The sequence below is a fragment of the Rhipicephalus microplus genome, chromosome 1 (genome assembly GCF_043290135.1).
Source record: "Rhipicephalus microplus isolate Deutch F79 chromosome 1, USDA_Rmic, whole genome shotgun sequence".
NCBI classification, from domain to species: Eukaryota; Metazoa; Arthropoda; class Arachnida; order Ixodida; family Ixodidae; genus Rhipicephalus; species Rhipicephalus microplus.
The window spans coordinates 150,882,040-150,954,128 of record NC_134700.1 but is presented as its reverse complement, the minus strand read 5'-3'; the positions used below and the strand labels follow the sequence as shown (position 1 = coordinate 150,954,128).

At 47.3% G+C, this 72,089-nt stretch overlaps 1 protein-coding gene across 1 annotated transcript; it reads right to left on the bottom strand.

Moving 5' to 3' along the window:
• Positions 1 to 15,030: 15,030 nt before the first annotated feature.
• On the bottom strand, positions 15,031 to 63,622 carry LOC142765811 (uncharacterized). Its single transcript, XM_075867551.1, has 13 exons — positions 63,487 to 63,622; positions 56,452 to 56,708; positions 52,749 to 53,091; positions 39,894 to 39,959; positions 39,490 to 39,533; positions 38,366 to 38,448; positions 28,617 to 28,775; positions 26,335 to 26,397; positions 25,322 to 25,425; positions 24,225 to 24,304; positions 21,925 to 22,159; positions 16,508 to 16,574; positions 15,031 to 15,276 (listed from the first exon to the last, which is right to left on the bottom strand). Exons 1-13 carry the CDS (start codon positions 63,620 to 63,622, stop codon positions 15,075 to 15,077), a joined length of 1,839 nt encoding a protein of 612 aa, XP_075723666.1. The 3' UTR covers positions 15,031 to 15,074.
• Between the last annotated feature and the right edge of the window lie 8,467 nt (positions 63,623 to 72,089).

Below are 72,089 nucleotides of genomic sequence, written 5' to 3'. Positions count from 1 at the left end.
AGCTGTTACAGTACTGAAGATGAGATATACTGCTCCAAAACATTGACTTGAAGCTTGTGCAAGACGAATTTAGTCGTCCAGCGCAAACCCAGTAGTACAGTCAGGAGACCATGTGGTCATCTCTATAAGATATCACTTGTCAGCGCTCCATGTCAAGAGTGCTTTCGCAAAATCGACTTATCTTGAATACAAAGGGCCACCAACCAGTTGAAAATGTGCGTGCTTCCAATATATGCGCGGAGGTGCGTTTGCAACACCTCGTGTAGATGCACAATTTTGGTAAATCTCACGCTTTAATTGGTTCGAACACTCAGGGCTACCGTGTGTGGCTGCCAGAGAATCCTCTGGGACTCACATAGCTATACAGCTCAACTTGTCGCGTGACACTCTGGGGAGGGAATGAAAAGGTTGTCTGTGTTGCGCAATATAATTCAATGCCACCGAATGTTCTGTTTTTCTCGCATCGTGCTTCAACACTGCGCGACCTTCGTTACTGTGGTCGACGTTTGATGTCGCTTGAATAAAACTCCAGTGAATCTGCTTCATCACTGACCGACCACATGACCATGCAGTATGCAGTGGGGCTGCAAGCCAACGTGGAAAGCTCACAACCAACAATGAGCCCCTCAAATCAAAAGTTTTAGCTGGAGCAGCTGCACTTCCTGAAAACACATTTCTTTTTATAACAACTAATTAGTTATTTTCATCGACAAAGCGAGGATGGCATCTTTCAGCTCAACAGTATACTAACACTAGTAATAGAACGTTGTTTATCATCATGTCAAGACCTTAACAAATTTGGCAGGCTAGTGCAATTCGCTTGATTGCTTGATTGCCTTTTTCTAAGTTATATTTCATTATCTCAGGTACTTTTTCTATGCGGCCTTAATCTCTTTCGGCCACAGTGCAACGTCGTAATGAATTGGTAAATGTGATTCAGTATATTTATGTTAAAATAGGTGTTATTTTATGACATCGTTAGGGGCAATTAGGTACTCTACTATATATATATATATATATATATATATATATATATATATATATATATATATATATATATATATATATATATATAAAGATGATTCATATGTGGGGCTTAACATCCCAAAACCGCCATATGATAATTGAAGACACTGTAGTAGAGGGCTCCAGAAACTTCGAAGATCTGGGGTTCTTTAACATGCAATCTGTGCACACGGGCCTACAGCATTTTCGCCTCCATCAAAAATGTAGCCACCACAACCGGAATCGGATCCCGCAACCTGCGGGTCAGCATCCGAGCACCTTCGCCACTAGACCACCGCGGCGGGGCTGAATTGGTCGGTAAACGCGATTCGGTATATTTAGGTTGAAATACGTCTTTTTTTTTCATGACAGAATGTTAGAGGCAGTTAGGCGCTCTGCTATATATACAATGAATACTTCGCCATATAATCATGGTATATTTATCTGTATTTTTTCTGGTGGAAATGCACCTGATACTTTGCCCCATGGATAAAAATATTGTATGGTTTGTCAGTAGCAAAAGTAGGAAAGTATGTTCACTTTTTAAGGCCTATATTTTACTCGAAGAAGCATGATGATAGTAATGATATACTTTGTCATGGTATTATGCATTGCCAGGTACACAGGTTAACCTATCTGCGAAAGTTCAAGGTACCTTGGCGTTAAGTTTTTTTGTTTTCTTTTCTCGTACTATAATGCTTGCCATATAGGACGCCAAAATACCTGCGCAAGGTCTGATAGAGAAATCGCTGCCCAATCCATATATTTACAGCAGTTTTTTCCAAAGTGTAACTGCTAATGCTCGAAAATTCCGGTTGGTGCCAGGTACAAAGTAGATGAATACAGTGACAGTGATACGAAGCGTTAATCTGTCTTCTATCGGTGGACGATGGTGTCTACATAATGTTCTCATCGCAGCAGCGCCCAGCGTCTTCAACGTGTGACTTAACGCAGCCGCAAGCACAGCCGTAATGAGCCCGTCGAGTAGATTCATGCAGACGCAGTCGAGAAACAACAGTCAAGGTCTCGGTTTTTCTTGAATTTCGAAGACACACTCGCGATAGGCTAAAAGGTCAGTTCTCTGCCATCACGCAATCCTGCTGCTTGGGGACAACGTTAAAAAGCTCACGCACCTATTTCTCGCCTGGCAACCTGCATTAAAAGACGATTGCGCTTGATCTCCACAACAGAGAGATATATGGGAAAATTTTCAACATTCATACCTAGCACGGCCCCTCCCGTGATGGCGGCATCATTGGTCAAAAGGTTGGTGGATTCCACGCCGTCTCGACTGGCGACTTCCTTCACGATCGGCGACGTCTGGCCCACGGGGTCGCAACGAGGAGCGGCCAACCCAGCGCGCTGCTGGCGGGGAGGGGAGGTTGGTGAGTACGTCCCAGGGATAGGCGACTCGGGTTTATCTGCGGAACCCTTTTCCATCGATGCTGTCGATGCGATCGCTATTCTTCTTCTGGCCGCAGCGTGCGCTCGTGCGCACGTGCTTGCTTGCTTGACCCTTGTGATATAGATCTTACCCACTTTGGGGGATCGGTCAACTAACCGGCGGTAAATTTAGGCTTGGTTGGTCGACCCTTATTAAACTCGTGCAAACCACCATGGGAAATCAACCATGAAGCGGGCGGTGCTTTGGTATATAAATTAATTTGTGTATGATCTCAAAGTGTTTAGTATAGGTTTTTTCTCAATACTTAATTAGATTTATTCACGAAAAGAAAAAAGAAAAAAATACTAATGTTGTAGAGGAATAGGATCGATTGAGATAATCTTACCATTCAATTCGGTTTGTCACGCGAAGTAAATGATGTATGACATCGCAAACTCTCCCGTGGGTAAAACCCAGTGCAGTAGCCCTAAACCAAAGAACCACCGGAAGTGGCAAATTAAATCCCATCCTTCGGGGCGGTGCGTCCAAAAGTCTTTTTATTTGCTTGTATTTAATCTCCATGCAGAAATAAATTATGTAGGCATTATGTCTCATTACAATGGAGGTATACAGGTGAATGCACCAGAACAGACCTGTGTAGGCGAAAGTTCAGGAAGGGGGGGGGGGGGGGGGGGGGACTCGGCATCGTATTTTGGTAACTGATATTTCGACCCTTCTGGAAAAGCACCATCAATTTTTTCAATAATAGCCTTGATTGATTGATTGATTGATTGATTGAGGTTTGTTTTCATGAAATAAATACACGCTGATTTCAAACACCCTATAGCATAGATGAGTAAACTCCAATTCTGACAAAGTAGACTATGTGATGTTATCTGACGTGGCAAAATTTAAAATTCTCGCCACAGATACGCAGGCAAAATAGAAGTTATAGGACCATAATGTGATTTTAGTGTGAGTGCTTCCACATATTCATTATGAGTTTAGCTTTGTGCCCTTGCACCCACTCCAAGAGAATAATACGTGTGTGTCTTGGAATAGGAGAATAAAATACTTCTAAAGACTCGAAGCAGCAAAAAAAAAACAAAAACTAATCAGTTCACTAGGAATCCCAAAAAAATTCAGATGGTTATTTTATGTACTAATATAGTAAATATGGAGCCATACAGTGGGAGATGATTTAGACTCCAACCAAAAGTTTGAAGAAACCAACGTTTCGAAACCGACTTGGTTGCGATGTGCAAAAGCCCTACAAAGAGCGACGCGCAGTCGCCGAACAGGCTGAGACGTTGGATCACCGGATAAATTTTGAAGCGACGGCCACCCTTGAAAGCGAATCGAACTGGAGGAGAAGGTTATTACTCGAGTCGTGGCACACACAGAGGACAGCCCATATCATCAACCACTCTCTCGAAACCCTTCCCCCGGTGTATACACATGGACTGCACTCCACGGCGAAACAAGAGAGAGAGAGAGGGAGGGAGGGTCATTATCCGCCCCGCGAGTGCTTTGAAGACGCCGCTGCTACGAAGCCCCGCAGTCACCCCTGAGTTCACTATATACTTAAGCGTCATCCACTGAAGTTAGCATACGTAGCACTAGCCAGTGCCACCGTCTTAGCAAGCACAAGCACTAGATATCATGTTATCATTTTTTGGAGTTGGTAATACGTATGTTGCTATTGGAGTCACTACTTAAGTGTATAAAACTGGCTATGTAAAACATATGTGATTGCTAATCAAATGCGTGTGCCAATATTTGTGAATATATGTAGTATCATTTCTTGTGAGTACATTTACTTCTATTTCCTAGCGTTTCTCTCAATTAAAAAATTACACCACAGTCACCTTTCTTCCACATGGATCGCGTAACGTGGGATTATTGTACGTGGGATCTGCCATCCTTTTTTTATTGCGATAGCAATTATAAGGACACCCTCCGCTGGTTTTCGCCAACGGCGTCACCGTCACTCACAGTATATGTGTGCGTATCTATGTGTATGAAAAAGAAAGAAAAAAATACAGAAAAAGACTCTGGCACACGGAATCAAACTTGGGACCTGTAAAGCGTGAATGCGAGGTGTTAAACCATCAGCCACATTCCTCAACGTTCAAACGGCAAGCTATTTCTCAATCAATCAATAAATCAATCAATCAATCAATCAAAGCTTTATTTCAAACAATATTTTACAATTTGTTGAAGATTCTTCAGGTAAGCTGTTGCAAACACCTTGAGAGTGCCTGAAGGCCCTTTGTCGCAGCACGCGCTATCCACAGCGTACAACAAAATAAACTGAGTAAGTGTACATGAGCTGTGATATTAACGCATAATAAGAACATATAAAAATAGGTTTGTGCACAACAGTGGCGTTTGGCACAGTTGTGCCAAACGCCACTGAACGCCAAGTGACAAGCTATTTGTCCTGACTATCTGTCATTTACCGCCGGTGACGGGCATCTCGGAGGGGGGGGGTGCTATTGTGTTTTGAGCATTACCAGCAAGATGGCACAACGAGCGAGCGTCGCCATATCCTCACGACGCGACGGCGCGCGCTCTTAACTCCCACGCGTACTTAGCCCCGCGGAGAAGGGCGCTCAGTTGCACGCCCTTATCAAGTGGTGGGGAAGATCGTACATCTTGGATGGCCTTTGGCCTTCACCGTAACGATTCTGTTGTAGTTACCGGGCGCACAAAGATCACTGCAATTGTTGCACAGTTGTCGTTAGCGAAAAGAGCGTGCTTTTCAGACACAGCGAAGTAACAACTGAGATGCTTATTCGCATTCGTCTGTACCTGTGAGTGCCTTCCGTCTGTTATTTGCGCGTGAGAAACGTGGGCCACGTTTTGATCTGCTTGCCATTCTTAGCATGACCTTCCAATTTGTTGCTATCATGGTCATTGCTTCGCCCCTGCGGCAAAGCTGCGACAGTTTAAGAGTACCAAGGCACCATGAAACACAAAAATTTTACCAACGACCACTTTTTATTGCATTGTTTATGCGAATTCTGAGGACCACAGTAATGTGTTTGTGAGTCACGCGAAAAATTTGACTGCTTGTTTCATGACAATGATGACAGATAAAACGTTAATAGCACCATGGGGCTACTACATTACTTCGACGGTCAGGATTGCTATGGCTAATACTAACTGCTTCCATTTCCTGTTTTCCTGTTGGCTACTGCCCGAAAATACTTCGCCCACGCCAAACAGCGTTTTGCAGTGTGCGCAGGGTCCATCACTTACCTCCAAAAATAACCATCGCGATGACTTAGAACGTTATGAGACGACGTGCTCGGAGCCAGAACGCTTATTGACAATAAGCCAGTGTGACCTACGCCAACCAGTGTGACCTACGCGTATTTAAGTGTCATCTAATATTCAACCCTGTTCAGTACAAAGAAGAATGTTTTGAAGAGCCGAAGTCAACTCGATCACTAATTTTTTGCTTCGATCTATTCATTCATTCATTCATCCAAACCCACGTCCGTTCGTCCAGCCATCCGTCAATTCGGTGGTCTGGTGGTCGCCTTCTGGAAGCCCAACTCCAGCAATTTTTCACGGTCACTGGATATCAATGAATTTTGTTTGGAATATGCGTTTCCACGTTTCTGTCAGTTAATTTCCTCCTCCTCGACTAGCTTCTACACTAGCCAAGGAGGGAAGATGTTAGAGGTTCGGGATGGGTCCCCTCGATCCACCGCCGAACCCCAATGCTAGCCGCTTTTTAACGCGCTTTCTCTTTTTCTTTTCTGAGAAGTTACCACCGCAAAGGCCGTCGTGCGCTAACGCTTTAGCTGGTTCCACTGACTGGCATAACTGCTACCGGTCCAACAGCGCCCTATTAGTTACCCTGACGTGCGACCCCTTTTTCACCTGACGCCGCACATCGGCAAGTGGGTCATCACGTTCCTGTTGCCCGTCGCGATAACTTTCACAAAATGGACCAACACGCCCGCTGTCCACATTACGTTCCACAGCAGAATTGCAACTTTTCAACTGCGCCTACTCTACAAGTGGAGCGGACTTAATTGTTGGCGGCTTCCTTGCTCGGCCGTCCTGTTTCTTCACTGTGCGCTGCACGGCATTAGCGCTAAGGCTAGAACCTCGACGCACATGATCTGGCTCCCTCGTCGGGGAATACTGCTCCGGTGTAATGCCCTGTCTTGAACAGCCGGTCTCTCTCTTATTACCCTCATTTATATCGTGCAGTGGCTTTTGCCGTTATGACGAAGACACTCATAATCAGTGGGACAGGGCAATACCGACACACTCGTATTCAACTGATTGGTCACTGCGCATCGCAATTTTACAGGCTAAGCAGCGCTTCCGACGAAGTTGGAAGAGCCAGAGGTACGTACTACAGACGTGCAGTAACACCATGCCCAAAAGCGTCAATTAGTTTTATTGTGCCACTGCTCTCACGCAAAATCTCAGCCTCATTCGCCCGTATCACCGTTATATCCGCACCTGAATCAACTCGCGCGAAACAGGGTTTGTCCTCCACGAAAATGTCAAGACGCGGGTCTCTCATGAGTGAGTTTTTTATGACGGCACGGTGTCGCGACGATGTAGCTCGGCTCTCAAATGATCGCTTATTCTGGGAAGCCACGCAGAAAACTTCGGCTTTATTAGTGGCAGTTTCACATGACAGCTCGCAATCTTTTAGAAAGTGGCGTCGTTTTCCGCAGCGAAAACACGCTCCTGAATCAGGGCGGAAATTAGCCCTAGCAAAGTGCTTGGCTTGCGCTCGGCAACTTTGATTCCTTGTCGCAGTACCACGGTAACTCCATTGCGCAACTTCCTGCCTGCTGCTGTCGAGGCTGTCTTCAAAATTGGCAGCTAACTCGGCAATATGCTTGGGCTTCAACCAGCCCTTTATTTCCTGCCGAATGACCAATGAGCGGACATCAGTCGGCATTAGCTGCTTCAGCCTGTCAGCTATGAGTAATTCCTGAGGACTTTCGAACGACATTACCTCTCTACTTTGAAGGTAGTACGTAAACACGGTCTCCAGGCGTGCTTTCACTTGGAGCCACGATTCACCGGCTCCTCATTTGTTTTCCAAAAACATTCGATGGTACTCGGTTGGAGTCATCCTCAGCTCCCTTAGCACCCTCGACTTTATATCTAATTACGGCATTACACCAGCATCTGCCTGATTGGCAACGAACGTACGCATCTTATCGGTTAAGAATGGCAACAGAATCGTGCCCTGAATTTCCTCAGGAATGTTCAATGCCGCAAAAAAAGCGTCCACATTCTTAAACCAAGCTGGAATCATCGGCTCATTAGTGGACATGGATGCTAGGACTGCTTTCAGCTCTTTCGCGTACCGTGCGATACTAGAATGCCGGTACCAGTTTTCCGGCTCATCTGACAAGGCAGCGATGACTTCGCTTTCTCTAGCTCAAGCTTGAGTTTTACCACTTCTATCTCGAGCTGCAACTCGCGGGTGCGATCCGATTCATTAACACTGTCACCTTCCATCACATCTTTCTCTGAATCCGCCATCTCCCAGAGTGTGCCTGAAGGCAAGTGCATTCAGTAAGAAAAAAAATTGGGGCTCCGAGAGAGCACAAAGCCGGCCTCACCTTGCAGTGATGCGTCGCCCGTTGAACTTGACAGTATATAGAACTGCGTCCGTCTCATCACCAACGCTATGTGCGACTACCACTTCCAATGCAGTGTTATGCCTGCGAGTCCACACTGAACGTCCATGCTTCTGCAAAAGGCAATCTGGGTCAAGGCCAGCACGCGAGCCCGTCTGACGCGAACAATTCAACGGCGTTATCACGCGGCGGTGCCTCTCTGTTGCGCACGCACAGTGAGCCCGTCGAAGCAATCGGCGCCTTCCTGTCTGGCGAGTCTGACGCAATGCGTGGCGACGTCACTTGTCCTGGGTGCAGCCACATGCAGCGCAGCGGCTCCGGATTCGATGAGAATGACGCGGCCCAGCGGCGACCCCATTAGACGATTCTGACCTCACGGCCAGCGGCGCTTCTGGTTGGACATTTGGTTACTCAACGAATCATCCCGGTGCATATAAAAAAAGCCCTGCGGCGCGTCGCGAGTAGGAGACCTATGTGTCAGTGGACAGAGCTTGGCTGTCCGAGTCTCTAAGCTGTCGGCCCCAGTGCAAATTTGTAACGCCTCTATGTCATTGCTGTACAAAAACCTTGTTAACTCACCGTCGTCTCGTCCGCTCGTCTATCAGCTCTTCGCAGAAGCAGTCGCGCGCTGAGAAACCTACGCTACCGGCTGGTGACCTTCCCGGCGGAGTTCGAAGCAGTGGCGCCTTCGTGATCGTGTTGGCGTCGCCGTCATTCGTAACAGTGGTTGCAGCGGTGCGATTCGTGGCGCCCTTCGTAACGTCGTCGGAGGCGCGCTTCGTAACAGCAGCAGGTCTCCGCCCGGTCACCCCTGTCGCTGACTCATCTGTCAAATCGACTGCCCCGCTGCTCTGCTCCTGAAGCAGCACCCAGCTGCGCCTCTCCGGTAAGTCCGTCGCTGAACGACGACCTTTGGCACTGCTCTCGTTCAGTGACGTGCAGTGCTCTTGCACTGCCCAACTCCACGCTCCAATGTTGACCGACAGGCTCGTACCGAATGTCAATGCTGCTTCTCGAAGCGCAACAGAAGGTCCCGAAGCGACGTGCGTCTCGTCAGCTTCCCGGACTATAGCACCTTCCTCGCTGCGGGCTCTCCACATCCTGTCGACTGCGCCAGTTAATTTCCTCCTCCTCGACTAGCATCTACACTAGCTAAGGAGCGAAGATGTTTCAGGTTTGGAATGGGTCCCCTCGATGACTCGAGTGCACAGTGGCAGCGCGAAGGATGAGCCTTAGTCAGGTGAAGGAGGAAATTAACTCTGTCATTTATGCCAGACTAGAGGCCTAAAAACACACGAATTTTCAAAATTGTATTCATCTCCTCAAGTCACCCACCAAGCTTCTCACCAATATCGGCAACATTACGTGTGCGACGCCATTTATGAGAAAGCGATGGAAGTGATGAAACCAAGTTGCCCATACGGCTTCTGCTCGTCAGATGCGATATTGTTTGTTGGACGTGTGCATTTGTTTTGCATGTGGGCCGAAATGCGGTGGATAGCAAGTTGTGTTATTACACAGTCGCCAAGCATTAGAGTAGCTAAGCGCTCACAGTCAACAATTACCCTTGGTCCCAGCTGATAAGATTGCAACTGAAAAAAGTGGATTATGGGGAAATTTCCAGAGGGGACCAGTTGACAGTGTGCTCCAACCGGCACCCGTTGACAACTGCTCTTCTCTGGGAATTTAATCATAAACAACCTGAACTGGTCCCAATTGCGATCCACTGGCAACTGTTGCTCACTGGAAATTTGACCACAAACCTCTTGAGGTAGCCCCGTTTGTTTCCAGTTGCAAGTGGACAATGGCGGTGCATACCGCTGATGAAGCTGAAGCTTGGCGTTGAAACTGAAACATTACATGCAGTATAGATTGTGCACGGGCCGCGCATCATCTTGGGTGCTTCCTTGGAAAGGGTGGCAGACGCTAGCCCATTTCATAAATCGCGTGCGTACGTTACTACCTGAAAGAAATACTTACGCTGTCAGTGAAACTGTAATGACTATTCACGCATGCAATTTCACCAAAAAATAAACTTCATCAACATGCAACTAGAATTGACTTCTTAATCAGAAAAGCGTGCAGTGTGTCCCAGACCTATGCAAAGTTGATTTTGCACGCATCAAAACACAAGTACTAGTTGCGGTTATGGATAATGCTCCTATAAGCAGAAACGGTGGTTCTTAATGCGCGTTTCTCGGTAGATCTCTCAATCGATGAATATACCATTGTGAGATAGTTTTTTGAAGCATTCATGAGTATGGTGCTGCTCATGGTGCCCTTCAACATATTCGATTGCACTTTTCTACAAATCCCTCTACCATACAGTAAACAACGTGTTTGGGGATAAATGGGCGCACCTTCAATGTTTATGTATTCATTGGCAAAAGGTGCAGGTATACTTCAGTATCATTTACAGCCTTCAACTGCAATCATTAACACAACTCGTGGCATGTACAGTTCCAAATTCTCATTCCATCGAGAATTATTATAAAACTGACTTGACATAAATTAAATAGTGTGCGTAGAGATCAAGTCTTCATCTAATTCAATTTTTAAACTGCCTAGCTTATCTCCACGCAAAACAAAAGAAAATTAGAAGCTCATAGAGACAAACAGGTTTGGGGATATTCGATTGCCAAGCAAATACTTTCTGTACTTCCCACTGGGCAACAAGTCTGCAAGAGTATACTTCGTAGACATTTAGCATGTTCTTCAAGACAAGTATTGCGCGACACTCTTTTTATGACAATCTAAAACAAATGGCCGCATAGCTGTCGCATCAACTTGTAATCAGAGTGCTGTTTCAAAAGCATTATTTACAAGGTGACTTGTAATCACCGCCATCACCGCCATGCTCGAAACCTTGTCTGATGCGCTCTATTATATCTATATTTTCTCTTACTCGAAGAAGTGAATAATTACGATCAAACGGCTGCATCGTGCACAAGGCAGGCAGCACAGCATTCGATCCGTACTCGGTGGATCCTTATATCAGTCTTCTCACAGGCACAAACTCGTCCGACAATCACCTGAAGTCATAAAGTTTTCCAAATATGAAACTGTCGAATGCTAATCAATAAGATCTGTGTGTCACACCACGACTCCACGTTCGTCATCAAGAACATCACAAATGCGCAGCGCGTATGTAGCAGGGTAGATACGCCTCGCCACATGTGCTGTACAAAACTGCTCCTCACTGTGTTCTACAATTTTCTGCCTGTGCACAATTCTGTTAACTGTTGCAGAATTCACGCTTAATAATTAGTTCAGGTCTATTTTATATCTGTGTATGATTATACTTCACTAATGTATTCATTAATTGAGCGTAAAACTGGATACGCAACTGCAGTGACGGCTGTCGGCCATGCAAGTAGAGCAGGTATAGAGGAAGCGTGGTAGAGACTGTAGTGGTGGTGTATGGTGCACGTTTGTTTTACAGCTTGGCAGCATTGTAGAATGTCAGCAGTCTCGGCCGTGGTAGCTACAAGCTTGTCACAGTGTTATTTCTATTTGTTTTTCTGAAGTAATCACCCTGCGTAGCACACAGGGCTGTCAAGCAGGCATCCTCCCTGCGAGATATCTCGGCACCCTGAAGTCAATCGGGACCACTTCACCAGCGTATTCGCTACCACGATAAACGTAAAAAAATATTCGCGACAGCAGAATACAGTTTAATTTACTTGAGCTAAAACAACCGTACGTTTGAACGCTATGGACTCGCGCACTTGTGCATCGGAATATTGCACGATAATATATTAATCGAGTCAGTGTGGTTAAAAGAACACACAGAGGATGATGATAAATGAAAAAAGATGAAACGATAATAGATTCACAAATCATGAGACACTCATTTGCTCATCGTCTTATGTCCTACGAGGCTAGCGATACAGTGGGTTCTCTATACGTCGCATACATTCGTGTTCGTATTCAAATTTTTCTTGTTTCACTTTGAATGATCGTACAACCAGATCAACATGTCGCGATTCCACTTAGAACAAAATTGGGTTCGGTTGCTTCCAATTTAACTGATTATGGTTTCCAACTGGGACCAGCTGCTTCCAGTTCAACTGGTGATAGCACCCGTTGGCGGCCAGTTGAGGTGTAACTGGGGTAAGCTACTAACTGGGACCACTTGCAACTGGGACCAACTGTTCCCCTTTTGTTCCCAGCTGAAACCACCTGGCTAGCATGCGGAATCAGTTGACCCTAGTTAATGCCAGCTGAAACCAGTTGGATTCCCAATTACACATTTTTACTTGAGGTGTAGACAATGGAGCGTTTGAGCTGGCAGTGCTGGTTTACTGCACGGAAGGTTTGGTAATATGTACCACTCCGGGTGAGCAGTAAAGATCCGCAAACTTCACAGTACTGAAACCTTTTCCGTCATGTGTACCGCGTTCACCATGACCGGATCTCTCTGTACATGGTAAGCTGCGCACCATGAGAGCGGTGGCACGTAAACGGCTAATACTAAATTTCAGCGATGTCACTCTTCATACGAAAACTTTATATTCTTCCCACAAAAAAATCAAAGCTTATTGTTTGTCCGAAACTCATCGTTAGCAATTTGCCCGAACGCGACAGCGCAAGTAGCGCATGCTTCGGTGACATGAACAGGTGGTGCCATATGGCGGCGTCATGCGCAACCAGGCAAGTGAGCTCTACTTCATTGAAGAGGAGTGACAATAATGCCGACCTGAAAAGGTCCCCGAATAGCAGCTGTCATTCTCCGACAGCAGCTTGCGCACGTGGCACGGACAGTCACAGACTAAGCACGGCTGGTGAGGCGCGCTCACCTTTGCGCTCTGCATCTGATCTTCGCAGCTTCAGAAGCTTTCATACTCCGCGTTGAAGGACCCAGAAATTGCTGCACTTTGATTTCAAGTTGGTAGAGACCGAATTTTGCATATGAGCACCGCATCCGCCGTCACCTGGTCTATTCGTAAGTGGTAAATTGTGCACGGTGAGAATGGTGGCCCGTAAACGGGTAACACTAAATTTCAGCGACCACATCTATGTCGTCACAGAACTGAGCTAGTTGGTACGTATTCCTTTTAAAAGAGACATGCCGCGCAAACACGGACGCCATAAGCGCCTATACTAAACAACTGAAGATGCGCACAACGGTACAACGAAGGCAGGAAAATTTATCTGCGTACACCCATGCAATACGCGAACCTGTCAATCTGGAACGCGTTATCTTCTACGTAGAGCTACGTAGACCACCACGTATGCCATATAGGGGTTCATATATTGCGTGGCCATGTGCAGATAAGTATATAGTATATCTCTTTCTTTCCAGTCATTGTGCGCGTCTTCACTTTTTAGTAGGCGTTTGTGGTGTTTTGATTTCCTTCTTGCGCCCGCGTTTGCATGTCCTGTCTCTTTCAGAATGAGGACATTAGTGTATGACGTACGTGACCGACAGCTCATGTCACGTAGGTCATGAAACGCTTTGGTTCCGTCACGGGCGGCGCATTCCCATTGATTTATATGTGGGATTCAACGTCCCAAAACCACCATATGATTATGAGAGACGCTGTAGTGGAGGGCTCCGGAAGTTTCGACCACCTGGGGTTCTTTAACGCGCATCCAAATCTGAGCACACGGGCCTACAACATTTCTGCCTCCATCGGAAATGCAGCCGCCGCAGCCGGGATGCGAACCCGTGACCTGCGGGTCAGCAGCCGAGTACCTTAGCCACTAGACCTCCACGGCGGGGCGGCAACGCATTCCCGATTACCGAAACACTTGGTATGCAAGTAGGCCACGATTCGTTGTCTATTTCTACTCAGGATGAGCGAAATGAACCGAGTTCACAAAGAAAGCATTCTGTGGGTAGCCATAGGTTGCTTGATGTTTTCGTATGCAAGATTGCCGGAGAGATGCACGCTTTGCGCAAGTTAAACAGTAAAAATATAGTTTTCTTGTGCTTGGAGATTTCGATGTAGTAGCAAAAGTTGACACACGTTGTGCAAGGACACTTAGCTACCAACCTCGTTTTAGCGATCGTAAATAGAAGTATTACATCAAGTATAGCTTGACAAAACGTGTGGTGCTGCTCGTCTAAAATCAACTGTAGCTGCATTGTAGCTTGCCTAAAGTCAATTGTGATTGCAGCTTTAAAGCGGCATAATAAACACACATGTGCTTCATGACTAAGTAAGCTATAGACCATTGAGTTGCTCACCACCGCTACGTTGAACACTACTCCGTTTCGATGCGGTTGCTGAAGTTGTCTAGGACCATGAACCACCATTCACGCCAATTCCCTGAATGCACTCGGCAAGATCGCAACATCCCCGAAACTACTCAACAGACACAAGGACGCTAATCAGCGTTGTAAGACTTGGCTCGAATACATCAAACGCGTCATAGGCAGCAAGCTCGCATGAGACTTATTGCCACAATAGGCCGTCATTTTCGTTTCTTAGAACGAAATCCCTGCAAGAGATATTGATCGAAAAGGGAAAAAATTAGGATGGCACAGGAGGTATTTATAATGCTTTCTTTTTTGTGTATAGATTTTTGTGCAATTCAGTGTCAATTGGCGACGTTTCTATGTTGCCAGCGAGGTTGATTTATGATGTGACGGACTTCATCCATACTAAGATATTGTTAGAACACCCAGTTCATCTTATTTTTAGTTCCACGAAGAAATATTGTGTGTTTAAGGGTGATGAAATTGGCGCCAAGAGTTTCCTGGAGTAAGTGTGAGAAGCAATTGAAACTACTCCTAAGGTGCCGTAGTTTTACCTTGAAGTTCTAGCATGTAGGTACTTCACAGAAATAACGTCACCAAAAGAGCTCGCTTACTTCATTGCCTCTTCTCGAGAAGGAGCTATACGACCGGCTTACTGCAGCCCTTACACCTGGTATTCTCGTGCGCTGTACACTTATCTCACATTCCTGTTGAGCTCAATGAAGGCAGGTGCAACACGCATGGTACACAAAACACTATAGCGTCAACAAACAATATTACGAGACGTTTAATGCGATCAATATACATGCTCAAGTGAGCGACCGAAGGTGCCTGCATGCTTCCTTCGGAGTTACGCGATCGTTGTGGCCACGAACTCGGCCGCAGAGTTGCATTGCTGTAGCCGAGGCAGCCAGGCGAGCATCTCTTCGATGATGGCGCGCTCGCTCCGCGCCCGGTGCTCGGACACCTCGGAGCGCAGTTTGTGCACCACGCTGTCCACCACCGCGCCCAGCCACATGACGTTGCCGTAGAAGCGTGGCTGTGCGCGGCCACTGCATCGGGCGTGAAATGCAACATAGGATGAAAAATAATTGGCTTGGTTGATGACCCGGGGTACGGTTGGTGAACACGGAAATACGGTCACAAAATATTACCAAAGCCTCTAAGGTGACAGTGCGAGCATTCACTTGCAGCTAGCGTTAAATGTTGGGGGTATATTTCGCGACTTCGACATTCAGACAAGCGCAGGTGCAAACCAGTGATCGTAAGCACATGTAGAGCTCAATCCGGTTCACGCCCGCTTCAAGTCTTGTCTGAGGAGACACATTCAATTGACAAAAGCTTTAACCATCTGGGGCCTGGGTCCTCATCAGCTCGCAACCAATACTGTGCAAAATGATCATAAGTATGTTTATTACTATGTACAAGGAACAAAACATTGTACGAAACAAAGTCGCGGTCATTCGGTTAACAAATATAGGAGCATTTTTGAAATAAAAAAGTATTGAAAGTAAGATGCGTATTTTATAAGCAGCGAAAAATGTATATTACGCTCATTAACAACAATGTGCCGATAATTTGTTAAGGTCCACAGCTGCCTTACTAATGTCGCTATCCTTAGAAGAATAACCAGTCATTATAATAAAGTGCTACTATGTTGCTTCTATTGCTGTAATAAAATACTATTACGTGGCTAAGAAAGTCAACTGCTGCCCTACCGCCCACATGCGCTCTTGTTTGAAAGTTGATCTATCTATCTATCTATCTATCTATCTATCTATCTATCTATCTATCTATCTATCTATCTATGCATTCATCTATATATGCATCTATTTATCCATCCATGTATCTTTTCATCTATCCATCTATCTATCTACTCAATCTATCCATCCATCTATATATCCATCTATTTATCCATTCATCTATCTTTATATCTATCTATCTAACTATCTATCCATCAATCTATCCATCTATCTATCGATCTATCTATCCAACTATCTATCCATCAATATATCCATCTATCTATTCATCTATCCATCTATCTATCTATCTATTCATCCATCTTTCCATCTATCCATCTATCTATCCATCTATCTATACATCTATCTGTCTATCTATCTATCCATCTATCTGTCTATCCGTCTATCTGTCTATCTATATCTGTCTATCTATCTATCTGTCTATCTGTCTGTCTGTCTGTCTGTCTGTCTGTCTGTCTGTCTGTCTGTCTGTCTGTCTGTCTGTCTGTCTGTCTGTCTGTCTAAGCATATATTTTGTGCTGACCTGCAATCTGAGGATGGGCTGCCGAACGAGTCTTCGCGATATTCGGAGTCCTCGTCATTCTTGTCCTCTGCGAAAGGTAGCGGCAAGACACCACGATTCATCAGTTACATACCATAGATAATCAAGGATCGACAAACTGCATGCACGAGTGCCATGTTGCGGCTGCACTTTTGCAAACATCATGATGTGAACTTGATCTCTTTACTAGGGTGTAAAGACAAGCACGGTTTGAAGGGATCCTCATGCACCTTCTAACCATAAGTGTAAAAGTCCATATGGCATTCCCCTTGAATCATTAACTTTGTCAAGTCCTCGCTGAAAATCTCCTCCCTGGCGCTTCTATTTTCTTTAAGAAACCAGCAAGAATAAATTGCGGAGAAAAATTAAGCAGACTATCAGCTTTCGTTTTTGCAGCCTATAGTTACATCAATCGATATGTGAAAGCCCTCATATAAATGGTGCTTACAGGATCACCATTTGCGTTTCAGGTTATTATCGAGGGAATGAAAATGATCTGTTGGAACCTATACGCAAAGAAGCTCCTTCGCATCACCATCCTTTGACCCGACACAGATGTGCCATAGACCAGGTTGCGGAGTTCAGCAAACTGACGTGCCACCGCGGGCAGCTGACAGAAAACGCAGGTCATCGCCACGACCATAGGACTATTGGTGGTGACTACGCGAGCTCCCTCGGCAAGAATATGTGCCCTTAAGAAATGCTGAAGGGTTCTATGGCAGTAGTATCACGTGAAAAATGCAAGCGGCACAATTAGACACACTGCTCGCTATATTATAGGGAGGGGGTACCAAAAAGGTAACCACCCCTCCCCTAAAGAAATTCTGGCTACGTGCCTGGCCTCAGCGCCTTCATCGCGTGCCCTTTCCGTGTAAACCCGCCGTCTTCACTTGACTCAGTCCCGCCAATGCTACTCTTGGTGCGAAGAACCTCAAGCGCTCGGACGGTCGGCTTCCGATGTCGTCCCGATGTCCGATGTCGCCATGGTGTGCCATGTAGTCAATGCTCATCATCTATGGGGTATGTGCCACAAAAATGGGGCACATACCCATTTGGCAGTTGTTTGGCAGAGCCACAAAAATGGGGTATCTCCCACTACTCGCCACCGGTCAACTAAAACTGAAATGGCAGCAGTTAGCCCAACAAATAGCCGACGACGTTAGTGGAGCTGAAACACCGTTCCTTGCATACCGTAGAAAACTGAACCGGACTTATACAGAAGAAAAAGAGGATAAAGTAGAACAGTAGGAAAATAAAAGCACCACATTGGGTTAAGGTACAGTCTGACGCAGTTTTACGGTGACGTTAGTGGAGGGGAACACCTCTCCTTACATGCCCGGTTTCAGGCTTGCCACCACTAGTGCCTCATCATCCAATCGATCCTTTTCAACATGCTCTACGCCTAACTAGTTTTTTAAGGCGATAGTCTTTCTCGGGATACCTTCGGATGTCCTTCTGTAACACGAAACGATTCGGCCACCCGGTCCAAGTTTAAGCACTTACTGAAAGCCCAGCCATCTTTAACAGGTGGCTGTGTTCATACTTGTGAACATGATCGACTAAAAATCAAATATTGTGCATATCCGAGGAGCTACATCAACACGCAAGTATTAAGTGTTGTGGTCCTTTACTAGAAAAAATTGGCCCCGTATCTGCATGTAATCTGCAAATGTCGTCGAAAAGCGATAGTCTTGCGTGTGGAGAGAGTGAACAAAACATTTATTTGATGTTCTGGCAAGAAAATTGGTGAGGGATATTCCGGAGCCGCTGCGTTAGAATGTCTCGAGCACGGAGGTAAGAAAGGTAAGAGAGGGCATGCCCGGCCGGCGCGCTACCTGAAAAGTGCGTAGGAAATGACATCATAGCAGCCACATTCACTGGGTACAATGACGGCGTTGCTATGGTTACGTGTTGCGCAGTGGAGCTGGTTTAGCAGTGAGCGGCCGCGGCTAGCGGCGGCATGTGCGCCTCCCCAGGTCTCGTGCTGAGCTTCGGCGGACAATATCCGTGCTCGGTGCCGCGTTATTGGTTACTCAGTGTTCTCCTGGCAGTTACTGTTCTCTTAGCAACGTTTACAAATCTTTTTGTCCATCATGGGGTTTCAACGCGGCGTGGAACGAGTGTATATCCACGTGTCGTGCGGCGGATGATGCGGATGAAGCAATTGTAGTGTTCAGCGAAAGTGCGTTGGGCATCATGACAAAGCGGAACGACGAAGAACGCCTTGCAGGTCAGTGACGGTTGGGCAGTGCTCCTGCTTGTGACAACGAATGACGCTGCTGAGCCCAGCAAGACGCAATGAGGACAGTTACGTTCCGTTTTGGTTCTTTCCACTCGCCTCTCGCTTGTTGCGCGACATTTGCTGCTGCCGCCAAGGAAGCCGAAGACGAGAACTTTTCATCTGCTGGCACCTTGAGGAAACGACCGCTCCGACATCATCTGGATATAGAAACGTTTATTAGTTTCTTTCCTCACTCTCCCTGCATCCCTGGTTTTATCACCTGTCTCCCCATTCAACAACTCTTACAGTCCAATCGTCACGCACCACTCTTACAGTTCAATCGGAACGCACGGATGTGTCTCTCCTCGCCACAACCTCGAAGACCCACCGGCTCTTACCCCCTCATCGGTTCTCCGCCGTCGCTCAAGTTTCTTTCACACCGGTTCCCGGAATGATCGACGACGGGCGTTGCCAGGTCGTGAAAAGCGCCTCCGAGTGAGTTCCCGCGATGCCGGGCTGACAGGCCATCAATACCATTGGCCCGTGCACCAATGCCGTCACCTCCACTGATTCTGATTGTCCGGCGGACGCGCACGTGTACCTTCCACGTGTACCGGTCACCTGCAGCCTGGCTTGGTCTCCTGTAAGGCGCCATAATTGAACCCCTTGGGGCACGGGAGTTGTCGGGTCCTTTGTGGCCAGCAGACAGTCATCGTCCCGCATTCCGGTGGCCCTGCTTTCTTGTTGGCGAGGGTTCGCCGGCCGCGGGGTGGGTAACATAAGGTATTCGGGGAACGCACGAAGTTCGAGCCCAACAAGGACCATGTGCACATACGTAGTTTCGTGTTCTGTTTGTACAGTAACAACAAAAATGTGCGTAATTAAACACCTTTTCTGTTCCGCTTCGTATACTCTCCCCCAGCATTGCATGTAATCTCAACTAACAGCAACCACGTTCAAGTGTCACTTGCACCGTGCTCAAAGTCACCACGGTCACATAATGCTGACACCGGTGAGTTTCACGCGGAACACGGACACAGTGGCAGGACGCTGCCTCGGTCGCGTGGCGGAATGCAACCGTAGAAGTCGCACGACCAATCGTGTTGTCTGTGCAGTTGCTGAATAATTGAGGTCAAAACACTCGCCGTTTTCAGTGCATCTTGCGCACGTTCTCTTGTACTTGCTTCGTTGTCGGCGAGCTGTTACGCGCTGTTATTACTCGGACGAACTGATTTCGCCGAATGTGTCACGCTGGCTCAGAGTGTTGAGCCCCGTTCCATTAGTTTCGGATCGTCACGACACGCGCGCTGCGCAGCTCACGTGCTTTCCGAGCCGGAGAGAGAGTCGTGCCTTCTGCTTTACATTCGGATGTAAACAAGAGAGGAGAATTTGCCGAGTCAATATGGCTGACTTCCGGCTTCATCGTGGCTTCACAACAAGTGACGTCAGGGCCTCTCCTACCTTTCCTTCCTCCGTGACCTCGAGCGTGCAGCGGAGGCGAACGAGCGCATCAAGTCACGTAACACGTGAGCCATCTGGCAGTTTCTTTTGGAAAACAAAGCGCGTGGCCGTGCGCGCCCGTCTCAGAGGTGATAAGGTGTAGAACGCGAGGCGACGGGTAGGTGCCACCACCATCTCGTCGTAGCAAAGCGTTGGAAACACTCTCCGTTCCGTGAAAGCGTTGCATGGTTAGCGCAGCGGGATAAGCGCTAGGGTCCTTAAAATTACTTATGTCTGCGTTTTCTCGTAAGAGATGCATCTGTAGAATATATGCGTGTTGTTATGGTGGCCCAGACATGCGCAATATTTGCTTTTTAATTGACAAGTGCACAAGCATGAATGCTCAACCTTGAGCAACAGTGGTCGCTGCGGATGGCGTCGGCCGTTTCAAATACCCGCTGACAGTCAGGGTGGACAAACAGACAAAAGTACAGACAGGCAGACCAAATTTTTTGCGTCGAAGGTCCCCAAGAAAGACTATCGTTTTTAATACATTGATAACGTAATTCTAAAGACCCTTGTGTTTTTAGGCTGCACTGAAGAAGTGACGTACGCACGAAAGAAGGCCGGCAGACGAATATCGTCTTTGGAGGACACGTGCAGCAGAGCACGCAGATACGCAGCCAATTTTTCTGATGAAGCTTCGGTGAGTTACAAATTTCTGTGGTGGCGGTGGTATAATCAGCGAAAAACCGAACGCTGGCTGGTGAACAGAAATGCCGGTGCACCCAAACAGGCCCTCAAGGTGCGCAGGTAACATGCGTATTAGGTCTGTCTTACGGCAACCGATGCTTTCTCGATAATGGCCTTTTTCAGCGGACAGCTGTTTCCAATGAGCAAATCTGATATTTAAACAAGATTGCGCACTTATCACTTAATGCTGTCGTATGTAGTTGCTGCCTTTCATTGTCGCATTTTATTGCTTCACGCATGATCGTCATTGTTGCCTGCAGCTTCAGAGGTGTGGTTCTGCTAAGCGCTTAGAAACGCCGTTCCCGGCACGGAGAAAAGTAACAAAGCTGGTAGGGGGAATATATACGAGATTCTTCCAAAATTAATCGGGTTTGTCAAACTCAGCTGTCTGGTCACTTCCAAAAATCAGGTTCTTGGTAATATACTAGTTACTACTTTTTTCTTGCTTTTTGTTTTTATTTTCTGTCGCTCGGGATCTTTTTTTATAATGCCTTCATTTTGTACATTATTTTCTTTCCATAAGCAATAGTGGAGTTACCGCCCAAACGATACTTTATGTTTTCTTGGCCAATCCATAAGAGGGGGCATGTGCCATGGACTCCAGACTACCGACAAAAGAAAAACAAATCGCACAATGAGAAAGAAAGACCTCTAGGAAGGTCAGGCATGCACCCGTCAGGCTTCGCTTGCTGTAAAGAAAAAATTTACGCGCAGTTCACGCGAATGCAGCCTCATTTGAGAGGTGAGGCGTTGTGATTTGCACGGGCTCGGGCTAACAGCTGCATTTTTTTTCAACGCGACATTCGTGTCAGAGTTAGGTACGCCTCATTATGATGGCTTTTCATCTTTAGGTGTGACCTACTCCTTCTTCAGCAGCGCTCAGAACCAGAAACTGTGGTAAGCGAGAGCTAGTGTGGTTCACGCACAAATCTTCGCTAACCAAAAGCAGGCATACGCGGAAGATGCAGATGGCGCTCGCATTTACCTGTTTGAAGGGCGCACGACAGGCATCCGGTGAGGTGCACCTTGAGTCCAGCGCTCTCCACGAACAAGGGGTCCCGCCCCGGGAAACGGTACTCGAATCTGGCCACTTCCGTGGTGGCCACGAGCAGCTTGTCGGCGTCCACGCCCAGGTGTCGGAAACCGAGCGCGCGCTCGGCGACAGCCACGCTGCAGGCCGCCTGCTGCACCAGGCTGCGACCTTGAACCGCGCTGCGGAGCTGCAGCACATGCGTGTGAATGTGCGTGCCATACTTACAACAGGAAAGACAACACATGTAGGGGAAAAAATCACAGCATATCTACGAAACGAATGATGAGGAGTAGGGCGAAGCGTCCACCAATCCATCCGCGCCACCGTCCGTCCGTTCCTTCTTGCTTCAGTCCGTCCGTGCGTCTGTGCGTCCGTCCGTCCGTCCGTCCATTCGTCCGTCGGGGCGTTCGTCCGTCCTTGCGTCAAACATACAGACAGACAGACGACGGATGGACGCGGTGAGCGGATGATACATGGTTTGCCGATAAAACCCTCCGAAGTTTCGCCCCGTTCATCATCATTCACTCCATAAATATGCTGTGAGGTGATTGCTACATACATGCATACATACAGGCGACGACAGACCCACGCCTTGAGGAGCTTCGCTTCTTAAAAAAAGCTTGAAATGCGCCAAGGCTGTGGTGAGTATATTCATTTGCTTACCCTGTGTCTTCCACTCTGCACTCACTTACCAACTAGCCCAGTTATCTACCCTGTTACGCTTGTGGGAACAACGCGCCCTGGCTGTCCAGAGATAGCGCCACGTGTTGTGCAGTGGCGGTGCGAGTGGCCCACATGCGCTCTTGAAACGGGTCAGCCTGCGTGCTGCCCAAAGGAATGGTGTCCTGGCTGCCAGGGAGGATGAATGGTGGAACCCAAGCTGGCTGTTTGCTGCTTCCCGAAAATCACGGTCGCCGCGTGGATGTCTCATTTCCCTCGGCCAACGCTGCTGTATGCCGGGTTTAGTAAAATGAATTGTTTATTTTGATGTTAAGCCCCGTCATCCATGCTTTAGCTATACGTACGGAACACAGCAAGTCCGATACCCACACGCTATATAGAGTTCGCAAAGAAGTGGTAAGTGCTGCAATATGGAGTTTTGTTTTTGTTTTTTTCACCACCAGCTTTTTTTCTAATGCATAGTTTACGTGCTCAATATTTATGTATATTCTGCATAATATGTCAAAGCTTTCAAAAGAATAGGACAAATGATTCTGAATTTTGGGATATTTAGCATATTAAGTAATCTATCCTGTTTATGGTTATATTGGGCAATAGTTATGTTCTATTGGTTTCAAATGTCATATTCACTGTATCATGCATGTTTTTAGATTATTATTGTTTATTTTGATGCATGTGACCCCTTTCGTAGATAGTAAAGCCATTTAGGTTGCGTTATAGCAATTACTCCCGCAACCCTTACTCTACTACTCAAGAAAATAAACATTTAATTTAATTCAAATCCACTTCAATCCAATACAAAGGAAGCAGGATCTTCTCCCCTTTTCTCTGCTTTGACGAATTGTCGTGGCTATCGATACAGGACGCACTGCGCCTTTCAGCATGAACGAGCATGACAATAAGCACCTGCAACTTTTGTTTTCTGGAGAAAAGAGCAAGGTGTATTTTTTGAAAGTTCAAACGAGTTCGAGCTCCAAGCGTAGTTAGTCAACCCCCTCTGTCCTTTCTGTACTACACACGAAAATGAAAACTCAACTTATTTCAAATCCACTTCAATTCGATGAAGAAGAAGCAACATAGGAAGAAGTATAAAGTTGTACCACCACACTGATAGTCAGCCAAGCGATCACTTTCGTGTCATGGATTAGCGCTGTGCTTGATTGACATGCAAAGATAGTGCTACGCAGCTGACATAGCAAAAAACAGACACCCGGCCTACAGGAGACGGCAGAAAAGAGGGCTGGCCTGTCCGCTGTGCGTTCTGTCTTCTGTCTTGGTCGATGCTATACGCATCAATGTAAATACCTACAATTTGTGAACAGCCACACTTTGTATCGTTTTTACGTAACAATTTGGTAACTAAGTGTTCAATTCAATTTTATTTCTTTTCTGGCTGGAACATGGTGACGAAACATTTGTTGCGTGGCTGTTGTCTTCAGACTCAGCCCGGGTTGTCGCGATTAAGAGCTTGCTTATTTGAGTATGTTAAGCACTCCCCGACTGATGCACACGTTAGGTGATGCACTTCAAGATCTTTGACAGCTTACATGATTTCTTTATAGAGAACTTACTGTTATGCGTGAAAGCGGCTTCCCGGCGTAGCACAGCTCAAAGACGACAAAACGCCGAGTGAGGCAGCAGTCATTTGTACCTTTAAAGAAGTACAACAAAAAAGGGTTTATGCGATGTATACCTTTCGTTCTATCAATTATTTGATGGTTATATAAAATATACCTTGCTCTAACTACACACAATTTTTCTATCTATTATATAGGGAGGTACGACGCGAATAATACAATATAATCAGGTTAACCTAATTATATCCTCAATTTATGGATGAGTGATATGAGGCTCAAATTACGTGAGTCGGGGACATCACAAGAATGACGGCAATTCATGCGCTTGAGCCTGTTTTATTATATTCTTGTATACCTGTGAAGTGAATTATAGGATATATCAGTATTATATCAACTGGCAACAACAAATTTATACGACAGTACCCAGTCAAAGGAGGGCGAAAAGAAGATGAATGACAAGTATAAAGCACTGACACTCAGTAAATATCGATAGCACAAAAACAAGGTCACAATGCCACTGCTTTTTATGTAAAATATTATGAGAGAAATTTCGGGGTTATCAGTGCTGTTGTGACAGTTGGTAGCCAAATGAGGAGTCCTAAAGGAGCTCGAGCCCGTCGTCGAGAGGACAATCCACTGGTTTTGTTTGCAGGACTTTGCGACGCCATGCACGGAGTGTCCGCGTCATACGTGCAGCCGAGAAAATTCATTGATTTCTGACTCATTGTATGCTTAATGCAGCAACCGACCAATGATCAGAAATGAGACTTGATGATATGTGCTTCCGCAATGCCAGAAAGTACACCCCACGAGAGAGTAAATATGTTGGGCTACCAACCGTTAGAGTATCATCTTCGTGAGTATTAGCAGCCGTTACCAGAATTTACTGTGCGACAATGAGACACATATTGATTGACTGTCTTGCATTATTTCTACAGCATCATGAAGCAGTTACTAGCAGGTGAGCCTTTATGTATTATAATTACGTTTACGTGGCCTGTAGCACATTCAAACTCGTAGCCGTTTGGTCGTCATGACCTGCACGCCGTCGTGTCCATGCATGAAAAGCAACGGGTAAAATGTTCCATTACCTGCAATCTCGGAGGCCAGGCTGTCAGCCAGCGATTCGGTCGACGCATGGCTCTCATCGTTGCGCATAAGACAGTCCGGAAAGTGGTCGAACACGCACGCAACCCTGTGTGTCACGAGAATGATTCTGTCATGCAGTACACACCAGATTTGGTTGCACACGTACTACGTCATTAAGTTCTTCACTGGGACAATAAAGAGCCCTGCAACACTTTTTCAGCATAATCGAAAAGCGCTGCTGATTGGTAGCCGCACATTAACGCCGCACGTGGCCTAGAACTAACGAATAATTCTCCATGTCATAAATCACTTGCTCTTTTCTCGACAAATAACATGCGACAACCCAAATGACCATGTCATTAACCGAAAGTTTACGGCCATTATCGGATTTGAGCATCGCAAGCTGCCTAGCTACCACGGCCGCCGTGATCTGGCCGCGCGACCACCCGCCCGCGATCATCCAAGTAAGACTCGCGGTAAGAGAAAAAAAAGAAAAGACAAATGACACTCTACGCTGTGACACCCGTTGATGAACGGACGTATCTTATTGCCACCTTGTCGTTCACGAAAAGAGGTAAAAAATCATGGCATATCCGCGGAATGAATGATTATGAGTAGGGTGAAGCATCCGTTCGTTCTTCCCTCTGTCTGTCTGTCTATCTGTCCTCTCCTAAAGCCTGCATTGGATGGACGGATGGATGCATCGCAGCACTCATCATTAGTAACTCCGTGTATAGGCCGTGGATATCATACACGGTACACCAAAATAAAAAAAAAACTTATATTCAATAGGAATTGGACTCGTCGAGATTATACCGCATTTGTACAAAGTACTGCACGGTTTCACGCTAATTTCAGCAATGATATCTTTTTCTTTGTATACTACTTTTTCACCCATGTCGACAGCCTTAAAGCAGCTAAAACAAGTTTGGATTGGTTATACAAGGTTCCTCAGGAGTTGAACAAAAAAAAGGCTTCTTGAAAAGCTTTACTAACGAACATTTGTATTTTGTACCTTTGAACTTCGATGAAGTTGGGCGCCTTGAAACGCATTCCATGTCTTAATGCGTTGAGCTTGCTGAAAAAGAGAGAACACAGAAAATGTGCAGTCTGCCTGGCGTACACGAGAAGTCTTGAAGATCTTATCTTGTCCCTTGATGGCGATCAGGTCTTTAGGAAGAAATTAGTTGGTGTACAACATATAGCAGCCCTATTTAAATTGGACATTGGGCACTTCCAGATATGTGTTGGTGGCGTGCGGCAAAATTACGGACTTCAACATTCATAAATGACTCAATGACGCATCAACAAGAAAGGATGACGTTCAAGTAAGCGTCGTTGTTCACTTGAACGTCATTTAGTGTACAGGGTTGTGTGGTGTACTCCATGCTTACTTTTGCCGACTATTACGAGTGAGCCAGCTACTTCGAGCTTTTTATGATATTTTTGCTATGTTCTAATCAGTTGAAGAAAACAGCAGAGATTTAGCGGGGAGTTTTCGGTTATCTGATCACCTAAATAAGCACAGGTACACTGAGATGATTGGCCGACCTCTTAAATGAATAACGTTCCTTGAACCTTCCTTGACTTAGTTTTATCTGTCAGTTTTCACTAAGCTTGAGCGAAACAAACTAGCCCTCAAAGATTTCCTTTTTATATTCATTAATGGATCATGACCTACGTAACGGTCGCTATTCAACGCACACAATTGGGCAAGCTGGAACGTAACTGAACTTGTTTGTCTTAGCAGCTCAGTGCAACCACCACAAAAGGAACGAAGAGAGAAGAACTGAAGAGCTTCGTTTTCTCTGTTAAACACAACCTCAATGGGAACCAAGAGACGAACAAGCCAAGGAAAGTACGTGGGATGTCATTTGTACTCGTTACGATATAAATATGCAGAAACTAAAGTGTACAAAACGACAGCTTGCTGCCGACTGAAACTGAACCTGGGACACATAACTATAGCGTCCATCCTGTTTCGGGTGTCTCTTTTTTGTGTCATCAGTGAATACCTGAATTCAAGGGCTCGTTTTTTTCTGTTAGACACAATATTTAGGACAACTAATACACAATGATGCAAAGGAAAGTGTAGGGGGTTTCGTTAGTGATGCTTGTAGTGTAAATGTTAAGAAAACAAAGGTAGATGATAAGTTGCCGCTGCAAAACCAAACTTTCAGCCTTGCGCGTACAATGCTCTACCAACAAAGATGCAGCGGAGATCTTCGTCCCGAATACTTTATGAGGTATACCTGCACATATGCTAATTTAATGAGGCCCCGCAACGAGAATGTTCGAGAATGTTCAGAAAACGATGCCAAACGCTAGTCGAGGCTCTCGATAACACGGGTGGCAAATATTACTACTCAGGATCTCTAATTATGCATTGCACAAAACGTGGAGCGCGAGCCTAGTATGCGCCAACTTCGTACCAGGTGATTGTTGGTATTGCCCACAGTTTTTCGAATATCCGCATGCTAAAGCACGTCGACGTAAAACATCCGGGCTATTCAAACACGTATTCTTCATGCCTGTCATTAACCCATCTCGCGTGCTCGTTAGGCATGCAGGTGACCCCCTTGAGATTAGCGGTGCAATTCGTCAGCATGTTGTTTTATTTTCATCTTTATAAGCATGCCACTTTGTTTTGTAAGTACCCTGCCAACTGGGGAATCCACGAAAAGAGTTTGAAGCACACAGGTAGTTTCAATTCCATTGTGTGCAGGTTGTACTGCCTAATTATTGTCGAACTACCACTTAGAAAATTTTCGTGTGTGGTAGGGGCAATCGCTCCTCGGCATTAGGGTGTCCTGGTGTATTCCATAGGATAACTTTGTGTTTCGCCGAACTTCCCAAGTGAATCTCGGAGGCCGTGTGAAAGTAAGCACGTGGTTTAGGTCTGCACTGCCAGTTGACGCAACAATCACCCGATGTCCACAAGAAAAACGTCTGCTCTTTCAGTTACCTTTGTCCATTCATTTTAAATAACTATCTTGACAGTCAAGTTGCCCTATCTTAAGCAAACTTGTGATTGGATATTATGTAAACTCAATAAACGCTTCGCTTGAACAAGAAGCATTGATTTCGCACTAGTTTCATTTTCTAAGGCTTTCTGCGTATTCCGAAAAATTGGTATAGCTTGACAAGAAGAGCTTATAATAAAAACGAGACGGTCACTCGGATCTAGTGCGACTAATGACATTTGGGCCACAGCCACGTAGCTATGCACGCCTTCGCAATAGTAAAGTATAGTGCATTGTGGGAAGAACTATGTATAGAAAGGAAGCGTCTACTCACAGGTAGCACTCGATGGCTGCGGTGATGGCCTCTACCCGCTGCTGAGAGAACTTGCCCACGACGGGCATCACTTTGAGCACGGTTCGCTTGAGGAGTGAAGACACCAGGAACACTTCGCTGTGGCGACCATGTGCGAGCCACCGAAAACGGCTGCGGTCGCTGTAGCACGCAGGAGGAATAATAGCGATATTTCACGATGCTCCAGACTGACGTGGTTGATTTCTATGTATGACTCTGTGTTGCATGAAGTGTGGTTGAATTGATTCAGTGTTTTCCTTCACCGTCAGTAAAAAATGTCACTTCTCTCTGTCTACTTCTTTTTTTAGTTTTGTACAGGTATACTTTTATTGCGATAGCAGTCATGTGGACATTTTCAACGGATTTTTGCCGTCACCATCATGTTCAATGTGAATACCAGATTTATAACATCGCACTGCTCAAGGTATGGTCTGCCGGCATGATGACGGCGAGTAACACGAGTGCTGGCGATGAACGTGGCTTGATGAAACCTGTCGGTCATCATCATCGCATGCAGGGGGCTTACGATAACGTTATCCCGCGTACCACGCCTACGTTGCATTTCTCAATGTAGCAGGGATGAAACGGCCCACCCGTCATTTCTGGGGTGGAGGAGCGACCTGGTTCCGCAGTGTTTGGATGACTGCTGATATTTCTACTGAATCAAACGCCTTCTCGTAATCAATGAAGGCTATGTATAGTGGTTGGTTTTATTGTGAGCATTTCTCTATTACCTGATTGACGGCATGAATGGGGTCAACTGTTGAGTAGCTTGTTCGGAATTCTGCTTGTTCCTTTAGTTGATTGAATTCTAAGGTTGTCTTAATTTTGTTAGAAGTTACCTTTGTAAATAGCTTGTATACTACAGAGAGCAAGCTGATCAGCCTCTATTTCTTCATGTCCTTGTCATCGCCTTTCTTATGTATTAAGATGATGTTAGCATTCTTCCAAGATTCTGGCACTCTTCCTGTCAGCAGACACCTTATAAACAGGGTGGCTAGTTTTTAACACCATTTGTCCTTCATCTTTCAGCAGATCTGACGTTAGCTGATCCTCACTAGAAGTTTTCCTTCTTTGCATGTTTTTCAAGGCTTTTCTGACTTCTATGATTACTGGTGGGGTGTCACCTGGGTTACTGCTAGTTCTTATATTAAGGTCGTAGTTGCCCTGGCTTCTGTACAGACCTCTGTATAACCCCTCCGCTATTTTAAGTATCCTATACATATTAGTAGTTATTTTACCTTCCTTGCCTCTTAATGCATAACTTCGGTTGTCGCCTATCCCAAGTTTCCTCTTCGCTGCTTTAACGCTTCATCCGTTCTTCAGAGCGTGTTCAATTCTTTCCAAGTTATACCTCTTTACATCGGGTACTTTACGCTTATCAATCAACTTCAAAAGCTCTACCAACTCTATTTTGTCTGTTTTACTTGAGGCTTTCATGCTTTGACGCTTCTTAATGAGATTCTTTGTCTCCTGAGACAGCTTGCCAGTGTCCTGTCTAAGTACCATACCTCCAACTTCCACTGCACACTCTGTAATGATACTCGTAAGATTCTCATTCACCTCCCACATGCATAGCGTATTCATGTGCACTGTACCATAACAAATGGCGCGAACAGAAAGTGATGGTGAGGATGAGCGAAAGGAGGCACACTATAGTGTAGTATAGCCGTGATGAACGAGCGAAGATCGGCAATGCTCCTTTGTAATGCGATAGAAAAGAGAGAAGGTGACCAGGACGCCGGTGTTCTTGCCAAAATGCGCGAAGGTTGCGAGCTTGGGAGGTGAAAGAGAAAGAGAACAAAGAAGAAGGCGGGACAGATGGTATAATGGGCGTTCAGCGCAATTGAGTGATTGGGTCCGAGTGACGATGTTCTAGGACGCAGTCCATGAGCTGGAGCTTCGGGCTTCGCGTGACCACAGATGTCCTCCGCCTCCGACGCTTCGCTTCAGCAGGACGCCCGTTTTTTGACGCCCATTAGAAGGCGTTGCTGATCTCTTAGAAGCTTCCAGCGCCACACGTCTCCTCACATCACGAAAATCGTTCGACTTCTCGACGGGTGGGCCTGTGTCCACCTGGCCTGATGTTTTACTGAAGCTCATTAGAAACTGCTTTTAGTTCACTTTTCCTCTGGGTTTGCGCTGTTTCCTTCGTGTGTTAGTGTGTATTTTCCGTGTTTCCGTGAAGTATTCTTTGTAAACATGAAAGCAGCCTTGTCATTTGGTGGGACCATTCACGTTTCCCCCCCCCCCATACTTACACGAATGCCTTAAACCACGTGGGTCAGATCACCATAGTATATCATAGTATAGTATATGTATATTATAGTGGAGGTAAGTCGCAGGTTGGAGACATGTAGCTGGTGAAGTGAGATGATGTAGTCAGCTGATGGAAGCAGCGTAATAGATAGTATGGCGGAGTTAGCCACAGTAAGCTGCAAGGAGATGCGTGGAAGAGGGTGGGTTGTAAAGAGGGAAGTGAGAGTGAGCAGCGACGACGCGTAGCATGAACATGCATAGTATAGCACAACTAAGACGATGAAAAGAGTAGTCAAGGGCAGAGAACGAGAAAGCAGGAGAGAGGGTAAGCCATAGCCTAGCCATTTATGCTACAGTATAGCAAACGGTGAGACAGGGAAATGAGAGTAAGGGGAAGCAAAACATGGGCGGAAGTTCTTGCATAGTATAGCGGGGGCGAGTGGAGAGTTGGAGACATGCATGTTGTGGTGTACACGTATCGCGAAGGAGTACGGTCACCAGCGTGGGTCCGGTCTCAGCGAGCCGCAGGGCACGCGTTAACCGTCGCCGTGGCGAGAGCACGATACTGCTCAAAGTCGAAACACTTTATTGTGGCAACACCAAATGCAGTACAGCCCGTTGCAAAGGCGCGGCGGGAAAGCAAATAGGCTTATCCACGCCACGGGCATAAAAGTACTACACAGGGTGCCACGAGCACGTCTCCGTGGTAAAGGTGATCCACGGAGACACCGGAACCAAGGCCCGGTTGCTCGAGCGAGGGCAAAGGCGCTCGCGTTGGCTTCGGAGGGAGACGGGTTGGCGTAGCTAGGCCATGCACTAGGACACCGTAACACCCTTCAGCCGTGTGTACGCAGTGGGACAACAAAAGGTGATCGTTCGCCTGGGGCGCGAGGTGCCGTCAGCAAAGTCCGACGAGCCCCGAGCGACGGGAGTCGACGGACGGAAAAGATTGCGTGGCTCACCGTTTGCAATCCCGGAGAGTATCGGTCTGCCCGCTCCCGACACAGCGCGCGAAAACCTCTGGGGAGACTCCGTGCGCGGCGCCACAGTCAACATCCGCTACCGGGTGAGGGGGTTAAACGTCACTCTGCTCTCCCAGCGCGGCAGACAGCAAAAGAGGGTAGACATATCGGGACATGAGAACGGCAGAAAAGGCGGCAAAGCCCGCGCAAAGGCAGCGGGCTAGCCTCAATTCCCACAATGTGGACCAGCGGAGAGAAGGTTTCTTCCGTGCTGAACAATAGCCATGGTCGCCGAGCTCCGAGGGAAACTTTCTTTCATCGTTGGTGCTTCTCCTCAGTTGTTCTTTATATTGGCCTTGAAGGCGTTAATTCACATAATGCCACGCATAAATTGTCAAATTACGCAAGATTTATTTCCTTGTCTTAGCTGCTAGCCTTACTGCGTGGAACATTATATTTTCTTTACAACCGTACTAAATGTCACAGCTTTGCCGCAAAGGCTAAGCAATGTACGCGATAGCAACAAATTGGCAAGGGACGTGCGGAATGGCAAGCATATTGGACAGTGCCCCGTGTTTCTCACGCACAAATGACGCAAGAAACATACTCACACGTACATACAAATGGAAATAGGCGTTTCAGTTTTTCCTTCACTGTGTCTGAAAAACGCACCCTTTTCGGAAACGGAAACTTTGCAACAATTGCAGTGACCTTTTTGCGCCCGGTAACTACAGCAGAATCAATCCGGGGAAATCCCAGGGCCAGCCAAGACGTACTATCCTCCCCACCGCGAGATAAGGCGCGCGAGTGAGCGCCCACCTCCCCTCCTCTCCGCGGGCAAAATACGCGTGGTAGACATAAATAACTTGCCCTTTGAACGTTTAAGGATGTGCCTCTCCGTGTTTCAGTGGTTAAAGTCTCGCACTAATGCTTCAGAGGTCCGAAGTTCGATTCCCCGGGCCAGAGCCTTTTCCTGAATTTTTCTTTCTTTCGTTTTCATATATATACACACGTATACAAATACGGTGAGTGACGGTGACGCCGACGCCAGCAGCAAAATACAACTGAGAGTGTGCATATAATTGCTAATGTACCAATATAGCTGGATGTCAGCTATAGCCAAGCATTTATGGCCATAATGAGTGACTGAGATGTCCCTACCAGAGTTTTAAAATATGTGACGTGCTCCATGACGCCGCGATCAATTTGTTATTACTCATTATTACATGGAGTTTACAAACTAAATTCTCGACCAGCTTAATTGCTTCGTAAGGCAAGCTTGATTAATAAATGTTTGGAGCAACAAAGCTGTTGGAGAATGGCAACGAGGAAGTTGCAGGTCACAATAACAAGCAATCGATTGAATAGTTTTGGGGTCTTTAACTATGAAGTATTAGTGTTTCCCTGCTTTCTTAAGATGCTCGCAAGTCCGCTGTGGTAGAGCAGTGGTTACGATGCTCAGCTGCTGACACGTAGGTTACAGGTTCGCTCCTGGCCGTGGTGGTCGTATATCCATAGAGGCAAAATCTCATCGCGTACGTGCGATGACGGTGCAGATTAAAAAACAGCCGATTGTCGAAATTTCCAGACCCCTTCACTACGGCGTCTCTCATAATCATATCGTAGTTTGGGGACATAGAACCCATATAATATTATTTAAAGACGACACCAAAATAAGTGCTTTCTAACGTTCCACGTGAAAACGACATGCTTCCTTTGTAGCGGTTTATGACAACGATGAGCAGACGCAGCGGTCATCGCTGGTGCAGCTGAATACGGCAAGTGCGTTATGACATAGTTACCACCTTCGCAGCCTTGTCGCCTATTGAGCGGCAGCAAAGTGGGCCAAAAGCTATGGAATGTGGCACGTGGCACTTCAACCACGGGGCACATAGGTGCACAAGCTGGCAAGTCACTATGTTAGTGAAACGTCGGTGATATGATCACAGCTCATATGAATTTTTGGGGGTTACCAATTTCTGTTTGGTCCCGGCCAAGACACATTGGCCTGCAGTGTAGTGGAGTATGGTTGTTGTGAACCTATTTTCACCCCACGACGTTTCATGCGAACGTACGGTACAGCCATGTTACTAAGATGCGCTGCCCGCGCTGTCTAGGGAGACACGCCAAGTAAGTGCGAGTGTGGGAATGAAAGCATAAGCCTGGACGCCGCACCACCGAATTGTCAGAATCCCGGTCGGATTGACCTCTAAAGTAAAGTACCTTTCTTACGATCAGAATAAACTTTGTGGGGGCACTGACACTCTCTGTAAAGTTGTTTGCGCCGCGCGGCGCACGTGTCTCGCCCAAAAGCCGCATTTCGGGTTACAACCACTGGGCGATAAATGGCATTGTGTTTGCGTTGAGCACCATTATCATCATCATGGCTGTTACAGTGGTAGCGCCGGTGGTGACCCCTGGCGGAAGCAAGCCTTGGGGGCGGGCGAGAGTTGAGCGAGTCTCTTCTGCGCGTGGCGGTTGCCGCGAACAGTTGTCTCTAGCGTGGGTCCTCGGCGCGTGGCACGGTGGTAGAGTGTACTCTAGTACACTGTAACCGCGGGCTGCGCATCGAGGCCCCTCGTGGTAAGCCAAGCGTTGGCGACGCCGCCTTGGGTGTTTTATTGTGTTTGTCATGTTATTGTGTGTCATGTTTTGGAGTGTATGGAAATAGTGTGTAAGGATGTCTTAGTGGGTTGGTCACGATTGATGTATCAATTCGGCGGACGATATCGTCGTTGTAAATTAGTTGAATAAATGTATGTTGTTTGATTTGTACCGACCGCGTCTGCTGTGTCTCTTCACTCCAAGAGCGTGGCGTGGCACGGGCTTGCCATTTCGAGACCCCACAACTTTCTGAGACTCGTCCACGGCCTTCTGATTACGTGTGCGAATCTTTACGCTGTAATGGGCCTCCACGTGCCTTCATGTATTTATTACAGAGAGCAGTCGCACCATGCTTTTTTAAAGACGATATTCCTTCTTGCGAAACCTCCAAGCAGAAATCTTGGTCTGGTTGTTCATCTGTCTGTCGCATAATTCAGCCACCCCTTGAAACGTTTAGCCTTCGCTTGACGCCCAGCCATCTTCATCTGGTGACTGTGTTCAAACTTTGACCATTTTTGATCAAAAAACAAATATTACGCATATCTGAGGCGCCACACTAACACGTATATACTAGGTGCTGTGTTTCTTTATCTAGAAACTGCATAGATACACAGTTCTAGAGACCGTGGTGTTTCTTACGCTATTCTGACAATGCGATGGCATGCACGAATAAGAGGGTATTCTCCATGCTTGGCTAAGACGATACAGCTCAGCCGCATACCAGTGGTTCTGCATTCTACACAAGCTTTCGTTTCCTGACATTACTGCCTTATGGCGTGCATATCTACCATAGCGCCTCCAGACAGGACAATGTCCTCCTTCAATGACATTTGCACTGAAGCACGGAGATACGCAGCGAATTTTTAAAAACGATAGTCTTTCTTGGGGCAGTTCAACGTGGCAATCTTGGTCTCTCTGTCTGTCAATCGATTCAACTACCCGGCGAAAGCTCAACCCTTGCTAACCCTTCCCCTCCCCCCTCCCCCCAATCTTGATCTCGTGGCTATGTTCATACTTGCGAACATTGCCAATCAAAAGGCAACTATGGAGCATACTTGGAACGCGAGATCCATACGTGAGTTTGATGTAGTGTTTTTCTTTATTTATAAAACGCACTATTGCGTAATTTCAAAGGCCGTGGTATTTACGACGCTGCGCTGAAAATGCGACGCTATGCACGAATAAGTAAGTGTTTCCTTCGCTTCGCTAAAACTAGCTAAAATGGCTCTACCAGATGCTCTACGTTCTAAAAAACTCTCGTTTCTTGACATTACTGCCAGATGGTATCCATATTGCACACAGCAGCTTTTGCTAGAAGACTATCGCTTTTCGATGTTCTTTGCAGCGAAGCACGCAAATACGCGGCGAATTTTTTTAACGGACAGACGCTGTCTGCTGTCGTTGTACTGTTCCTACACCTGCCTGCTTCGTGCATCAGGCATCCGATGAAATGTGGACTAGAACCAAAAGAAGGTGAAGAGGGCCTTGGCGAAGGAGTCAGGCCCACGACGTCAGCTTGCGTGACTGATGAGGTCACACTTGTGCAGGCAGGGCCATAAATAAAAAGAAAACATTCCCTACACGTCCTGCGATAACAATATCATGAACTGCAATATTACGGGTCTTGATCTACTGCGTCAAAGCACTTCTCCTGTTACCTTTACCGCAGTACTTCAGTGTCATGCAAGAAAATGCATTAAAAACTTGTAAGGGGCCACTGCTGTCACTGGTCACGATGCACCTGATTCATTAATTAAATGCCTGCACATGGGCCTTATATATACAAGTGTTGGTATGAAAAGATCACCGTCATCTAACGAGTTAACTGACACCCATTCAATGTTTTTCCGGACACTGCTGAGGCCCTAAACAATAATAAAACGTATGCGCGTATGCCAGCTTTCTTTTGTGGCATCCTAACTTTCAATGCTTTCTTGAGATACGGATCTTCGATGATACAAATAATATTGGTGGCGCCCTGATACTCGTACTCTCTAGGCTTTGTTGTCTCATCGGTTGTTTTACAAACTTATCTACACTACCTTATCAGAATTTGTCCACTGGCTGTCCCACTCAAAATTTATTTAGTCTTTACTAATGAAGCAGAACACAAAAATAATACGACTTACTCCTTGCTTACTCAACAACCTGCGTTTAGTCACGTACGCATGTTTTTAACTATGGCTAGAGCTAGGTGGGACATCCTGTATATTCCTTTCCTCTAAACTCGGGCCCCTTTTGGCTCGAATACACACTCAAAGTTCTGAGTAAATTAATAGACGAGCGTTTTTAATGGAATATTTATTACGTTTACAGGAATAGGAAAGTTGGAAAGTACAGAATGGTAGATATACCGCCTAGTTGGTAGCGCAAAGTAAAACAATTCAGAGCACGAGCAACACGAGGAGCTGAAAAGAAGAACGCAACACATGCGCCACACACGGACAGAACATATTACGCACGTGTTATGCTCCTCTTGTGTCGGCCTCGTCTTGCTCAAGCGCAAGAGAACTGATATCATGGAAACTACACCCTAAAAAAATGGCAGCATATCCACGGAGTGAATGATGGAGATTGGGGCGAAGCATTCGTCCGTCCATGCGTCCGTCTGTGTGACAGTTCACGCGTCTGTTCGTGCGCCCGTCCCTGCGTTCGTTCATGCATCCGCCCCTGCGTCCGTTCATGCGTCCATCTATGCATCTGTCTGTGTGTCCGTTCGTCCATCTATTCAAAACTCCAAGTCCCACCATCTCGCATCTTTTTATCATATATTCCCCATATAGAAGCACCGCCATTCAGTGGACATTCCAAGGACTAAACGAGAGGTGGCACACGCACACTTTCTTACGGCTTGCGCTTCGGGTCTACTTCCCACCTTCAACCACCTTGAGTTCATGGTATATACTAGTTCACTGTATTCATGGCACTGCGGCCCAATGCTCGCTAAACCTTTCTAAAACCAAGGAGGTTACGCCCAGTGAGTATAACGTAGCAACCTTTTCCTGTCAGATAGTGTTCAATGTACATGCCAGTGGCTGCTAATGTGAAATGAGAGACAGGAGGATTCAGCTTTTAATTTCTTACGGCTTGTGCTTCGTATCTGCTTCCCCCCTTTCACCACCTCGAATTCATTCATGGTATATACTAGTTCATTGTATTCATGGCCCTGTGGCTCAACGCTCGCTAATCCTTTCTAAAACTAAGGACGTTACACCCAGCGAGTATAATGTAGCAACCCTTTCTTGTCCCATAGTGCTCAATGTACATGTCAATGGCTGCTAATGGGGATCGCAGTGTGCGCGTTGACTAAAAGCCGAACGCTCCAGTCTCTCATTCCCCATTAGCAGCCATTGGCAGGTACATTGAGCACTACTTTTTATTGTTAAACAATGCACAGAAGAAATCTCTCACCGGCACCACCTTGGAGGTCAAATGTTATATCTATTTCGGGTATGTGCCACTGGTGGTTACGTACTACGAGGGACGCACAAGCCATGCCATATGGAGCTTCGCCCCTAAAAACCGAGAAAAAATGGCGTCTTTTCGTCCCGCAATAATAATCCTCATCTATCTTGCGTTCCTTCCTATTGCCACGCACCCGCTACATTCCGGTCACGAACGAGATGCGCGTTATGAGCATTGTGTATAGGAAAGTAGGCAGCACCAAGTTTTCATTAAAGGAAGTACATGCAAGCCTGATGACGATTATTGTTGTGGGACAAAATACACCATTTTTACTCGATCTTTTTTTTAGAGTGTAGAAGTTTGCCTCGAGCGTGAGTGTCCTTTCATGCGATTCCATTACGGTTTAAGGAGTTAGCTGCTCCCGGACCGTAAGTCATAGGGAGAACTCATATTATGTGCTGGTATTATCTACACGCGTGTGAATATCAAGAACTCACTCACGGGTTTGGCAGGAATGCTGAGAACGTAATCGGTGTGTCTTGGCTGCACAGATGAAGCACGCTGGTCGGGAACATGGTGGTAGGCTGCGCCAAGCGAGCAAACCCAAATGTACAACGCGACGCCTAAATTGCCAGTACATGCATCTAGTTGACGCTATGCTCGTCATAGTCATCTGTTAAACTGTTACATCTGTTGTTGTGGAGCTGTTGCCCCTCAAGGATAAAAAAACACAGCAGGAAATGCTTAAAAAGACATAAAGAGAAACAATGACTGACATATTCTGCTCTCTCAGAACTCTAATGACATGAGTGTTTTACTATCATAAGTTCATTATGAGCGGAGAAAATCGAGGTTGAAGTGCATTTTTTTAAATTTCATGCTGAAGTCCCCGCGCATATCGTCAAGTGTTTCGAAATTTCGAAATTTCATTTTTCGCAACACTGCCTCGATCTAATTTTCTGAAACTACGGATGCTACGCCTATCGCACCACAGATGACAATGTACCTTATCTTTAATGACTAGAAGCTACGTATTGCCCAATAAATTTCACGCCTTTCAAATTTCTTAAGTCATGCTATTTGGTGAAGGAATCTCAAATAGGCGTCTCCACCCACATTTTACGTGTGGTTTGTCGTTTACCAAGCGTCGTCACGAGGTAAGAGGGTTGTTTTCAGGATCGTAAAGTTGTACTATCTTAATACGCGAAAAACTGTTTTCCTTTTTTGTGTCCCTTTAGTACATTTAAAAAAGGAACGTCAATACTGTGTCAGCAGTACTTCTAGAGTATTTCGTCTCTTGTTTTTGTCCCTTGATTCCTGCTAGCCTGATTTAATGCAGGTGGTAATGCTCGCCAGAATTGACTCGTGAAAGAATTTCCGTCCCCTTGGTCTTCACATGAGAAACCAGCGTGGCCAAGAGAATATAGCCAAACTATATATGCAGCACAGTGTACAAGTTTCTGGGGTGTATAATGTCGACGTTGTTTCAATTTCGGAGAAGCTATAAAGGTACGTTGCGCAAAAGTGAGATTCCTAAAGTGTATTTTTTTTCACATAAGGGTTGTGTCAAAGAAATAAGTGAGGCCTTGAGAAAATTTCATTCCATCACCTTCTGAGCTACTCACCGTCTTAACGAATCGCTTTCCCATTCTGTGTGCCTTCGAGGATCCTGGAAGAAAAACATTGGGAATCGTGGTTCATATTGCAATGCAGCCGAAATGCAGGCGAACCTGAGTTGAGTATGCTTCATCTTTTTTTCTCAATTTCATCGTAAACTCGTTAGAATTGCCATGCAACAACAGCCAGGGTACTGGGCTCCACTGCATTTCATTATCGTCCAACAAAACAGTGGATCAATTTTTTCCATACGCTTTTTGAATACTCCTTATGAGTGAGAAGTTTTTAAGATGGAGTGGTAAACATCGAAATAAGAAAGCGAAAAATTGCACAGAGCCCCAAACAAAATTGGCGTAGTCTAAACTAACTGTGCCACAAGTTAATTTTTTAAAGTGAGAGAAAAGGTCCGCACCGCGTATTCCTGAAGCACAGATTGAGTAGGCCTTGCGCATGGCGGGACCACACAGCGGAGGCATACCTGGGAAAGGATCATTGATTCAGACTGATGCAGCGCGTGGCCAGGCGATTACCATGTGGTGAAACTATTAGGCTTTTGAAGTTGTAATGTTCCTCGTTCCAACAACTCACGCCATCCAACTTTTTTCTCGACGACAATAGCCTTCCAGATGTAAAATAAACACATACGTAAAACCGCACCGACACTGGAATCACTGCTGGAAGCTTGCGGGCCGGCCATTTCATAAAATTCAAACCAATTCTGTTTTTCAAGTGGGAACAGACAACACAGTTTAGTGTGCAATGACATTTTTCGGATGCCCAACTTCGAAAAACATATGAAGTCCTGAGGCGCACGCCGCGGGGGAGCAGTGGTGACGCTGCCCTGCAAATGTACTTGTCTAAGTAAGAAACACGAGAAGTCTGGGTGGTGTGCCTACACGTTGGTACGAAAGGGGGGGGGGGGGGCTACAAGTTCCAAGACAACACAGGCGCTGCTTGGCGTCCTCGGTGCTCTTCTCGGGAACGAGTAGCGAACCTACATGCGGAAAGGGCTTGTGGCAGCAGAGACACGAAAGACTCAGTTTGTGCCCCGGTTCGTTATCGCGAACACCCTGTTCTATTTTTCCCTTAAGCATTTCGCTGGCGCTGACATTTTCAGAGCTTGAAGGTCAGATTCATGCAGAAAGGTATTATCTAGGTTCGTCTGGTAACTGGTACACACGCCGTTCTAAAGAATTACACCTGCTAAGAAACGAAATATGTTTCTTTGAAGAGATACAAAATGATAGGGGAAATTTCACTTTTATTTGAAACGAATGTTACTCTTCTCATCTGTTTTATTTGGTAAAAGTTTTAGCAATTGACAACAAATATTATTGTAAGCGCTGGCAGAAAAAGATGTCGTGGTATAACGTGAATAAATGAAACTTGTCTACTGATGGTGGTAACTGCAGCGGAAAGCGTGGACGAAAACATGTGGCTACGTTGGATGGATGGATGGATTGATATGGCTGTACCCTTTAAATCGGGCGGTGGCTGACGCCACCAAGCCGTAATACTTAGTGAACCAAAAACTATATTTTTTCCTTTAAATAGTGAAGTTGAGGACTCGTATTTTGCAGTGAAGTGTTTAATTTTCACTCGTGCCTTGACTTTACCACCAATCAGATAACCTCCTTCTGTTAATTCTACCCGCTTAATGTCTGTTTTGCCCTCCCTGTTCCTAAACCCCAGTGCTTTGAAAAACTCTGCGCCATCATCCGATAGGGTGAAGCCCTTTACAAAACATTATCAAGTGTTAGGCAGTTTTCTCTTTCTCTCCACACGCACTGCATACCGTGTCTACCCCTTCGTATTTGGCCCGATATATCTTGGTTCGCAATACTCCCGTCCTGGCCTGAAACAGTAGAGAACTACCCCGAGTATTATCATAGATCCTTGCCTTGGCAATTTCATGCTTAAAAGTTTGACAGATCTCTAGTGCGGACTTTTTAATCGTGCCGATTCTCCACATATCGGTCTCAGCTTCCTTCACCTTCTTCTTAACCGATAATTCTTTTTGGTTTGGCCCCCTGCTGTTTTCTAAGTATTTACCAGTGAATTTTCTGGTTCGCTTCCTCCATTTTGTATCGACACACTTCATGAACAAGTAGCTGAATGCCTTCCTAGCCCAACGCTCCTCCCCGATTTCTCTCAATCGCTTCTCAAATTTTATCTTGCTGCTAGCTTCCCTGCCCTCAAATGATGTCCATCCCATATCACCTTGTACTCCCTGATTTGGCGTATTCCCGTGAGCTCCTAAGCCAAGCCTACCTATTCCACGTTGCTTAATTTTTAATCTTGCTTGAACTTCTGACCTCATGCACAAGACCGCATTGCCGAAAGTCAGACCAGGAACCATGACCTGTTTTGATATTCCTCTCACAACCTCATACCTAATGTAATTCCACAGTGCCCTGTTTTTCATCACCACTGCATTCCTGTTACCTTTAATCGTCACGTATATTTCGTAATCTCTTAGGTACTCAGCCCCATTGCTTATCCATACGCCCAGATGTTTGTATGTATCTGTTATCTCTAGCGTGACCTCCTGTATTCTAAGCTCACTACCTTCATTATCATTAAAAATCATGACTGCTCATTTTTCCTTACTGAATCTGAAATCTAACCTATCCCCCTCATTTTCACAGATGTCCATCAATGTCTGCAAATCTTCCTTGTTGTCGGCCATTAGCACTATATCATCTGCGTACATCAATGCTGGTAGTGCCTGTTCAATGCGTTTTTCTTGTTTGACGAAAGATACGCTGAAGCTCAGTCTACTTCCCTCTAATTTGGCCTCTCATTCTTGTAGGTACATTATGAATAACAAGGACACCCCTGCCTAAGCCCACGTTATAATTCTGTGGGCTTGGATACCTGTTTTTCCCACTTTATAACTGCCTTGTTACCTTTATAGAGATCATTTAAAAGATTAGTGACTCCATCTTCCACACCTAGTGTGTCCAGTATTCCCCACAAGCCCTCTTAAACCACGCTATCGTATGATCCCTTGATATCCAAAAATGCTAGCCACACGGGCCTGCGTTCTTTTTCTACTATTTCGATGCACTGCGTTAGTGAGGACAGATTGTCTTCCAACTTCCCGTGTTCCGAAACCCATTCTGCAGTTCCCCCAGCTCCCCCTCATCCTCTATCCATGCCTGCAGTCTTTCCTTTATAATCTGCATTGCCAGCCTGTAGACCACTGATGTCACTGTTATAGGACGGTAGTTGTTTATGTTAGCTTTGTCCCCCTTTCCTTTATAGATCATGCTCATCCTTCTAAGTTTCCATCCATCGGGGACTTCACCATCGATTATTATTTTGCTCACTGCCTCTCTCAAAGCCTGCTTAGACTTCGGACCTAATGTATTTATCAGCATAATAGGAATGTCATCTGGGCCTGTTGGTGTACTACTAGGAACCCTCTTCTCAGCCCTTTCGCACTCTCGTTGTGAAAATGGAGCCATTGCACCATTTGATTCATCCTTGTCTATTGTGGTGCATAAAGCACTTCTTTGCTGAAATTTTTCTGTCACCCTTGTTCTTATATATTCAATAGCTTCGTCCCTTTCTAGCCTACCACCTTGAGCTGTAGACATAAACCTCTGCTCTAGGCTCGTTCCATTTCTTAGGGAGTTTAGATGGTTCCGAAATTTCGCAGCTGCCTTTCTATCTTTTTCATGTATTCTGCCAGCCACTAAGCTCTCTTTATTCCAATCTTTTCATTGATCAGAAGGGATGCATTCTTTCTACAGCTTAGAAAGATTTCCCATTTTTTCTCAACATCATCTGTCGGTTCACCACGCTGCTAAGCATGACTGTATTCCCTAGAGGCTACTTGGCGTTTTCCTATGCCTCTTTTCATCCCACCAACTCTTGGGTTTGTGTCTTCTTTTCCGGGGTGACTTGTCACGTGCCTTAGCGAGCTCTAGCTCAAACAGTCTAATTAGATTCGTGTATGTCCACACTGTTTTATTATGCTCAGTGATTACTTTCTCAATTTGTTTAGCAGCTATTTTCATTTGCCTTTCTGAATAAAAATTTTTCTGTAGTTGCTCATCTTGTCTCCTTCTCACTTTCACTGCTCTTCCAAAACTTAGCTTGATACGTTTGTGATCACTACCCATACTTCTGGAGGCACCTTCATTTATGTGCATTTCCTTAGCTTATCATACATCCTATGTGACATCAGTGCGTAATCTATCGTCGACTGCAGCCTTCCCACCTCCCATGTTATTTGCCCTTCCCAATTCTCGGTAATGTTGCAAATGATCAAACTATATCTTTCACACATGTCCATGATCATTTTGCCTGTTGGGTCGGTATACCCATCTATATCTTCTATGTGCGCATTCATATCTCCTAGTATAATTATATCGCACTCTCCTCCTAACTCCTCAGTGTCCTTTGATATACACTCTACTATTGCCTGGTTTTCCTCTCTGGCCTTTGATCCCGTCCACAAGTACACCTAACCAAGGAGTGTCATTTGCCCTGCCACTTTCCCTTTGAGCCATAAATCTTCCTTGCACTCCTGCTTGACCTTTTGCCAGTCTGTACTTTTATGAATGAATGCCCCAATAACACCCCCTTTCTGCTGCCTTCTGTTCTATTACAATATTCCAACGCATAGTCCGGATTGTCAGGAGGTTGTTTCATGTCCCTGAGATGTGTTTCTACAAAACCGTATACCATCGGTCTCTCCTCTCTTAGCTGTCCTACTATCTCTTCCCACTGCAGCCTGTTCCTGCCACCCTGCATGTTAATATATCCTATGTCTGAATTGGCTCGGCGCTTGTGGCTACGTCTATTTCTGCCCCGGACTCTACCTATCTTAGATACTGGTGCCACTTTGGAATCGTATCTGTCCACATCACCTGTCAAAGAGTTTCCCTGGTTGTTTTCCTCGTTACTAGCTATCCTGCACCACGAAGGGCCCGCACGCCCCCCCCCCCCCCAAAAAAAAAGCTACTGCACGTCTTGCAAGTCGCCAACTCACCTCATGACCTAGCCGCTAGTCGAAGTGAATTCTGTCTCGTTGAAAACCACCCCACCTATGCACCTCTCTGTTTATTTCTACCACCTGAAAGCCTTTCTCTCGACTAATCCACCATATCTCTTGGTTTGCGTTGACAACCGTTCTCTGCAGGTTGCCGTTACGCACCGGTACCTCCGGTATCGTGCATATCACTACCTGTACCTGAGGAGAAGTGGCGCGCATGTCATAGACCCCTTTCGCCAGTGTGGTCGCTAGTCCTGCCGTATCTTCATTTAGGACATCGTTGAAACCGCCTGAAATTACCACGAGGTTTCATCTATCAGCTGTAGTTTTGAGTTTTGCACTCGCTTGCCTCATGACTGCTTTCATCTTGCGTCCTGGGGACGTCCCTACTGCAACCCTTTTGTCACCTCTTAACCCTCTATTTGATCGCTTCTGCGCATCGACTTAAATTCGAGTCCCCAGCGATTATCACATGCTGTGACTGTTCAGCTAGAGCGTCCTGCACCTGGGGATTGCTTGCACCTGTGACGCCAACTGTTTTGTCCCCTCCCAGCCCCACCACTACTTCTCTGAAGCTGGGCCTTGCAATAATTGAACTGGCTGAACCTGTTTTTTCCAAACTTGCTCGCTCTTTCTTCTCCGCTGTTCTGGTTGCCGGTGCCCTATTGTTATTTTCATCGGCCACTCCTTTGTTCACCTTGTCTAGTGCTTTTTCGGCGGACTTCACCTTTTCTCCCATCGGCCTCGTTTTTTCTTGCTCTGTCGCCAACGCAGTCTTCAGCTCGGTGATTCTCAACAGCAGTTCACTCTGGGCAACCATCGTTTTCTCCATTTTTTCCCCGATCTTACATTGCCTACACTTCGCGTCATCCTCCTCTTCATTTTCTTGTGCACTTGGGAATATTTTCAAAGTCACTTCGCATCCTGAGCACTTTACAGCCTTTTTAACCAAGTCTTTATGTCACCAATTGTCCTTATGACTTGTCACACTCGATAATTACAAAACTCAATCCCTGCCTTACGAAAAAGAGAAAGTCTAAGCTCTACTACAAAAATTTGCGTGTTCAATGTACGTGCCCCACCCCTACGGGGTGGCAAAAGAAAAAAACGCAAAGATACAAACACACACAAACGCACAAAGTAGTAAATACCTGGTGACTGACTCCCGGAAAAGCCGTAAAATGTAATAAGTGCTACAAAGATTTTAACTGTTGCCTTATAATTATAAAGGCAAGCTCAAAACATGCAAAATCACTTATCTGCGCAGTCGATTGGGAGCGCTCAGAAAACACGTCCATCTACCGTGCCAGCCTGAACTCCGCAAACGTTGTCTCGCGCAATGGCGCCACCATGCGGCAAGCAGCGGCTCACTGGTGTGGTAATCACATGCAAGAAATGTCCCCACCTCCCAGAAAGCAATCGTGAGAAAATGCGAAGACATTTCCTGCACCGAGAGAGGGTACCGTTGCTGTCAGACATTCGCCTTCGTCGACTTATGGCATCGCCTTGAGAGGCGCCCAGCGAGCGAACGGTCGAGAGTAAGGAGCAAGCGGACGGGAGAGTGCGGCGCCCAAGTTCACGGCTCGGCGTTGGCGTTTCACAGCGGTCTCGAGCACACATTTCAGCATGTTCTTGAGAGGCTTCCAGCCTTTGAACGGTCGACAGTGAGGCACGAGCAGACGGGAGAGGGGGGCAAATGCAGGAAAGAGAGCGTATGGCGATAGAAAGAGCGGCAAAGAACTGCACCTACCCTCTTCTATACCCTCTCGCAGCACACTTTCCGGTTGCTAGAGGCGAGGATTAGCGCGCGCGCCTGCAACTGTTGCTATGGAAGAGGGAGTGAGAGAGGAGAATCACACCTGTCGGTGCGCGGCCGCCACAAAAAACGCCAGATGTTTGGCATAGCCCGACTCAGAAATTCATTCGCATTTAGAAGTTGAAGTCTCCAGGCGCCCGTGCCTACCGGCTCGCGGTAGGCACGGTAGGCACCAACCGACGGAGAGGGGTGAACAGGAGAGGGGAACATAGTGACTTTACTTATGTTTGTTGCTATGACAATACATGTTCGAGAAGGCTCCGTTTTATCGTATTGACACGTGCGGTTCTTTTGGTTTACGAAGGAAGACGCTATCACTTTCTGTTGAGCGCAACGCAGGCCGCGTTTGTCTTGTGTGCCACTCTGGAACGCGTTACGACGCGTGTATAAAAAAGCCGGTGCAGTGCGCCACTGGGGGTCTTTTTTTTTCCGTCGGCCGACGACTGTTCACGCCGCTGTTGCTGTGAGTTGTGTTTGGCCCTGTTTTGCTGGGCACAAGTTAGCCCAATAAACAGTTCGCCTGACACCGCCCTGACTCCTGCGTGCTTCCTCTCAAGTGCTGCGTGTATCACAACCTCGTGACATCTGGTGGAGGTGCTTCTCGGTCCATGTACCGTACGCCCCCGTCCAGCCGTGAGCCAAGCCCAGGCCGCCAAGAGGACGACGCCGACCCGGTCGTTCGAGTGAGCCGAAGACAACAAGGACTACCGCCCGAATACCTGCCGCTCCCCGACAAGGACAAGAAAACAAAGGCTGCTACGAAGCCGGCATCCACGATGACGGAAGCAAGGTCTTCGGCAACCGTGGTCGTCAACCAGCCCAAAGAGCCGCCTACCTTCCGCGGATCGACCTACGAAGACCCGGAAAGCTGGCTTGACATTTACGACCGCATCGCAGCCCTCAATAAGTGGGACCCGGACGACAAGCTGCGTCATGTGTATTTTTACCTGGAAGACGCCGCAAGGACTTGGTTCGAGAACCGCGAGTCAACGCTTCGAACCTGGGACAACTTCCGCGTTGCTTTCCTGCGCACCTTTGCAAGCGTCGTGCGGAAGGAAAGAGCCGCATCACTGCTTGAAACTCGGGTGCAGCTCCCCAACGAAAACGTAACGATCTTCACGGAGGAGATCACGCGACTTTTCCGCCACGCCGACGCCGACATGTCTGAGGACAAGAAGGTTCGCCTGCTTATGCGAGGAGTGAAGCAGGAGCTCTTCGCCGGACTGATCAGAACCCCGCCAAAGACAATACAAGAGTTCCTCTCCGAGGCTACCACCATCGAGAAGACTCTTGAAATGCGGACCAGCCAATACGATCGGCGCATGTCGCCAGACGTCGCAGAAGTCCGAGGACTCTGCCCCGACGACCTGCGCGAGACCATACGCGCTATTGTTCGTGAAGAACTGCGCCGCATGTTGCCATCGTCTCAGCCCCAAGTCGCCTCTCTCGACGACGTAGTCCTCGAGGAACTACAGCGCTCACTGAGCGTTCCTGAACGGCCACAGCCCCAACCGGAAGCGATGACCTACGCCGCTACTGCACGACGACCTGTCGCCACTCCTCGCCAACACCAGGACCCAACGTCTCCACAGTTTCGTCACCAGCCACCGCCGCCACACCCGACGCCTTCCCGCTCGCCAGTAATCCAGCGCTCGCCAAGGAAAACTGACGTTTGGCGCACCCCGAACCACCGCCCACTATGCTACCACTGCGGCGAAGCCGGGCACACCTACCGCTACTGCCAGTACCGTGAGATGGGACTGCGTGGCTTCGACGTGAACGCGCCGCGTCCGCGCCCAGGTGAGCGACCTCGCGACATCGCCGACTACATCGCCGGATCGTAGTGGCAACAACGACGACCATCCCGTTCACCTTCGCCTGGCTGCTACGTCTCCCCGGATCGCCGCCAGTACACCGGCCCTAACCGGGGCCGATTCCCAAGCCCCTACCCGGGAAACTAAAAGCAGCAACCGATGGAGGTGCGGTTGCTGCACGACGCAATGCCGAAGATCCTCCTCCGCCGCCGCCGCTGCCGATGACGACGACCACGACACACGAACTTTCCCGACGTAGTCGCAGTACGCCGCCTGAGCAGAGTCTTTACGACAAAGCCTCGCTGCCGACGCGACATAGCAGCACCGGACCAAGCCGACGCAGCCGTGATCCGACGCCCCGACCTAACCGGAACGCCAGACGACGAACCACCGACCTCGACGTGATCATCGACGGCCACAGCGTCACCGCCCTAGTCGATACCGGCGCCGACTACTCTATCATCAGTGGTCTCTTCGCCGCTAAGCTCAAGAAGGTAAAGACTGCATGGGAAGGACCGGATATCCGAACAGCAGGGGGCCACCTTATAACACCGACTGGAACCTGCACGGCAAGAGTCACGATTCACAGCCAGACGTATTCTGTGAATTTTGTGGTCCTGCAGCAATGCTCGCGAGACGTCATTTTAGGCATGGATTTCCTGGACCAGCAAGGCACAGTCATCGACCTAAGATCCAGGTCAATCACGCTGTCCACGGATAATGCAACGGCGTCAGACTGCAACATCGCTCACAATGCCTTGAATGTGACAGAAGAGCAGGTAACCATCCCGCCACTGTCGAGCGTCATCATTTCTGTCGGCACCAAAGCGTCTACCAACTTACAAGGTGTCATCGAAGGCGACCAGCACCTGCTCCTAAACCGTCAGATGTGCGTCGCAAGAGGCATAGCCAAGCTTCATAACGGCGAAGCCAAGGTAATGGTGACGAACTTCAGCAACGAATATAGGCACTTGAATAGGGGCACGACGGTAGCACATCTAAGCGAATTTGTGGAAGCGAGCAATGCCTTCGCCCTCACCGATTCTCAGGGAGCCGCAACGTCGACAGCAGTGTCCGCGCCCGCCTTCGACGTCAATCAAAGCCTTTCCAGGCAGCAACAAAAGGAGCTCAAAGCCTTACTCCACCAATACAAGGACTGCTTCTCGTCGTCGTCGAGGCTTCGTCAGACCCCTCTCGCGAAACATCGCGTCATAACAGACGAATATGCCCGTCCGCTCCGTCAGAGCCCCTACCGAGTTTCTTCACGGGAACGCGAGGCCATCAAGCAACAAGTCGACGAAATGCTGCGTGACGACATCATTCAGCCGTCTACGAGTCCGTGGGCATCACCCGTGGTGTTGGTGAAGAAGAAGGACGGAACCCTACGTTTTTGCGTCGATTATTGTCGCCCGAACAAGATCACGAAGAAAGACGAGTATCCCCTCCCACGGATAGACGATGCTCTGAACAGACTCTACAACGCCAAGTATTTTTCGTCGATGGATCTCAAAACCGGCTACTGGCAAATCGAAGTAGACGAGAGAGACCGCGAGAAGACTGCCTTCATAACACCAGACGGCCTATTCGAGTTTAAGGTCATGCCCTTTGGTCTTTGCTCGGTGCCTGCGACGTTCCAACGGGTTATGGACACAGTACTCGCAGGCTTGAAGTGGCAGACTTGCCTCGTCTACTTGGACGACGTAGTCGTATTTTCTTCCAACTTCGACGAGCACCTCCGGCGCCTTGAAGCTGTTCTTCGGGTAATCAAAGCCTCGGGACTTACCCTGAAGCCAGAAAAGTGCCGCTTCGCCTACGAGGAACTATTGTTCCTTGGCCACGTTATCAGCAAGTCGGGAGTGCTCCCTGATCCACAGGAAACAGCTTCGATCGCCGAGTTTCCTGCACCCACCGACAAGAAAGCAGTACGCCGATTTCTTGGCCTCTGCGCTTATTACAGGCGCTTCGTGAAGAACTTTTCGCGGATCGCCGAGCCACTGACGTACCTCACGATGGCCGACGTCGACGTCAAATGGGAAACGCCGCAAGTCGAGGCATTTCAAGAATTAAAGCGACGCCTGCAAACGCCGCCAATACTGGCGCACTTCGACGAAGAAGCTGACACCGAAATTCACACGGACGCAAGCAGCACAGGGCTCGGCGCCGTGATCGTGCAGAGGACCGACGGACTTGAAAGGGTCATCAGTTACGCCAGCCGGTCACTTTCGAAGGCAGAAGCCAATTATTCCACGACAGAAAAGGAATGCCTTGCCATCATCTGGGCTACATCAAAGTTCCGCCCCTACCTGTACGGCAGGCCTTTCAAAGTCGTGAGTGACCACCACGCCTTGTGTTGGCTAGCTAACTTGAAGGATCCATAAGGGTGCCTCGCACGGTGGAGTCTCAGACTACAAGAATTTGACATCACCGTCGTCTACAAGAGCGGACGAAAGCACTCCGACGCCGACTGCTTGTCTCGCGCCCCTGTCGATCCGCCGCCCCAGGATGACCAGGACGACGACTCTTTCCTGGGACCCATAAGTACCGACGACTTCGCGGAACGCCAACGAGCTGACCCAGAGCTCAAGATCCGCATAGACTACCTGCAAGGCAAGACCACCGACGTGCCGAAAGTATTCCGCCGAGGACTGGCTTCGTTTTTCCTGCGAAACAACGTCCTCCTGAAGAAGAACTTCTCGCCGCTCCGCGCCGACCACCTCCTCGTGGTACCTTCAGCGTTACGTCCAGAGGTTCTGGAAGCATTACACGACGACCCGACAGCCGGACATCTTGGTGTTTCCCGCACACTGTCACGAATACAAGAGAAGTACTATTGGCCTCGCCTCACTGCCGACGTCGCCCACTACGTAAAAACATGCAGAGACTGTCAGCGACGCAAGACGCCGACAACTAGGCCAGCCAGACTTCTGCAACCCGTCGAACCACCTCAACGGCCATTCCAACAAATCGGCATGGGCTTACTGGGGCCGTTCCCGACGTCAACTTCTGGCAACAAATGGATTGTCGTAGCGACTGACTACCTCACCCGCTATGCCGAAACAAGGGCCTTGCCCAAGGGCACTGCCGCCGAGGTCGCCAAGTTCTTCATTGAGAACATCGTCCTCCGCCACGGAGCCCCCGAGGTCCTCATCACCGACAGAGGTACGGCCTTTACGGCTGACCTAACGCAAGCGATCTTGAGGTACAGTCAGACAAGCCACCGCCGAACCACCGCGTACCACCCACAGACGAATGGCCTCACCGAGCGTCTAAATAAGACCATCGCCGACATGCTGGCCATGTACGTGGACGTCGAGCACAAGACGTGGGACGCCATACTCCCGTATGTAACCTTCGCGTACAACACGGCCGTGCAGGAAACGACGCAGTTTGATCCATACAAGCTCGTCTACGGACGGAGCCCAACAACGACGCTTGACGCCATGCTACCGGTCGGCACTGACGAAGAAGACCTCGACGTCGCCAGCTACCTGGATCGCGCTGAAGAAGCTCGACAGCTAGCCCGCCTGCGTATCAAGAGCCAACATACGGTCGACAGGCGCCACTACAACCTTCGACGACACCCCACCGAATACCAACCCGGCGACCTTGTCTGGGTCTGGACGCCGATACGACGACGGGGATTGTCTGAGAAGCTCCTGCGACGCTACTTTGGACCCTACAAGGTAGTCCGACGTCGTGGTGAACTGGACTATGAGGTCGTGCCCGATGGCTTAACGTCATCCCAACGACGCCGTGCACGACCCGAAGTCGTACACGTGGTGCGACTTAAACCTTATTACGCGCGCTGATTAGCTGTGACGCATTGTTAATGTAATTTATTGCATGTACTCTCTCTTATGTTCTGTCTTTAGCATCGGGACGATGCTTTTTCAGAGGGGGGTAGTGACACGTGCGGTTCTTTTGGTTTACGGGGAAAGCCGCTATCACTTTCTGTTAAGCGCAACGCAGGCCGCGTTTATCTTGTATGCCACTCTGGAACGCGTTATGACGCGTGTATAAAAGACTGACACGTGCGGTTCTTTTGGTTTACGAAGGAAGACGCTATCACTTTCTGTTGAGCGCAACGCAGGCCGCGTTTGTCTTGTGTGCCACTCTGGAACGCGTTACGACGCGTGTATAAAAAAGCCGGCGCAGTGCGCCACTGGGGGTCTTTTTTTTCCGTCGGCCGACGACTGTTCACGCCGCTGTTACTGTGAGTTGTGTTTGGCCCTGTTTCGCTGGGCACAAGTTCACCCAATAAACAGTTCGCCTGACACCGCCCTGACTCCTGCGTGCTTCCTCTCAAGTGCTGCGTGTATCACAACCTCGTGACAGTATGCTAGGCTATTATATGGGTCACCGAAGCACCAGGACGTTCGCCCAGCTAGAGCAGTGTCCGAGGCCGCCATCTTCCTCTTCCCTGATGATTCCTTATTTTCCGACTCATCTGAAAGCGTCAGTAAGGTATTTCCTAATCCTCTAGCTTCGAGGCCAAACGCATCCAAAGGAACTTTTCCTCATGTTCAAAACAGTGCACTTTTTCCATCTAGCTGGTTCGCTCATATATGTACACAAAACGCTTTCGGAGTTTGCACTGGGAGAAAATTTATCGCACTGAAAAATCCCACGTACTCTTTATATGTGAAGCAAGAGGTACGGTTGATCCATCGCCAACATCGGACTTAGCTCCGGTGACTGGGCTCGGAGTGAGTCCGGAGCGGCCCCACGGTACTCTGGAGTACAGCTCGTAGTCGGAGCTGTCAGGTCTGCCTGGCGGAGAATGCCCGCCAGCCAGCAGTGGCTGCCGGTCGGGCAACGAGTTATTCGAGTCTGAGAAAAGTCTTCTCCGAGAAGACGAGTCGTCCGGCGTGTGGCTCGTGCTCGAACCGGCACTGCAGCTGCCGTACGCGGCCATGAGTATGTACAGCAGTGCCATTCCAGTCAGCACAAGTGAAAACGAAATGTAGAAGACCACCTGCGTCGAAGGATGACCGAGAGGCAATTGTGATGGTCCTGAACCAAACCAGTAACAAGAGAGCGAGTTGGACCAGTTTAAAAAGCAAAAAAAAAACCAAACACCGACAGCAAGAAGAAATATAACACAAAGGTCAGTTTTCGTATTTGATCGTTTTTTCAGCGTTTGTCGTTTGCACCGTTTATACTTTGACGTGAATCTTAAAATGTCGAACGATGCAGCTGCTGCCTTGCTAGCTTTGGAATATACAAGAATTAGTAGCTAGGACCTGTGGTGTGGCTTCAAAATATTCTCTGGCCAAATTAGAGACGGTGAACGTGCATCATAAAAGTAATTTAAATGTCTTAAGCATCGAAAACATGATGAAATATTTTTTTTACCAGCCAGGCTTTTTGGATCAACGAGTGCATATAGGTGTGCGCAGCGTTCTGTGCTACTAAGTAAGGTGGAGGGGTGGGGGATGGGGGGTCATAGCTTGGACATGGTTATCAAAAAAAGCACACATAAAATGAATTGAAAGGTCTGTTTGAATAAACGTATGTGGGCACATTTGCGCTTTTTAAGGGAAATAAGGGAGCTAGATGCCACCCCCTCCCCCCTCTTCGTCAGCTCTTCCGTGCATCCATCCAGGCCCATAATAGGCCACCACTTTCGCATTTATCGAAAAGCGGCCACAACGGCCTTGCTCTGAAAGTACACCCACGATGTTGACAAAGATGCAGATGTGACTGTAGTATGAATTTGATTACTGCCTTCGCCTTGAACAGTAACGTTTTAAACGTTACGTTAGAGATTGTTCACTTCAAACAAACCTCAAATACTGTTGGGAGATAAGCGAAAATATAAACCTCACCCAGCAGCTTCCTTTACATGCCATAGTAGGTGAAAGGAACTTCTATTTGATACAACATACAGAGAAATAATTGTAGAAAGATGAGTATTTATTAGCGCCCCCCAGAAACGTCGCGAGCCTCGTGATGTTCTGACGAATTTGACGGCATGATACGTGCGGAGAGATGAAGCAACTTTTTGCAAGAGACAAATGGTCAAATTGCAAGGAATGAACACAAATGAATTATTTCGAAGGCCTCTTCTGATAGACAGGATCAAGGAAGTCCACCACATATTTTGGACAAGGAAAGTGTAGTGTTTAACTGTAACGTAGTAAGAACTACAAACTGAATTGAATTCATGTACACAAAAACAAGGGAGATCCCACGTATACAGTGGGAATCAATGATATGCGAAGCACGTACGAGAAAGGTTTATATGTCGGTTTAAAGTCAGCAGAACGTTGCGATGTGGACGTATATGATGCCGTACGTGACTTCCGTGTCATGATTGTCATGTTTGTATGTGTCGTTCACATTTTATTCACTTCACGCGATACCAAATTTAGTATGTGTGGAGCTAGCAAAACGGCCTCGAGCACGCTATGAGGGTGCTATGTTGTCATGTTCTTACATGACACGCCTGTCAGGATTATCATGTTTGCACCAGTCATATACTTTTGTCATTCATTGACGTCAATTAACAACAAAGTTAGTATATTTGGAGCCAGCAAAACGGCCACGAGTGCATCATGAAGGGCCCATATACTCCGATGTAGCGTTGACGCGTGCGTAGACTGGGCACAGCGATGCTACGTTAGCAAAACACGAGCACTCCATTGTCTGACGCCAGGCTCGACCGAAACTACCATGGAGCGTCCGTCGGCGTGGCCCGACGGCAACGTTACCCGGAAGAGCGTTACCCGGACAACACTGCGCCTCCCTCTTTTTGTGTCGGAGGGACGCCGGATGCGCTGAAACGCGCATGCGTCAAAGAAACGCAGCGCGGCGCGCGCCTGCGAGTATATGGAAAGACTGGCGCCTGACATGGCAACGCCGGCGTGACGCGAGGAAATGAGCGCCAGCAAGCACGCGCACCGTGTCACGTCGAAATGTATTGCCGCCTTGACTGTGACATGTAGTCATGTTCTCACATGACACGCATCTCATGGTTATCATGTTTGCACCAGTCACATACCTTCATCAATCATATACATCACGTAATACCAAATTTGGAATATATGAGGCTAGCGAAACGGCCGCGAGTGCATTATAAGTGTGGCATGTAGTCATGATGTTACATGACAGGCTTGTCGTCACTATCATGTTTGGATGTGTCAATTACCTATGTCGTCCATTCGTGTCACGTAATACCGAGTTTGACCCATTTGAAGCTAGCAAAAACGCCACGAGCGCATCATTAGCGTAGCATGTAGTCATGTTGTTACATGACACTAATCTCATTTTTATCATGATTGCACCATTGTCATGCCTCTGTCATCCATTCACGTCCCGTAATACCAAATTTGGTATAAGTGAAGCTAGCGAAACGGCCACCAGTGCATCATGAGCACGGCATGTAGTGATGTTGTTACATGCCACGCATCTCATGATTATCATGTTTGCACCAGTCACATACCTTCGTCATCCATTCACGTACCGTAATACCCAATTTGGTATATGGGACGCTAGCGAAACGGCCACGAGCGCATCATGAGCGTGGCATGTAGTCATGTTGTAACATGACACGCATGCCATGATTTTCATATTAGGGTCTTTCGCTTGTGTTTGCCATGCAGTCATGTCATACCATACCATTTTGCAACATGCCACGTAAACGAAACCACCGCAAGAGCTGCAGTACCATGAAATGTAAATCATGACATTCATGACATACATATCATGATTTTCATGGTATGACGAGTCAAATATGTTCCTCATGCAGTCATGTTATGCTATCCCGAATTCGGTATCGATACCATTATCGAAACTGCCAGGAGAGCTAGAAGTCCTAGGCGGCTAGATAGATAGATAGATAGATAGATAGATAGATAGATAGATAGATAGATAGATAGATAGATAGATAGATAGATAGATAGATAGATAGATAGATAGATAGATAGATAGATAGATAGACAGACAGACAGACAGACAGACAGACAGACAGACAGACAGACAGACAGACAGACAGACAGACAGACAGACAGACAGACAGACAGACAGACAGACAGACAGACAGACAGACAGATAGATAGATAGATAGATAGATAGATAGATAGATAGATAGATAGATAGATAGATAGATAGATAGATAGATAGATAGATAGATAGATAGATAGATAGATAGATAGATAGATAGATAGATAGATAGATAGATAGATAGATAGATAGATAGATAGATAGATAGATAGATAGATAGATAGATCATCTAACCGTGTTTTCGTCAAAAGAAAATTTGTACCTGATTGTGATGTACAAAACGCAAAGATTCACGTAGAATATCGGCACCGCGCCAATCGTCGTTCCCGACCTCGGCCGCACCGGCGTCCACTGAGTCGCTGGGCCTACTGAGGACAGCCTTACTGGACTCCGGCACAGCAGGTACCGAGGAGGCCGGTGTCACGTTGCTGCTGGTGGCGTTGGCGTCGCTATCGCTTGCGACGTCGGCTGTGACGGCCACCATCCTTCTCTGCTTCTGCACGTGAGGCGGCTCGTAGTCCGCAATATCCGAAAACTCCTCTTTCAGTGCCAGTGACGTCAGGGCTGACTCGGACGGAGGCGCAGAGACTAGGTCCACGATGATGAGACACAGTATAAGTAGCAACGTGGTAGTGGCTGTCGCCATTTCGAACGGCAATGAAAGGTGGTGCCAGAGTTGCTTCTTGTGGCTTGCTTTTTTGGCTCATACCCACTACGGGGAATTAGCCATGATGATGATGAATATGATGATTATGATGCCTTAAGTATGGCTCATATCCACTCAAGGAGATCAGCCAAGAACTGATTACCTGAGCTAGGCGTTTTCAATATAGAATACTTAATAAAAATTTATGTACGTAAAGCGTGAAGAGTCGTATAAGTGTTATTCTCCCGTTCTGACCAGACCAAATAATCATGGCCTTGACGAACACTGAATGTGCATGACAATCTGCATTCTTCCTCTTCTCATATCATCCACACACTTCGTTGGAGTGAATACGTTTATTTAGTCCTGAGGAGGCAATTTCCCCCTAAAGACCTCATTTGCTGACCATACCTACGACGAAACCAAGACATGAGTCTTGACGGCCATGACATGAGCCCTCTGGGCGGCCCGAAGTTGGTCGTCCTCGTGGGGAATCGTCAGGAGTGTATGCCAGTTCTTCCCAGTGGTTGGAGACCCGTCGTACGCGCGCAACTCGGGGCATTGCCACAGCATATGTTGTTGCATCCCGAAATGCCACATTGGAGAATTTTGGCCTTAGTTCACTTATAAATTTAGCATATACTGTCATAGATGTATATGTGCCTATCTGTAGGAGACGGAAGGTTAGTGAGGAAGGTCGTTTTAGTCGAAGGTGCGGTGACGGAAGCTTTCGCTGTTCTATATCATTGTGCTCACAGATTTCATTATAGGTGTGCAGTTGGTCCCGGAACAATACGTCGCCCTTAGGCAGTAGACCACCCTCTCTCCTGACGTGGTGAGTAAGCTCGCACGCCTGAAAGTGGGCAAGCTCGTTGGTGTTTTAGGGGTAAAGCTGCTTACGCCGTGAGCTGTTCGTCTCGTATTTGTAGTAGTAGCCACCTCCACGGCCAAACCAGAGGAGCAGCACGCGCGTACTCAGTGTGAGCGCGCCACTCCTATAGTTTGGCCATACCACCTCTCGTTTAGTCCTTTGAATGCCCGCTGGATAGTGGTACTTGCATATGATGAACATACGATGAAATGATCCGAGATGACGGTACTTGGAGTGTTCACTACATGGATGGACGGATGTACGGAGAGACAGATGGACAGACAGACGGACGGACGGACGGACGGACGGACGGACGGACAGACGGACAGACAGACGGACAGACAGACAGACAGACAGACAGACGAATGGACGCACTGATGGAAGGACAGGCAGACAGACGAATGGACGGACGGGCGGACGCACGCACGGGCAGACAGTGGGACGCATGGACGGTCCAAAGAATGAACGGTCGCGTCGGTGGACGCACTGACGGACGCTTCGCCTCTCTCATCATCATTCACTCCGTGGAGGGATGATGATGATGATGAACAAACTTTATTTAATTAGCAGAAAGGTCCTCTTCCCCTTTCAGGTGCGAGAGAAGGGAGGACCAAACCTAGACGACGGCCATGATCCCATGGGCCCTGGCGGCGTCTTCGGCCTGCCGTATTAGGCGGGCTTGTAATTGAGAGTCAGAGCTGAGGAGCGCGGCATCCCATCCACTACCGTCTGGAAATTCGCCTCTCATGGGGGCCTGCGGGCATGCCCATAAAATGTGGCTCAAGTCCGCCCTGTTGTGGCAAAATTTACACTTGTCCGAATGAAGTTCCGGCACGCAGCGGTTCATTGTTACCGGACTAGAAACGCGTGGGTCTGGAGCAGGCGCCACGCCACCGCCTGTCCTTTGTTCAATGGCGAGTGTGCGGGAGGATAAATTTTCCTGCTTAGCCTGTAATACTGCGTAATATCTCTGTAAGTGGTCATTCGCTCAAAAATCTCTCATCGTCCTCCCCGTTCGACCAGGGCAATCCAGAGGCTCGGTCTGTAACTCCTCGAGCTGTCTGGTGTGCAGCCTCATTTCCGGGCAAGGAGGAGTGAGCGGGTGCCCAGACTATTTCTATTGTTCGTTGGTCTTTGTATCCAACCAATATTCTTAAAGCTATTTGGTATATTCGCCCTCGCGCAAAGTTTCTCACAGCCGTCTGCGAGTCGCTAACAATGAGTGAAGTCTAGGTGGATGCTATGGCCATTGCAATAGCTGCTTCCTCCGCCTCTTCTGCAAAGCTCGTTCTCACCGAGCCGCTGACCTTATGATTTCGTTTGTAGTCCACTACTGCTATAGTCATGTTGTCAGTTCCTTTGTATTTGGCGGCGTCTACGTATGTTGTTTCCGGTAAATCTTTTACGTTGTTATGTATATTTTTCGCTCTTTCAGCTCTCCTTTCTTTGTGATGTTCGGGGTGCATGTTTTTTGGAATCCGTAAGATTACTAAACATTTCCTGATTTCATACGGGTATCTTTTTTGGCGCCAAATTGATTTGCGTAGTTTATGCCCAGTTCCTCTAGTATGGCTTTACCTGTTTTACTCTGCGTTAGTCTTTCATATTGTGCGATTCTTTGAGCTTCTATAAGCTCTTCTGATGTGTGGTGAAGCCCTAATTGAAGTAATTTATCATTAGAGGTAGTAATTGGAAGTCCGATCGCCTGTTTGAAAGCTCGTCTAATGATTCTGTCAATCTTTTCTCTCTCGGCAACTTGCAGTTTGAGGTACGGAATCACATATACAATACGACTGATGACAAAAGCCTGTACCAGTCTTATCATATTATTTTTATTCATACCATAGTGCCGGTTTGCAATTCGTTTAAGTAGACGCATAGTTTGCTGCGCACTGGTTTCAAGTATTCTAATCGTCTCTCCGTTGTGCCCGTTTGAGCTGATTCGAAGTCCCAGAATTCTTATCCTTTCGACCGTAGGTATTTGCGTTTATCCAACAAAGACTTTAATGTTAGGTTTTTCCTGGATGCTTTTCCGACCCCTACATGTCGGGTTATAGAAGAGACGTTCCGATTTTTCCGGTGAACATTGCAATCCTGTATGGATGGCATATTCTTCTACAACATTCACTGCTGTTTGTAAAGTTTCCTCTATGTATCCGTCACTACCCTCTGCTACCCATAGGGTAATGTCATCTGCATCGAGGCTATGGTGGAGTCCTGGAATTTCCTTCAGTCTGGTAGGGAGGCCTATCATGGCCACGTTAAAAGGAAATGGGGATAGGACTGAGCCTTGCGGCGTACCTCTGCTGCCCAGACTAAACTCTGTGGATTCTGCTTCGCCTAGTATTATTCTTGCAATCCGGTCAGTTAAAAAGTCTTTTATATAATCGTATACTCTTTTTCCTACCCCTAACGCTTGAAGGTTTGCAAGTATAGCTTTATGTGATGTATTATTGAATGCCTTTTTAAGATCTAGGCCAACTATTACCTTTGTGTCGTGTGTATTGAGACCCGAATCAATTATTTGGTGTTTAATCTTAAGCATAATGTCTTGTGTAGACAGTTTCGCTCTGAAGCCTACCATCGTATGAGGAAAGAGCTCATTGTCTTCCATATAATTTGACAGGCGAGTTAGAATGACATGCTCTAATAACTTTTCTATGCAGGATGTCAGGGAAATAGGCCTAAGATTATCAAGATCTAGTTTCTTGCCTAGCTTGGGAATCATTATGATTGTTGTCGTTTTCTATTGCTTGGGTATCTTACCTTTTTCCCAACACTTGTTCATATATTCGGTGAGGGCTGTGATAGATTTGTCGTCTAAGTTTCTGAGCGTTTTATTCGTGATACCATCGGGGCCCGGGGCTGATGTTGTGCTCAGTTTCATTAGTTCCCATCGTACCTCAGCCTCTAATATGGGTCGGTCTAGGGAACCATTTCCTTTACCTTTGTACGAGCTTAATTGCTCTTTGGTTGTATCCCCAATGTATCTCTGTCTGATTTCTTCAATCAGTTCTTCCTCCGTGCCTTTGTTTTCACGGACAAGTCTAATAAAGTTTTGTTGTTGTGCTGTCTTGCTCGCTTCCGAAGCTATCAGACATCTTAACAGGTTCCATGTTTTAGAGAGACGTATTTGTTTTTCCATCGTATCACACTTTTCCTCTCATTGTTGTCTGCATAGTTGCTCCACGTACTTCTCAATATCTTTACTGAGGGTGGCTATTCTTTTTCTAAGCGTTTGTTGTGTTTTTGTGTTTTCCACTGTTTTTCTAGGCTCTTTTTTGCCTCCCACATATGTAGGAGCTTATTGTCTGTGCTTTCTAGTCCTTCTGTTTTTGGTATGGTTTTAGTTGCGATTTGAATATTTCGCTTAAGGTTCCCTAGCCATTATTCTAAGTCTTCGATGACATTGCATGCTTCCTTCTCTCTGATTTTTCTAAAGCTATTCCATTCAACCACCCTTAATTCTTTGCCTCCTCTTTTACGTGGACCTGCTTTAAACGTGGTCTCAATTATATAAGGGTCACTGCCCATATTTTCTTGTGTATTAAGCCAATAAGGTTCGATGATATTCTTAGTAAACGTAAGGTCAGGAGACGTGTCTTTGGATACGCTGTTTCCAATCCTAGTTGGGAAAAGGGGGTCGGTTATTAACGTAAGGCCCTCCTGTTCGGCGTCGATCCAGAGATTTCTACCTTTGATGTTTTGTTTGTCATAACCCCATGCCGCATGCAACGCGTTGAAATCTCCTACTATAACCAATGCTTGCTTTTTAGTAATGCTGATCGTTTTTCTAAAAAGTGACCTAAATTTGGTTTTTTGTCTAGGGCTGCTATAGACTTTTAATATGAATAGACTTTCACCACTCATCTGCGTTGGAACTAACTCAACAAGAACATGATCGACATCGCAGATTTCTGTATCATGTTCTATCACCGTGAGATTTCTTCCCACGAGGGTTGTTACGGACGTTTTTTCATCAGGGGTACCATAGGATTTGTAATTCGACAATTTAGCCATTCCTCCAGTTTCCTGTAAGACGATGACGTCGGGTGCCTCCTTTTCGTTTAGGAACTGTTGTAAGTTACCCCGTTTCCGGCGATACCCAGGACAGTTCCACTGCCAAATTTTATACTGATTACGTCGTGCCATGTCTAGGAACGGTCCCTTCCCCTGCGATTTAGATTACTTCGGTCGTAATCGGCCGGCTGTAGGGTTTAGTAGTAGTTTTAACCGGGCCTGCTCCTATAGACCTCAAATTTGTTTGCGTGTTCTCCACCAGCGTTAGTCGATTTTCTATGCTATCTATTCTTTGTTTTATTTCTACGAGCTGCAGCTGCAATCCTGCGAATTGTTGTTGCATTACCTTAGTAAGTTCTCCGAGCATATTCTTGACTTTCTTTTCCAGGGGTTTTGAGAGGTCTTCATTTTCTACATGAGATATTTCCTTTGCTCTTCGTTTCGCTGCATGCACTCCTGACTCCTGTGCAGGCGCTGGAGTTAAAATTCGACTACACGATGCTATGGAGCTAGTTGACTCGCGCAGCTGATTTTGCCTGAGTTTAGAGTTCTCTTCATTTAGTTGTTTTATTTCGTCCCTCTGTTTCGCGTTTTCACGGGTGAGTTGCTCTAGCATTTTCTTAATATAGTTTAGCTCTTGACCTAGGGTGGACCCTTCTGCAACAACCTCAGGCAAACTCCCAGACCGGAGAGACTCCCCTGATACCTCGCCCACCCAGCTCACCATTTGTTGACTGCCCCGACCGCCTCCAAGACCCTTGTGGGACTGTCCTGGAGGTGATGTCGTTGCCCTTGTCTTGTATTTGGCCCGTGACCTAGATCTGTGTTGACGAGTGGACCTTGATCTGGATGTGGATCTGGGTTCGTGTTGAGTCCCTTCTCTTTCCCCTTCGGCGAGTCGCGGGAAGGAGCTGGAACGATCTCTGCGTCATCCCCCTCTGTCCTGAGTGGCGTTGCCATTCTCCTCCGTTAGATTTTTTGGTGAATACCCTTCCCTCCATGCTTTGACAAAATCTTCATTTCTCTTCGTTCATCGCCTTGTTGTTGCTCCTTTTCGCACCATCTTTTCTTTAAAAGGTACGGGGTCCTAAACCGTTCTTTACATTTTTTGTCCCCTGCGAGACGACCTTTCCCGCAAAGGCTGCACCTAGGGACGCACTGGTGGTTTTCATTTGGATTGAGCACCCCACAACCACGGCATTTCTTGCTGTCAGGCTGTGGGCAGACATCCACCCGATGTCCAATTCGACCACAAGTAGTGCATGTTTCATATTGCTTCTTGTATGGGAAGCACCTGTATTCGGCACCATGGTAGTATTCAAAATACGGCACAAACAACCCTTCGAAAACAATGACCACTGAGTCCGTAAGTCCCATACGTCGTGCATGTAGAATTGTCGGGTTCCTCTGATTGACCAAGCTTTTTTCTATGTCTTCTTAATTATCATACTTCGGTATTCTGTGGATAACCCCTTTGGATGTGTTTTCAGGTGCTGTTACATAAGATGCTGTAGCATAGCTGTTGTCATTGATCATAATTTCCGTGTTGTTGCTGTATTCCTTCGCATTGGCCAGACTAGGTGTTCTCATGATCATGGTATTTTGTCGCATGTTGATTCTGAGAGTATCTTCCACAGCAATGTGAGGCTGTACTTTTGCTGCTCGTAGAACATAGTCTCTTATGAGCGCTAGACTGTGTCGCGTCAAGTCCAGACCTCCTCCTGGGCGTATTACGACCTTGTAATCGTCTTCTGGTAGTTGCGGTTCTTTTGGCACTGGCCGGCGATGCAAAAAATCCTTCAGTCTCCGAGACGCCTCTATGGACGCACCTCCCGCGTTCGTGACTGGTTTCGCGTTTATCTTGTCTTTTGCCTTCTTGCGTCGTTCATGGGCCACAACCCATCCTTGAGGGTCGTTGTACTCTTCGGGAGACAGCGTCTCCCCCTCAATTTCCACAACATCCATTTCGCAGGCTTCGAACAAGCCGGGGGCCTGGCTTGTCACCTAGTTGCCAGCGCGTCGATGGCACTGCGTCGGCACTGCGATGACGTAGCTAGGACGACGCCGTTGTGGGAACTTAAAAGAAGTGTCACGGCTCAAAAAAAGTAGGCCCACCTGGTATATCCTGGCATCGGACGAATCGGGTGATTATCTGGCGACAGCTGTGATGGTCTTGAATCCCGTGGTTGTCCTTATTCAGCCGCGAAAGTGAAAAACTGGCAGAGCCCATTCGAGAGGCGTCCGAGTGGCTCAGCCCCCTAGCGGCAGACGTCCGTGGAGGGAGGAATAAACTTCAAGAAACCAGCAGGTTTAGGCTTGCCTCGACGCTGCCTCACGGGCGTGCTGGGTCGCCCTAGTTTAGTCGTCAAGAGCGGGGCTCCACAGAACCTCATGGAGCTTCGACGAAAGGGTCGTGGTGTTAATGTGTCTGTACTGTGTCGAGCACTCTCACAGCATATGCGGAAGCTAGCCGGGTGAGTGCCGCAGCACCGGCAGTGGGAGGTTGTGTACACGTCCCTGAATATGAAGTGTAGGCGGGCAGGTGGGGGATACATGTTTGAAATAGACGCAAAGTGGCGGCCGGTGCCCGGTTGAGCTTGGTGTGACGTGGGGGAAAGGCTCGGTGTCTGAGGTATATGCTGTGATTTTTTTTTTTTTGAAGAGGCGGTGGGCGTCAGAGTCCATATTGCCTGGGAATCAAATTAAGAGCTTGGTGTCAGTCCACGCCACACGTGAGGGCACGCACGAGGGCTGTTTCTTAACAGACCGAGCCTATGTGGAGAGTCTGGGCTATGGTTATGAAATCGTTGTAAATTGTAGTGTGGGTTGTGTACACCATTGCTAAAGCGATTGCTACCTGTTCTTCGCGCTAAGAGACCGAGTTGTATTCATATATATATATATATATATATATATATATATATATATATATATATATATATATATATATATATATATATATATATATATATATATATATATATATATATTCAACCTTATAACTCAGATCTTCAAAATAAGAAAAGACGAATCCAGTCTTCCACCTACCGAACAAAAGCAGACCGCAAAGCGCTGTGATCTCGCCTGCACTTTTCAAGAAAGCAATGATTAGTCTAGCCAAAACACTTCAAAATATTTTCTGGCCAGACATCCGACAATCTTTCTATGCGAATGGTATCACTATTTGGACGACCAATGATAACCTGCAAGAAAAAGAAGAGATGCTCCAACTAGTAGATAAAATAATAGAATTTAGCACAAGAGAAAAAAGATGTCAGTGCGCAGCAGACAAATTGTAACTCATTTCATTCTCAAAAAAAAAGTAAAATAACACACGACCGACCCGGCCCTTTGCCTTGAGGTGAAGCTAGGTGGCAGCATTTGTCCAAAGACAACGATTGTTAGAAACTTAGGTATGAGGCTACAGTCCAGTCAGCGATGGTTTCATATGATGAACAAGATTAAAAGAACCGCTCAACAAATTGTTCCTAGGAAAGTCTGAATAACGAACAATCGCGCTGAACTAAAAGAGCAAGACACGCTTCGTTTGGCAAAGAGTCTAGTCATCAGCAGACTAGCACACTCGCTACCCTACCACAACATGAAAAGAGAGTAGAAAGGAAAAGCGGGAAAATAAGAAGGATGGCATACAAAGGAGATTTGCGACTTCAATAGAGTACTTTAACTGAGAAATTATTAGTGCTTAAACTCCACGATACATATTGCCACGAACGAAATTACAGACAGCGACGAATCGACGTCTTGCTCGCTCCAGACCAGGAAGCAAAGTCCTCTTCTTTCTTCACTTCCAAGCGATTCCACCTACAGTTGATGGCTCATACCCATCACCTGTGACATTATTCTCTCCCCTCGAAAAGCATCGTCTCGGTGCTAGTAATGAGCGTTAAGAAAAAAATGAGAAAGAAAAGATGCTACCATAGAATCCAACAACTGCGTCGTAAGGAAAAATTGGGCTGGTGATACAAGTACTCAATAAAGAAAGGAGTTAGGGCACAAGACAATCAAAAAGAAACAAAAGTGACAAAAAAATAGTCATTGCATGGTAAGTTAGTCCATGTTCGATGGATGACGCGAGAAATATGCCTTGAGCCTTGACACATGCACCACATCAATTTGTGGAAACCGGCGGGAACATCTTGAAGTGCCCTCAGGGAGAACTTCGTACGTAACGTCACTGAGTCGGCGTAGAACTTTGTACGGGCCGAAGTAGCGCCGCAGCAACTTTTCAGAGTGACCACGCTGTCGGATGGGAGTCCACACCCAAACTTCATCGCCTGGTTGGAAGGTAACCTCTCGGTGTGTAAAATTGTAGCGGCGTGCGTCGGCAGTTTGGCGAGCCTGAATACGGCGTCGGACGAGTGGACGGGCCTCCTCGGCGCGTTGAGCGAACAAAGCAGCGTCCACATTGAACATGCCCAGGTTGTTGGGAAGGAGCATTGCGTCGAGCATTGTAGTGACCTCTCGACCATGAACTAAGCGAAAGAGGGTGAAACCTGTACTCTCTTGTACTGCTGTATTATAAGCAAAAGTTACGTAAGGGAGTATATCATCCCAGTTCTTGTGATCAACGGCCACATACATTGACAGCATATTTGCGATGGTCTTGTTCAACTGTTTAGTGAGGCCGTTTGTTTGAGGGTGATAACCCGCGATTTTCCGATGTTCTGTACCACTTAGTGTCAGCACTTCTTGAAGCATCTCTGCGGTGAAAGCTGTCCCACGATCAGTAATTATCACAGCTGGCGCTCTGTGACGAAGTACGATGCTGGTGACAAAAAACTGGGCGATTTCGGCTGCGGTAACTTTGTGTAGGGCCTTTGTTTCGCTGTAACGCGTTAAATAATCGGTGGCAACCACAATCCACCGGTTTCCAGACGAAGACGTGGGAAACGATCCGAGCAAGTCAATGCCAATTTGATGCAATGGTGTTTTCGGCGTGGCGATAGGCTGTAGTAGTCCTGCTGGTCTGACAGGTGGAGTCTTACGGCGTTGGCAGTCGCGGCATGTGCGGACGTACTGCTTGACTGTCTTCGCGAGGCGGGGCCAGTAGTATGAGCGGTGAATTCTTTCCAGTGTGCGCGTGTAGCCAAGGTGTCCGGATGATGGTTCGTCGTGACAAGCATGTAAAATATCGTCCCGAAGCGAGGTCGGCGCAACCAGTAGGTAAGTAGCCTGGGTATGGTCGAAATTTTTCTTATAGAGGACTCCATCCCTGATGCAGAACGAGGCCAGCGAACGTGCGAATTTTCGAGGAAGGTTGCGTTTTCGGCCTTCGAGGTAGTCAATGAGCGGGCTTAGCTCCATGTCGTCGCGTTGCTGTTGAGCCAAGTTGGTTGCTGATACAGACGAAAGGAATGTATCGTCCTCTTCAACGTCCACGTTCGTACTTCCGATTGGCGCACGTGAGAGACAGTCAGCATCAGTGTGTTTGCGTCCTGAGTTGTGAATGACTGTAACGTCAAATTCTTGCAGACAAAGGCTTCACCGTGCTAAAAGACCGGAAAGATCTTTGAGGTTGGCCAGCCAGCATAAAGAATGGTTGTCGCTAACTACCCTGAATGGTCAACCGTACAAGTAAGGGCGAACTTTGTTATAGCCTAAACAACGGCTAAGCATTCTTTTTTTGTTGCAGAGTAGTTTTTCTCTGCGGATGATAGTGTTCGACTTGCATGGGCAATCACGCAATCTAGGCCATTTTGCCATTGAACCAGTACAGCTCCAAGTCCGATGTTGCTGGGATCCGTGTGTAGCTCTGTGGCAGCGTTGTCATCAAAGTGACCGAGTACAGGTGGGACTTGGAGATGGTTTCGTAGCGTGTCAAAGGCGTGATGCTGATCATGACCCCAATAAACGGTACGCAGTCTTTCGTAAGTTCATTTAGCGGTTCAGCGATTTTATAAAAGCCTTTGACGAAGCGTCTGTAGTATGCGCAGAGTCCCAGAAATCAGTGGAGATCGCGCTTGTTCATTGGGACAGGAAATGCGGCAACAGCTTTCGTTTTCTCAGGGTCTCGGTGTACACCGGCATGGCTGACAACGTGACCAAGAAACTTAAGTTCCTCGAAAGCAAAGTGGCAATTCTCAAGTTTGAGAGAAAGTCCAGCTGGTCGAATCGCCTGAAGAACTGCCTGTAAGCGCTGGACGTGCTGCTGAAACGTGTCCGAGAAGACGACCACATCGTCAAGGTAGCCAAGACACGATTGCCATTTAAGCCCAGAAAGACCTGTGTCCATCATTCTTTGAAAAGTAGCTGACCCCGAGCATAAGCCGAAGGGAAGGACCTTGAATTCGTAGAGCCCGTCAGGAGTAATGAAGGCAGCCTTTTCGCGATCGCGCTCATCAACAGAGATTTACCAATAGCCGCTGCGTAAATTCATGAAAGAAAAGTAACGAGCGTTGCGAATGCGGTCCAGAGAGTCGTCTATTCGTGGTAAAGGATACACGTCTTTCTTCGTGATCTTATTCAACTTTTGGTAGCCGATGAAAAATCGCAGGGTACCGTCTTTTTTCTTTACTAACACAATAGGGGATGCCCAGGGACTGTTTGATGGCTGGAAGACATCATCCTTGAGCATCTGCTGGATCTGTTGGCGTGTAACGTCTTTTTCTTTTTGGTGACTCTAGGCATGCTGTCGAATGGGTCTCTCGGTAGGCTCGGTGATGATACGATGCTTGGCAAGCGCTGTTTGGTTCACTGTCGAAGTCCTAGCGAAGCAGTCTCGGAATGAGCCGAGTAGCTTCAGAAGACGTCCCCGTTGTGCGGACGGTAGACCCTGGTTTACGTCGAGAGTGCTTGTGAATGTCATGGCGGAATCGTCGCACGACGAAAGAGCAGATAATGTTAAGGGACCAGGGACGTTGGCAATATCCTCAAGGTATGCGATCGCAGTGTGTTTGGTAAGATGGCGATACTCCTCGCTGAAATTCGTGACTAATAGGCAAGCCTGCTTCCTCCTGAGCTGAACAATACCTCGAGCAACGCAGATTTGTTGTGCAAAAAGTAGGGACAAATTTTCTTCTGCAATTACAGCATCAGGGACGTCTTGGTCACATTCAACGTTGATAAAGAGGCTGCTGCGGGGAGGCAGAGTAACAGATTCGGAGGATACGCGTAGGGCAGCCTTCGATAAGCGGGGGTTTTCCAGTTTAGGATGAAAAGGGTCCTCGAACGACACCTGCAAGTCTCGTAGGTCAATAATTGCGCCATGTTCGCGAAGAAAGTCCAGTCCGAGAATGAGTGGACGGGAGCACACAGGTAATACGAGCAATGAAATCTGCGGCGCCACGCAGACTCCAGACGAACACATCACGAACTTACACAGGCTACAAGTATTCTACCCCACAGCATACAAAGATACATATCCATACTGCGGGACCACACAAATTCTGTTACACATTGCGTGGGAGTGTACACCACACAATGAAGAACACCGCAACATGAACTACAAGAAAAACATCGGTCAAGCTGTCCAGCTCGGCCTTTGTCGATCAGCTTTGGCTGGTTCACCGGGCAGAGATGATGGAAAGGGCCAGCGGAACCCTAGAATAGAGGCCCGACCATCTGCATTGCTCTGGATTATGCGAAAACGAAGCTTTTTTTTCTCTCTCTTCAAAAACAACTGTACAGTCTGCTTATACTGGCTGGGAGTTCATTTACAGCGTTTCACATCGACAACTTTCAGCGGCACTGGTGACCAATATACTGCAAAGTGCAAGTTTTTAACAGCTCTTGCTCAACACAGACTACCTGGCGTAACATGTGAAACTTATTTTCAGCACCAGCAAAATAATGTGGTTTTCGTAGTATCGTTTTGGTAACGCCCTCCCCCTATATGATCATCTGGAGTACAAGGGAACGACAACACAGCAATATAATTGTTTTCGGGTATCATAATGCTGTTTATATTTACTCAAATCGATTTCACCTTAGTACATAAGACACATTTTCTAAATTTACTCTTTCGCACGGGTGTCTTCTCCGTCGTCAGGCACCTCATAATTGAGCGTAATTATCCCAGAGGTCGCGTCAGTGTCGCTCACGTCCACACTTGTGACTTCACTCGGGCGTGTTGTCGTATCGGAGGAGTTGCCATCCATGAACACGGTAGCCCTAGGGAGTGGGAAAGGTGTCCGCTGCGTAGTTGGTGGCTTCTCCTGCTGCTGAAGATACTCCTGCTTCCGCACGGCGCTGACAGTGAAAATGGCCAACACCAGCGTTATGGTGAACACGACGATCAGCATCACGACCACGCCCAAATTACTCAGGTAAATAGGCTTCCTGGCAGCCATCGTGGGAGGTGGAGGCGCTGGCACAGTTGCTGCGTTGGGCTGAGCTTCGTGCTTGCCGTCGTCCAGGACGTCCGAGGAGGGCATTCTTTGCGTGTTTCCAGGCACGGTCGATCGGGAATGTTCCAGGTGTGCAGAAGCATGGCTGCCGAAGGGCCCCGTCGGTGTAGGTGGAGCCACCGTTGCAGTCGTAGCATGGGGTTGCGCTTCATGTTTCTTCTCATCCGGTACAGCCGAGGAGTGCCTTCTTGGCGTGTTTCCAGGCACGGGAGATCGGGAATGCTCCAGGTGTGGAGATGCATGGCTGCCAAAAGGCCCCGTCGGTGGAAATGGAGCCACCACTGCAGTCTTAGCGTGGGGCTGCACTTCGTGTTTCCTCTCGTCCGGGATGTCCGAGGAAAGCCTTGTTCGCGTGTTTCCAGGCACGGCAGATCGGGAATGTTCCAGGTGTGGCGAAGCATGGCTGCTGAAGTTCCCCGTCGGCGGAGGTGGAACCACCGGTGCAGTCGGTCCGGGAGACCATGCTTCAAGTTTCCCCCCGTTCGGGACGTTCGAGGAGTGCCTTCTTCGTATGTTTCCAGGCACGGGAGACCAGGATTACTCCAGGTGTGGCGAAAAATGACTTCCAAAGTGCCCCGTCGGTGGCGGTAGAGCCACCGCTGCAGTCGTAGCTTGGGATTGCACTTTGTGTTTCCTCTCGTCCGGGTCATCCCAGGAATTCTTTCGTGTTTTTTCAGGCACGAGAGTTTGGGAATGCTCCAGGTGTGGCGAAGTATGGCTGCTAAAGTTCCCCGTCGGTGGAGGTAGAGCCACCGGTGCAGTCGTAGCGTGGGGCTGCACTTCGTGTTTCCTCTCGTCTACGACGTCCAAAAAGTGCCTTCGGGTGTTTTCTGGCTGCGAATGCTTCGGCACGGAAGATCGAGAATGCTTCAGGTTTGGCGAAGCATGGCTGCTACTAGTCGGTCTTTTACTCAGCGTTCCCCGAGGTGGAGAGAATTCCAAGGCCGCGTGGTACCCGGTGGCAGACAATCGCCGACCATGGTCCGAAGCCGCACTGCCGTAGTGGTCTGAAGGATGCACGACTGTGGTTGTTCGTCCGTCATCTTGGAAGTGTACTGACGCGGCTCGACGATGTTCAGTGCACATGGAGCTCGATCGAAGCTCGAATTGTATTACGCAGTATCGAAAATCAGAAAGTTGTTCGTATTCCGGCAGCCGGCCTCGTCAATTTCTTCTTTCTCGTTCTTTCAGGTGCATGTGCTCACGCGCGCTTGCTTAAATTTCTGGTTTTGGTCGATTTTCGATAGTGCAAAGTGTAGGCGAAATCCAGAAGAGCGTCTGCTTGTTAATTTTTTAAATATTATTTTGCTTTTTGGCTTTCTGATGAATAAAGTTTTTTACCACCACCACCATTTATCATATTTCTGGCGAAGAGGCTTTTGCCAAACTCGTAATCTAAAAGCACCTATCCATAGGCTGGGCTGCCGGGTACAAACAGGTCGGCTCAGGCACCTTCGCCACTGTGCGCGTTTTGTGGGGAACGGGAAACATTAGAGCATTTATTTGTTACATGCAGACTGTATACTGCAATACGAAAAACCTTTTTAGAAATAAACACCTTTACGTGGTATTGGTATGGATCCATCTGTGCCTGTCATTTTGTCTGTTGGAGCCTGTATTTCTGAATTCTTCAGTGCGAAGGTATGCGCGGCTGTCAGGAACTATGATTATCAAACTAATAGGTTGACAATTAATCAATATTGTTATACTAACGCGTTGACAACATTATAGATTCATAAATTGTCAGGGTGCTGCCCTAACGTAGAGAAAAAAGTTTTTAATAAAGTAATTGTTTGATTTAGGTACAGCAGCATTATTCCCTAGATAATCTGTAATCTCTCACTATTTTATAACCTCTATTATTCTAAAAGTGCATACTATTTCATAAAAGCACTCGATTTTGGTCAATCCCCCACAGTTGGTATCCGACGCGAGCAATAGATGAACAAGAACAAGAACAAAAGAGCGGATGATTAGCTGAGGTGGTTTTGCCTTAGAGTCATCTTCGTAAATGCATTAGAGGTTATTAGACTATTTCATCGTATGTTTTTACTATATGATATCTA

Bases quoted from the DNA above. Each gene is read 5' to 3' on its own strand.
- LOC142765811 (XM_075867551.1), bottom strand. From the start codon at position 63,622: ATGGATGTTGTGGAAATTGAGGGGGAGACGCTGTCTCCCGAAGAGTAC. The intron at 38,449-39,489 runs GTGAGTAGCTCA...CGCTTGGCGCAG, and splicing joins GAAAGCGATTCGTTAAGACG to CCTACCACCATGTTCCCGAC. The intron at 24,305-25,321 runs GTAATGGAACAT...ACTTCTTTAAAG, and splicing joins CCTGGCCTCCGAGATTGCAG to GTACAAATGACTGCTGCCTC.